The sequence below is a fragment of the Myotis daubentonii genome, chromosome 5 (genome assembly GCF_963259705.1).
Source record: "Myotis daubentonii chromosome 5, mMyoDau2.1, whole genome shotgun sequence".
In the NCBI taxonomy this organism is placed as follows: Eukaryota; Metazoa; Chordata; class Mammalia; order Chiroptera; family Vespertilionidae; genus Myotis; species Myotis daubentonii.
The window spans coordinates 37,213,030-37,264,110 of record NC_081844.1 but is presented as its reverse complement, the minus strand read 5'-3'; the positions used below and the strand labels follow the sequence as shown (position 1 = coordinate 37,264,110).

At 48.4% G+C, this 51,081-nt stretch overlaps 1 protein-coding gene across 1 annotated transcript; it reads right to left on the bottom strand.

The window, feature by feature from the left end:
* Positions 1 to 3,638: 3,638 nt before the first annotated feature.
* Positions 3,639 to 26,893, bottom strand: C5H8orf74 (chromosome 5 C8orf74 homolog). The gene is made up of 4 exons (XM_059695277.1): positions 26,846 to 26,893; positions 25,194 to 25,386; positions 6,838 to 7,241; positions 3,639 to 3,887 (listed from the first exon to the last, which is right to left on the bottom strand). The coding sequence occupies exons 1-4, from the start codon at positions 26,891 to 26,893 to the stop codon at positions 3,639 to 3,641; spliced, it is 894 nt and encodes a 297-aa protein (XP_059551260.1).
* Positions 26,894 to 51,081: the final 24,188 nt, after the last annotated feature.

The following is a 51,081-nucleotide window of genomic DNA, read 5'->3' as shown; positions in this document are numbered from 1 at the left end:
CTGAATCAATCACCATGGCTTGGTGATGGTGGTAGGTGGGGTGAGGATAGAGTGTTTTGATTGGTCTAGCTTGGTTCATGTGCCCATGCCTGCCTGGTCCAATCACTGTGGCCGAGGACAATGGAGTACTATGATTGGTCTACTTGGAGAATGTGCTCATCCTTTGGCCAGGGAGGGAGGCAGGTAGCTGGGAGCCCCTATCAGAACCAGCTGATTGTGTCAGGGAGTAGAAAACAGTTCTTCAAAGGAGGAGCTGTTGATCTGGGAAGTCAAAATTAAATACCCACTGAGGTATAGGGCTCCTCTGTAAGCCTGCTGGTGCCATATCTCTGTTGTTAGCCCTGTACCTGAGTTCTGTGAGGAGAGCCAGGGACTGGTACCCTGCTCCACTCTGAGTACCCTGGCCAAAACAATGGGAACTTGAGTTCTTGCCCATCATTGAGAATTCCAGTGTCTGATAGATAAAACAGGTCTTCCTTTTAAAGCAAAGAACGCAGGATGAGTGCCATTAAAAATGGTTCTCCTTTTTACTCTATCCACACAACCACTCTTGGCTGAACAGGTGGCCTTTGGCAATGCTCTCGAGTCTAGTGCCCAGCACGGTGTGCCTCTGAGCAGACACAATAGAGGTGCAGTGGCTCCTGGCTCGCAAGGAGTTGCAGGCTAGCAGGCAAGGCAGCTGGCAAACGAGTGCTCAGGAGCTGCTGGGGGAGGGGAGAGAGTGAGGAGGCAGGGGCTACAGATGCCTAGTCTGGTGAGAGGAAGGCCCCTGTTATTGCCAGGCTACCAGCCCATGAAAAGCAGTAAAATGTGGAAGTGGAGTATGTGCTCTGTCCAAACCTTCTGGTGTTATTTAAGCCCTGCCCATCAGTTTTCTCATCTATAAAATGGGAATGATAATAATAGGATCTACTTCATGGGACTGTCACAGAAATAAAAATATGTTAGTAGATATCAAGTGTTTAGAAGAGTGCCTGGCACACGCTATGTGTTTAACTCATATAGCTGTCACATGTGTTACATCAACTATTTACATGTTTATTCATTTACTCTCCCCCCACTAGATTATGAGCAGGGACTTTTTTACTCTTTGGTGTAGTACTCTCAGGGTCCAGAATAGTCGCTAGCACACAGTAGGCACTTACTAAGTATTTGTGTATTGCATACTGACAGCTAATATTACATTTGACCTGAATTATTTTAATAGCTTCCTTCCTGGTTTCCTTTCTTCCAGCCTATATATCCCTCCAGTCACTTTGCTCCCTGTCTAAAGCCTTATAATGGCTCCCTTTTCCAGAAGTGAAGAATCCACACTCCCTGGCCCAGGTCTTTGTAATTGGCTCCACCCTGTGTAGACAGTTTTGACACCTGCTCTTGCTCCAATCCCTGCAGCCACCTGCCATAGCCTGCTTCCTACCCTGGCTCCAGATTTCTCTTCTCCCACTAGGACCAATGTTTTTTTGATTTTAGAAAGAGAGGAAGGGACCAAAATAGAGAGATAGAAACATCAATGAAAAAGAAACATCGATTGGCTGCCTCCTGCACTGAGGGTCACACCTGCAACCTGGGCATGTGCCCTGACAGGTTTGAACCGTGACCTCTTGGTTCCTGGGTCCACACTCAATCACTGAGCCACACCAGCCAGGCCCTAAGTATTTTTCAATATCCATTTCACCCCTTCATTTGAGAATCTCTCCTGTCTTTTCCATATCTTTATATACTCAGCCTATTCCAGTGTCTATCACTTACTAAGAGCCTGTTGAATAGCCTCAGTAGTAAAGTTTCTGTCATCCCGTAGTTACTTGAGTTGTATACCTTCCCATGGCCTTTGTATCACACATTTTAATCAGGGAGTATCTTTTTAAATTGCTTATTTGTGTCCATGTTGGAATGTGAACTCCTCAGAGAACGAGGTCTTATTTATCTTGTTTATTTCTGAGCCCCTAGTGCCTAAAAGTGTCTGGTACAAATCACTGTAAGTAGTATTTGTGAGATGAATGAAAGCACAGAGATGAAAAATTTAAGGAAAACCTGGAACCTCCTTCTTCTGTCCAAAGAAGTACTGGGAAGCTTATAAAATGTCTCAGGTATAAATTATCCTCACTATGGCATCAAGGTAAGATGGAGAGCGAGAGCCTAGGGTAGTGTTCCCGGCAAGGCCCTTTCCAGGCCAGAGTTCCTGTCTCCTGGAATTTTCTCAGAGGGCCCCAGGGCTGGTGACCTGCCCTCCAGGGGCTCCCTCTTTCTACTGAAGTTCAGCCTGGCCTCCCAAAGCAGGCTGGCTTTGCCTGGAAACAGAGACCCAGGCACATCTTCGGTGGCAAGACCTAGAAAGCAGCTGTGGTCATGGAGAGACAGACGTGAAAATGACAGGGAGATCTGCACTGTGGCCCGTCCCATTGTGAGCAAGGAGCATGGGGTGGACGGCAGAGATGACAGCAGGTCACTGGCCTGGGAAGAGTCAGTGAAAGGTAACGTCCTTTCTGCCATGATCTCTGGGGCCCATTCACCTGTCATTATATGTCTGCAATAGCCAACAGCTACAGGATTTGTGTGACTGTTTACATGTGGCACAATGTTGCAGGGGAAAGAGCACATGAATGAGTCTGGAAGCCTGAGTTCTAATCCTGGTTGTTTCATTGCCTCGCTGAGTGACTTTGAGTAAATACTCCACTCCTTGAACCTTGAACCTCCTTGACAAATGGAAATAGCAAACCTTGCTTCATCTATCTTCTAAGGAAGATGGACATTCGACACCAGCCAGGAACTCTCTCACTTGATAGAAGAGAAAGCTGGGGCCCTGAGACAGAAAGGACACTGGCAAGGTCACACAGCAGACCAGCAGCAGAGCTGGGCTTGAAACCTGATCTCTGATCTCTAAGACAGAGCTTGCTCCCCTGACTCAGTCTAAACAGAGTGGATTCTCTCAGAAGGAAGAGTTCTCTGGAGGCACCAGGCTCCTCCAGCAGGGAGACCAGCACATGTAGAGCAGGCTGCACGTAGGGTGGTCTACTCTGTGTACCTGTCTCAGAAAGGCCACAGAATCCTAGGACCTGTTCTCCCCATGTGAGCAACAGAACCAGTGTGTCCCCTAGAAGTCCTTCTTGGTGTCTGGTGTCACCCCTACTCTTACCTGCTTCAACCCACTGGTGGTGGTTCTGTCTTCAGTGTCTAGACCAGGGCTGGGCAAACTTTTTGACTCGAGGGCCACAATGGGTTCTTAAACTGGACCGGAGGGCCAGAATAAAAGCATGGATGAAGTGTTTGTGTGAACTAATATAAATTCAAAGTAAACATCATTACATAAAAGGGTACGGTCTTTTTTTTTTTTAGTTTTATTCCTTTCAAATGGGCCTGATCCGGCCCGCGGGCCGTAGTTTGCCCACGGCTGGTCTAGACTCAGGCTTAGTAAGGAGGGGATGTTTGCTTGCCCACTAGGCACAAAGCTCTGTGCTTGGCAGAGAACAGCCTTCTTATTTGGGTTAGATTTTCAGGTGGTAGAAGATGGTTTCCAGAAAGAAGATAGAGATAAGATGATGGGTGTTGTTACATTTCTTTTAATCACTAGAAATCACTGACCTATTGGGTGCTGAGCATAATACCTAATACTTCCATAATCGTCAATGATTGTTCCACAATCAGTCTTTAGATGCCGTCTTGCCTTTTGCTTTCTTTGCTTTGCGTGCTTTGTTGATCTTAAGAGATTCATCTTGGCCTAGCTGGCCACTGATGGAGAGTGGGAAAGGGATAGGAGCATTGAGATTTAAAGTCTTCTTCTGAAGTTTCAGGTCCAAAATATCAAAAGTTGTCTGTATCTCATACTGAAGCAGCTCTTTCAGGCAATTGATCTGGATGTGAATGGCCTCGTTGATGATATTTTCTAACTCCTGGAAGAAACAGAACATGGCTGGTGAACAGGCCTCAGGGGAAGGCCTCTGTAGGTAAGGTTCCTCAACAGAATCCAATTCTCTCCTCTTACTGAGTGCTAGCACCTTCCATTTCCCTCCACCCTTCACCCTACTCTGCCCTGGGAGGCCAACTTGTGAGGGCAGCATCAACCGGCTACCTTAGCTTTAGGCTTCTGGTGGAGTTCCTCCAATGGGAGGTTCTGGCAGGAGATCTGAGTGTGGGAGAATGAGGTCTCTCACCTTCCTCCCAACCAGCTCAGGGTTGGCCATAGCTATGATCCTCTACCTCCAGCTAGACCTCCAGCAATTGCTCCTTTTCTTCTCCATTCTGGCCTATTGTGGTGATCACCCTATCTGAGTGTGTCATTTATTACTAACATTGTTCTGGAACCACAGGCTAGTGCCATATCCCCTGCTTTCTGGTCAACACAAGCTCCATTTGGATATCATTCCCCTTCCTTTTTCTCCTGCCCTCATCTCATTCCCACATATCAAAGTTTTAGTAGCTTCTTTGGAGAGGATGGGAAATTTCTTAGAGAGTGGAGAAGTCCCCCAACCAGCCACCCACCATCTGCCACCTTCAACAAGAGACCTTCTCTGTCATCTAAATCAGGATTACAACATCATGAAATGCTGGAGACATGAACTATGTAACTATTTTTTCCAGTTCCCTGCTCAAGCAGCCAAATAGCAGTTCATGCCTGCACTGGGGGTGTTGGGGACATACTTGGAGTATCCAGTTGCCTAGCAAACATTTCTTTGCAATCTCATATTTTAGCTCAAAATCTCATGGAAAATCTTACATTTGCCCCAGAATATTTCCTTGATTGTCTATAATAATAAAAGTATAATATGTTGATTAGACCAGAGAGCCAAATGACCTTCTGGATGTCATTCCGGACATCCTTCTGGATGAAGCCATGGCGGTGGGGGCCAAGGCAAAGGCAGTTAGGGGTGATCAGGCAGGCAGGCGAGTGGTTAGGGATGATTAGGCAGGCAGGCAGAGGCAGGTAGGGGTGATCAGGCAGGCAGGTGAGTGGTTAGGGGTGATCAGGCAGGCAGGCAGAATGGTTAGGGGTGATGAGGCAGGCAGATGAGTGGTTAGGAGCCAGCAGTTCCAGATTGCAAGAGGGATGTCCGACTGCCAATTTAGGCCTGATCCCATAGGGATCCCGGCCGTTGGACATAGCCTGAGGGGTCCTGGATTGCGAGAAGGTGCAGGCTGGACTGAGGGACCTCCCCCATGCACAAATTTTGTGCACCAGACCTCTAGTTTTTATATAAAAATAATGTTCTTCCCCTAAATCCTTAGGAAAGATTGTGCTCTAAGAAGATGCACCATGTTTATTCTATGGTGTTGAGTGTCCCCAGCTCAGGCACACCACTAGGGGCACACTGCAAAGGGGACCCTAGCCACAATCCACCTGGCAGAGACCAGCAGCAAAGTGATTGAGACCCACAGGGAAGCTGGGAGGAGCAGGGAGAAACAGCTGTGTGTGTGTGTGTGTGTGTGTGTGTGTGTTGGGGGAGGGGAGTGGTGTGGGTAGGAGTTGGACAGGAGGTATCCCCTTCTACCCATGTCTTTGCCCACATATTCTAGAGCAAGATTCCTGGAAGGGCATGGAGACAAGCTCCCACTTGGGTTCTGTTGGTCCCCTTGGATGGCTTAATGCACTAAGATTATGTAACAGCCTGACGAGCTATTTACCTGGGAGACTTAACTTTAGAAGAGTATCATTCCTTCTGTTGTGTTTATTGTTCTTTAGAGATTTTTTCAATGCTTTATTGGAATACTTTCCAGGGCCATTTACTCTTTGCCTGACAATTCAGAAATCCCTCCCTCCCCTTCATTTTTGTTAATCCTCTCCCATGGATATTTTTCCATTGATTTTTAGAGGTAGAGGAGGATGGAGGAGAGAGAGAGAGAGAGAGAGAGAGAGAGAGAGAGAGAGAGAGAGAGAGAGAGAGAGAGAAACATTGATATGAAAAAGGCAATCAGATCGGTTGCTTCCGATACATACCTGACCTACCCCCCCACCGAACCTGCAACCCAGGTACATGCCCTGACCAGGAATCAAACCTGTGATCCTTTAGTATGTGGACTGATGCTCTACCACTGAGCTACACTGGCCAAGGCAGAAACTAAAGACCCTGTGACTTCAATGCCACATCTGGTTATTACTCCTCATACATGTGTACATGTACATACATATGCACATGTCACATGCCTGTGTGTTCAAAGATGATTCAACAGTGATGATATCAGTGCCTATGTATAGCTAAAAAGTGAGTTTAGACTCTGCCAGGCCCTCAAGAAGTTGACTGCCCTGAGGCCAACCTAGTCACCATTTATTAAAGAGCTGGTCACTGGAGACTCTGGCTCCTGGAGGGCAGTCCAGTTTCTTAGATCCACACCCCCCACTTCTTTACCCAACTCATTGCATCACCCACTCTGAGCTGTGTAACCCATGGGCCTTCCTTTGTCCTCTCCACCCAGGCCTCGTGGCATGCAGACAAAGGGCCCTGAGAGAATCTGTGGTGGTTCAGAGCTTGGGAGTCTTTCTGGGTAGAATCTGTCACTGATTCCTGATGCAGTGGAAAGAACTTGGACTTTGGAGTCGCCAGGCCTCAGTCTAAATCTAAATTCCACCACATGCTAGCTTGGTGACCTTGAGCAAGTTGATGAACTTCTCGGAGCCTCAGTTGGCTCATCACTAAAATGGGAACATGAATTGTACCTTATAGGCATGTTTCACGAAACGTGCATGCAAAGCATGTGGCAGGTGGTCAGTGACTTGCTGTCCCTTTCTGCCCCCTCCCATGTGTGCAGACAATCGAAGTCTTGTTGGTGCCTGGATGTTCTCTTGGTAGGAATGAATGTTTGCTCATGGCAGGTGAGCAGCATCCCTCCTTGCAGGCACAGCCTTACCTCTCTCTCCAGAACCTGTTTCTGCTGCACAGTCATCTCCGAGAACTTCTTCTGCAGCATGTGCTCCTGCTCCAGGTGCAGCGCCTCCTTCAGGAGCAGCACGTTGGTGCGCTTCTGCACCTCCGCCATAGTGAGCTCAGCCAACTTCAGCTCAAGCTCCCACAGGCCCCTGTCCTTGCCCTCAGCCAGTGGGAGGGGCTGGGGCGGCACACACACCTCCACGTGGTTGACGGTCAGGTTGACTTCTTGGTCCTGGCCCAGGACATATTGGTAGAGTCTGTAGTGGCGGATGAAGGTGTTGTAGAAGTAGTCGCAGAGGGCCAGCAGGTGGGTGGTGTTGAACTGCCCCTGGTAATCTCCAAGCTTATTCCTCAGGATGGTAATGGCCTCGGTGATGGAGCAGCCTATGGGCAGAGGGTATGGGCATGGAGTGAAGCAGGGGACGGTTGCATTGATGGCTTGACCAACATAGGCTCCGAACCCAGGCACTCTGACCCCAGAGCCCATGGGGTCAGAGCCTGCCAGCTATTTTATATTACTATTTATTAGCTTTCAGAAACTACCGGATGTACTACATTTCCCTTCTTACCTTGGATTCTTGGAAGCTCAAAGCCAGTTTTATGTAATAACATTTATCACATTGTTTTCTTATGTGATTATCCTTCTCCTTTGCTATATTTTTACTTTTAATTCAAAGCCTTCCTTCAGCTGTGCCTTATACTGTTCCCACTTCAAACCCTTTGGGATGGAGATGAGGGTGTAAAAAAGGGAGTCTGATAAGAGAGGAGTGTGAGATGATTGGAGAGATAGATGTTATATTAGAGATTTGTGTCACAGAGTTATTAGGCAAATACTGTTTGTACCATGGAAACGTCAGCTCTGTGGGTGGAGCCATTGGCATCCTTCACAATGTGAAAGTCCAAGTCCTAAGGGGGTTCATCCATCTCTTCCTTTTGACTTGGTTGCCCCCCACCTCCTCCTGGCACACCGGCCTCAGCCTAGGGTGCCCTGCCCTGTGCAGGACTCACTCCTCAGGAGTGCCAGTTTCCCACAGAGGCCTCCTGAACCACCCCACCCCACACTCCCTAGAAACTAGTTCTTTTGCCATATCAAGCAAAAGTTAGAAGTTAAGTTTAGTGAAAAGAATGTTTAAGAAATCAACTTCATCTGGAGGTGGAAGAGGGAATAGGGAGACTAAATGGTGATTAGAAAAAAAAATAAAATAAAGAAAAAATAAAAAAAGAAATTAACTTTATCAATTGTTTTGCTAGAAAAGTGACAGTTTCAACTGATATAAGGTTTGTTGCATTGCTGTTATTATTATGTATTTATGTAAATTGCTCCTTTGCATATTTAACTTGACAATTACAATTTAGGTAAATAAATTACATTAAAAGTTACTCAGAAAGTATAGTTACAATATAGTTAGGTTAGATGTTGATAGCTTTTCATTTTTAATTTAACTTAGTCATCCTTAAATTTTATTTAGTCATCCTTAGCCCTGAATTGAATACAAAGAGTAAGCTTTCTTTGTGATTAAAGCAGATGCTGTACACATCCAGTGTGTAATCAGATGTATAGACTATGGCATTACAACTTGATGGGGGTGGGCAATTAGAAAAAAATGTCTGAAAGATCCCCTCAGTATGACCCAGCAATCTCATGTCTGAGTTCGTATCCAAAGGTCATTCTAGTAGGCTCTTGAAAGGATATCTGCATTCCCATGTTCACTGCAGCATTAGTCCCACTCACTAAGGTATGGGAACAACCTAATTGAATGTCGACGGGTGAACGGGTTTTAAAGACTATGTGATACACACACACACACACACACACACAGACACAATGAAATGTTATTCAGCCATAAAAAAGAAGGAAATCCTGTCATTTGCAAAAACATGGATGGACCTGGAAGACATTATGCTAATTGAAATAAGACACAGAAAGACAAATAACTGTTTGACTCACTTAGATGTGGAAACTCAGAAAATGGAAATCATATCAGCAGAGAGTAGAATGCTGGTTGCCAAGGGCTGGGGGTGGGAGAAATGGAGAGATGTTTGTTTGTCAGGGAGGCCAAGTTCCAGTTACGCAGGATGAGTAAGTCCTGGAGATCAGCTGTGTAGCGTAGTGCCTATAGCTAGCAATGCTGTTCTGAGTGCTTGAAGTTTGCTGAGAGTATACTTTAAATCAGGGGTCCTCAAACTACGGCCCGCGGGCCACATGCAAATACAAATATTGTATTTGTTCCCGTTTTGTTTTTTTACTTCAAAATAAGATATGTGCAGTGTGCATAGGAATTTGTTCATAATTTTTTTTTAAACTATAGTCCGGCCCTCCAACGGTCTGAGGGACAGTGAACTGGCCCCCTGTTTAAAAAGTTTGAGGACCCCTGCCTTAAATGTTCTCACAACCAATGAAAGTGGTAACTATGTGAGGTAGTGGATATGTTAATTAGCCTGAGGGTGGTTATCATTTCATAGTGTATATCAAATGTCACCTTGTACACCTTACATATTTGTGAATTACTGACAACTGGTAATTATCCTATCTAATAAAAGCATAGTATGCTAATTAGACTGGACATCCTTTTGAACATCCTTCCGGAGGACCTTCTGGATGAAGTTGGGGCTGTGAGGGCCGAGGCAGAGGCCACTGGGGGTGAGGGCCAAGCCCCTTGCACGAATTTCGTGCATAGGGCCTCTAGTTTGTTCATAATATGTCAACAAAGCTGGTGGAAAACCACACACAAAAATATTTTTTAAAAATTGCTCTTGAGGAAAACAACAGTAACAGGTTAAGCTGCTGCCTTGGCCTGCGTGTCAGTGTGAGGTGCACTCTCTCCCATCTTCTCATTTGTTGTCACAGCATCTCATTGTGCTTCAGAGATGAAGCCTCAATGACAGCCATCTCTGCATTCTTTGGCCTCGTTCTGGGAAATAAGCCAGCCAGGTTGCTGATCCCGGGGACCTCTTCATCCCTGAACCTTTGTCTCAGGTTGGTGGTGGGGAGGGGCCCAGGGCCAGCAGGAGCCCTATGTTCCAGAATCAGCTGGAGTTTTCTAAAAACACAGAGCACCCCCCCCCCCCCCAGCACACACACACACACGCACGCAAGCACGCATGCACACATGCACAAAACACATATACATCATCACAAAAATGCTGATTCCAAGCTGGGGACTAGCTTGGGAATTGCCTCCTAACTTTGATCAATGACCCAGATTGAGCTAAAGAACTCAGACATTGGCACACAAGGACCATTGAGTCATCAAATGACCAACTGCAGGAGGATGGTGCCAAAGGTCCCAAAGGCCCTATTCTGACAAGTGACCTTGCACGTGGCGTCTGCCCTCAGGACCCTGGTCCCCTCACTAGTGGTATGGCTGCTGGGTCCCTTTCTGCACACATGGGAGCTTCATGCTGCTCAGATATGGTGGGCATTTTGTTCTATTCCTCTTTTACTTTGGGAGAGAGGTGGTTAGAAGGGACAATATGGAGTCTCTTATTCTTATGGTGCTCATATACATTATACAATTACAGAACAAGCGCTGAGGGCTCCTCTAAAGGCAACATGCAAGTCAGTGCCCAGGGCAAAACCCGGCACCCACTCAAGTGCAGAGAGGAGGAAGGGGAAGCACAATAAGACCAGGCGGGGGAGGCGCTCTGACCCCGGATGCTGGGGGCTGGTGCCACGGAAGGTTTCCTGCAGAGAGGACGTTGGAGCCCAGAAACAGGATGAGTTTGGCAGAGATGGCATTCCTAGTGGAGGGACAGACGGGAAAAAGGCTAGAGGCACGCGGAGTACTGTGTGGCTGTGTGCATGTGTCCCCATGGCTCAGGGCTCCTGGGAGGCAATGCTGGAGCCCGGGCATCGGGGCTGGGGGACAGGAGACTTGAGGTCTTCAGTTTGCAAAAGGCAAGCGTGTGTGAGGCACAGGGAAGAGCTACACTTCACCCCAAAGCCCGAGTTCATGGAACCCGAGGATATCCAAGGGTGGGCTTCAGGACCCGTGGGACCCCCAGGAATCGCACTGTCCAGGATTTTGCATGCGCATATGTTTCTGGGGAGAGTGTGCATAGAGCAGTGGTTCTCAACCTTGACTGCACATGAGAATCACCTGGGAATCTTTTTTAAATCCTGATTTCTGGGCCTCATCCTCCGGAAATTCTGTTTCTTTGTTACTCATGTTGTGGCCCCACCCCATAACAAAGAAACAGAATTTCCAGAGGATGAGGCCCAGAAATCAGGATTTTAAAAAGATTCCCAGGTGAGCCGAAACACGTTTGGCTCAGTGGATAGAGCGTCGGCCTGCGGACTGAAAGGTCCCAGGTTCGATTCCGGTCAAGGGCATGTACCTGGGTTGCGGGCACATCCCCAGTAGGAGATGTGCAGGAGGCAGCTGATGGATGTTTCTCTCTCATTGATGTTTCTTACTATCTCTCTCCCTTCCTCTCTGTAAAAAATCAATAAAATATATTTAAAAAAAAAAAAAGATTTCCAGGTGATTCTAATGTGCAGCCAAGGTTGAGAACCACTGGCATAGAGAGAATCATCAAACTAAGAACCACAGAAAAGTTATGAACCGTAGCTGAGAGCTGCAGAGCCACTCAGAGGTGTTAAGATGAGACGTGAGAGGTCAGACGGGTATTTCCGAGAGATGGTGATGGCACCTGGAGGCCAACAGGGAAGACCAGTGAAGGCATCCCAGAGAGTGGGGGCAGGGTGAGGTCACCCGTTTCTGATCATCAAAGCTGGAGTCCAGGCCAGCGTGGAAATGACTGTATCGATTTTGTCAGGTGAATCATCACACCTCTGGGCTCCGTGGAGGTTGAACTGCTGGAAGGAGTCCTACTCCTCCCCCAGCTCAGCCGGTAGCTCATGGGGCTGGGTCACCGGCACCCCCTACCCCCATGACTGCCTCGCCATCAAAGCCAGCCCCTAGCATTCTCTATTTGGCCAGCAGCCACGCACTTGGCTCAGGTTTGGTCCAAGGTCTCCAGGCCCAGCAGTGCTGAGCGCTCTCAGTGTGTGCCTGAGCTCCCAGCTGCCCGGCATCCTGGAGGAGGCCCCACACTGGGCGTGAGCTGTGGCCTCAGCCTGGAGGTCATGAAACACAAGTGGGGACCTTGTCCTGGGTCAACAGGGAAGGAGCCCTTGGACATAATTCTAACACTCAGCCCCAAGACACTCGGGCAGGCCCGGTTTTCAGCAAAGCTCATCCCCAGCTGGCCCATGAGGCACACTTTCCTGGCCCCCAGACCACTCTCCACTTGCCACAGGCTGAGAAGTCTTGATGACTCAGAGGATTAAGTCTCCGGAGAAGCCTCTGGCTGCCAGGTAGACAGATCTGTACCTGCAAGTGGTTCTTCAATAACAGGGAGTGGCCTTCATTTGCATTGGCTGCTGGGAACTTCCTGAAGATGGTCCCCAAGCCCCTGGAGGCCAGCACCTGCTCGGGGACAAGGGCAATGAGCAGGGAAGAGCGGGGGTGGGTGACAACCCCAGACACTCCAAAATCGGGGCAAAAAGGCACTGGGCATGGACCAGGCACCCTGGGCACCCTCCCACTGCCCCTCACATTCGGGTCTGGGGCTGGGAGACGAACAGGGGCTGCTCCTTCTGGGTGGGCGTGAGTGGGAGGATCCAGGTGCCACGGGTGCCCCCTGACAAACCAGTTTGGTGCCCCTGCCTTGGCTCCCAGGGGAGGAACCAAGTCAGGTCACAGCCTGGCTGGCTTACCTTTCTGAATACCTGAGCGCCTACCAGGCTGACCTTAGATGGTGGGAAGCAGACCAGAGCACAGGGCCCACCCCGCCATCCCCTCCTGTGGCCTGAATGCTGCCCCTCGCCCATTTTTTTTCTGCTCTTGGCAAAGCCCTGACAAACTCATTCACCCCAAGGTGCCAATGACAGTGACAGCTCAGAGGACAGGTGTGCTTTTGAAGTAGCAGATGACTCTCCTGAAGGGAGTGCTCTCTGTGTCCCTCAGGCCCTGGGTCACCACAAGCCCCACCCCTCCCGGCTCTGTGAGACAGGTGTAGGCATCATCCTGAGTTTATCTAAGAAAGAAACCGAGGCTCAAAAAAGTGAGGGAATTTGCAAATGGCAAGTGGCAGAGCGAAAATTCAAACCAGGGCCTGACCCAGGGACGCCCCTTGCAGCCATCTAGCTCCTGGTGGCTCTGTGCTCTCTTTCCAGACTCTTGGAGGTAGATACTAGAATATGTTGGATCAAGAGAAATTAAACAGAGCCCATAATATGCTAATAGGCTCAGCAAAATCTGTTCATAGGCCAGAAAAGTTTGAACATATGCCTGTTTCTCAAATTTATTTTGCGTTGAATAGTCTCTTGGGACCAAGGAACATATTTTGGCAACTATTGAGCTAGTTAGTCCTTTCATCCTACAGATGGGAAACTGAGGCCCAGGGAGAGGCGGGGCCTTCCCTAAGGCTCATTGTGACAAAATCAGGACCTGAGCTCCAGCCCAGGCGTTGGTGGTCTAGGGCCTGTCACCACTCGCACTGTGGGGAAGGGACTGGTTTTGATTTTCATCTCTGCCCACTGGCCCTGAGGCTTCTTGGTCGGTCAGAAATGTCTCTGAAGGGTGGGTGGGGGCGCTGCCTGCCTAGGGGAGGAATGAGCTGGGTGAGGAGACATGCATTTGGTTCTGCTCTGGGAAGTTTGCTCTGTGGCTGCCCTCCTAACCTCTGGCCTGGACCCAGGCAGGAGGAGCCTGGGGTGAGAGCTCGAGCACCCTCCACGTCCTGCAGCTCCTGCCTATCCCAAGGTGTCTGGGCTGCTGGCCTCCCCTCCTTCCATTGCAGAGCAAGCAGTTCCTTGCGGAACACCCCTTTCCAGGTGTGCCCATGGTGCAGCTGCCTGGTGAGCTGCAGGGAGAGGACAGTGGGTGTCTGGTTTGGTCTGACGTCCATCTGCACTGCCTGAGATTGGCCATGGGAGGAGCAAACTGGCTGGATAAACAAACCTTCCCTGCTGTCCTGTGATCACGGGACCAAGGATCCCATAGCACTTCATCTTGCCAGCCACATGTTCTGTTCTCAGCCACTGTCCAAGGTCATGTGGACACTGTCCAAGGTCATGTGAGCCTGGGGCAGCCCCTGGATTGGAGTTGACATTGATGCTGGGGGTCATTCTCAGAGCTTGTGTGGGGTGCTGGGTTAGAGTCCAGACTGGGAATGCAGACCGATATGGGCCCACATGTTGCTTCTTGATCACTTGCACAGGTTATTTGCTTCTGTGGGCATTAGTGTTCTCATCTGTGAAACGGAGGTGATAACAATGCACACCTCATAGCATCAGAGGAGGGCGTGTGTGTACAGAGCTTCCCACCATGCCTGGGACACAGTAAGCCATCAGTTAGTACTGGGGTCGTCATTTTCAATATTGTGAAGAGGCTACTAGCATTTCAACTCCCCAGGGCTGTGAATTGTTCGGGAATCCACCGATTCTTCCTGGTCAGAGAGCTCAGCGCACTGCTGAGCGAGTCCTTACTCTTCCCCATCCTCTGGCCCAGGGCTCTGGACGCTGGCTGGAGAATGGCTGGGGGAGTGGAGCAGGATTAAACTGATGGGCGGGGGGTGTGGGGGAGAGGGGTCACAGGGCAGAATAGGAGCTATTAGGCAGAAGGCTCAGAGAGACAGATTTCAGTTCAGCGGCAGGAAGAACTTTCTAGAAAACAAGAGTGTTGTCCATGGAGTGACTCTTACTTTGAGCAATGAGGAGGCATTTAGCTAGAGAGAGGATTCAGTGGTGGTGAGGTGTGGATCAGGTGACCTCCTGGGTCCCTTTTGACTCTGAGCAGTTATGGTGACTTCCAAGAATCTGACAGTTCCTCAAAGCCACATGGGGGGCATGTGGGCCTCCTGGCAAAGCTCTGCAGCTGTCTCAAGCTTGGCAAGGGGAGCCTGATGGTAAGTCTTCATCACCATCCTTGTTGTTAGCATTCCTGAGATGAAAACGACCAAGCCATCCCATCGTGCCAGGGACAGGGCACATCATAGCTGTACCTCATCCCCTTTGATGTTGGGACCTCCAGGAACCAGCATGTCCAACTGACCGCAGGAGGACATGGGAAGGTAGAGGTAGGGAAAGGTGTCACTCCAAAGGGCTGGAAGTCTGGTCTCAAGGGCACTGGTACCATCTGCCCACACACGGGTGGCACCTCCAGGCTGGAACACATTAGCCAAACGGCACAGTTCACCTTCTCACCTTGGCCTGCACACTGGAGCCACCTGCTGGGGGTCAGGATCTCAGGCCCATGTTGCGAGCAACCCCAGGTGACCCAGTTAGGAACCCAGCCCCCAGGTGTTCTCCCTGGTCCCAGCAGGTTCTCAGCTCTTCCTGCTCCCCGGCGGCCTCACGCCCCTCACTGCAGGGTGCTCTCCTGGGCTACATGCTTCTCAGGCCTTCACGTGCCCAGTGTACAGATCCTTCTGGTGAAGATGAAGGTCATGGGTGGGACTCGTGCTTTGCCACCAGGCAGTCCTGGGTTCAAATCCCAACCTCGCTTATTGGAAGTGCAACCTGAAGGAGGTTACTTAAAGTCTCTGAGCCTTTAAAGCAGCGGTTCTCAACCTGTGGGTCGCGACCCCTTTGAGGGTCGAATGACCCTTTCACAGGGATCGCCTAAGACCATCGGAAAACACATATTGAATATATAATTACATACTGTTTTTGTGATTAATCACTATGCTTTAATTAGGTTCAATTTGTAACAATGAAAATACATCCTGCATATCAGATATTTACATTACGATTCATAACAGTAGCAACATTACAGTTATGAAGTAGCAACGAAAATAATTTTATGGTTGGGGGTCACCACAACATGAGGAACTGTATTAAAGGGTTGAGACATTAGGAAGGTTGAGAACCACTCCTTCAGATAAAGTTCCTTTATCTTTAAAATAATGTGTATGTTATTCACAGTGGCCAAGACATAGAAACAATGAAAGTGTCCTGTGATAGAGGATTGGATAAAGAAGAAGTGGTCCATATACACAATGGAGCACTACTCAGCCATAAGAAAGGATGAAATAGCGCCATTTTGCAACACATGGATGGACTTTGAGAACATTATGCTAAGTGAAATAAGTCAGACAGAAAAAGCTAAGAACCATATGATTTCACTTGTATGTGGGATGTAAAACGGAAACTTACGAACACAAACAGCAGAGTGGTGGTTGCCAGAGGGAAGAGGTTGGGAGGGAGAAGGTGGACACATGGTGCAATACACAGATCTTGTAACAAGGAAACCCACACATGAAACCTATATGTTCATGTTGACCAATGTCACCCCAATCAACTTAATAAAATTTAAAAAATGCTTACGATTCAAGTTCGAAGTAAGGATTACTGATGATGCTATGTGTGCAAATGCCAGGCTCTACAGTGCCCCCTTCTGCAGGATGCACAGCTGCCTGGGAAGGTTCAGGAAGGTTTCTATGGCACAGTCTTGATTTCTGGCCTACTAACTGGTTCAGTCTGCCCTGGTAAGCTGTGATCTCACTCAGTGCTATGGGCTGGCTTATGGTGTCCCCTCCTCCATTCATATGTTGAAGTCCTAACCCCCAGGACCCTCAGAATGTGACTATACTAGAGATAAGGTCTTTAAAGAGGTTTGAATTAAGGTTAAATGAGGTCATGCGGGTGGGCCCTAATCTGATCCGACTGGTGTGCTTATAAGAAGAGAAGATTAGGACACAGGCACACACAGAAGGAAGACCATGTGAAGTACAGAGTGTGAGGATGGCTGTCTAAAAACCAAGGAGGGAGGCCTCAAGAGAAACCAACCCTGCTGACACCTTGATCTTGGACATCCAGTCTTCAGAACTATGAGACAACACATTGTGGTATTTGTTACTAGGGGCATGGTGCACGAAATTCGTGCACTGGGTGTGTGTGTGTGTGTGGGGGGGGAGTGTCCCTCAGCCCAGCCTGCCCCCTCTCACATACTGGGAGCCCTCAGGCGTTGACCCCCATCACCCTCCAATCGCAGGATCGGCCCCTTGCCTAGGCCTGACACCTCTGGCTGAGGCGTCCGGCTCGGGCAGCGGGGACCCGCAGCTGCAGCGGCCCCGCGATCGTGGGCTTCGCTTTAGGCCCAGGCAAGGGACCCCTAGCTCCTGGGACTGCCAGCTTCGACCGTGCCCAGCTCCCATCGCTGGCTCCACCCCTACTTCCTGCTATCACTGGCCAGGGCGGAAAAGGCACCTGATTCTCCGATCATGGCTGGGGGGCAGGGCAAAGGCTGCCCCAGGCCCGCCTTTGCCCTGCCTCCCAGCTCTTAGCTCCCCCCTGGGTTTCTGATCACTGTCAGTGGCAGGGGGCTTCTTCCTGCTTTCCCTTTCACCTCCCTGCATTGTGCCTACATATGCAAATTAACCGCCATCTTGTTGGCAGTTAACTGCCAATCTTAGTTGGCAGTTAATTTGCATATAGCCCTGATTAGCCAATGAAAAGGGTAGCTCGTACGCCAATTACCATTTTTCTCTTTTATTAGTGTTGATGGCAGCCTGAGCAGGCTAAAATGCTCAGGGAGGTATCTCTGAAGTGATAGTTGCCCATTTGCCCCAATAAATGCTCTCCCAAATTATCAATCAATGGCCTCTGTGGAAGATTCCTCTAACCATCAACAAAGAACTTGCCTCCAAAGGCCCCTCCATCCAGGTTTAGTGTGAGGGGCATTGGGTTCATGCTGGGAAGGTGCTGCTGTCCTCTGTTCAGCCTGGTCCTGAGTCACTGGAGGCTCCTCGACGTGGGCTGGGCATTTGGGGGTTGGCAGATAGACCCTGGGCATGGCCGTGAGTATGCCGGGTGGGGCCGGGGGTGGGGTTAGGGAGTAATCCCCTCCTTCCAGCCCCCAGCAGTGGGGGGTGGGCGGGGTGTCTGCCTTCCACCCTATGGCTGCCTGGATGACATTTCCTGGAGAATCAGGAGTGGCTGTGAGTGGGACTGCAGATACCAGTGCTGTGACACGCTTCACTCAGCACTCGCCTCGCCACCTTGTATGTCCACTGATGGGTCATCAAGCCCACTTCCTGTCAACCCCGGGAGAGCAGGAAAGGGGTGTTTCCTAACCCAGACGTCTAGGAGCATCAGAGAGAGGCCAGTGCTCACTAGACGCAGAGGATGACAAGAGGCAAAAGCTACAAAGTGGCTGAAGAGATGGCTGGTAGATGAGTAGTGGTTGGGGGTCCGGGTAAGTGTTTGCACCGGCCTGCACACCTCCAGCCCTGAACTCCCTGCTGCGTGACGGTTGGGGCGGGGGAGGCTGTTTCTCCTCTTACCGTTCTGGCTGCAATGTGCCAGTCACAGGCAGGAAGTACACCCTAATCCTCTGCAGCTCCCCCAGGTGGAGGAGTGACTTCAGAGTCGACCTACGCCCCAACATCTCTCTCTGTTCCTGGTCTTGGCAGGGTATGCAACACATCTGCCCTTTTCCTGAGATTTCCTTCCACCAGAACGGAGCTGGCAGCCTCTGTCCCTCTGTGCTGTGCCTGGTGACTTCATGATGGGAACTACCCAGGGCTTCCGGAGGCTGGCAGGGGAGGTGTGAGGGAAGGACTCATTCTTCTGGCCTGGGGTTGAGACCAGAATGTCCTGGTGAGCCATTTGCCAGGACATGGCATCAGCTTACACTTTTGAATAAAGGGCCACCCTTTCCCTCCTGATCCCAATGCTCGATTGGGCGGGGAGATAAGCTGAGCTGTGGGCTGTCCTGGCAGAGCTCTGATTCATTGTTGTGCAAACATGACTCTCCTTAAATGCTGTCTGCCAACTTCGTTATCTAGTATGCAAGCAGAGCTCAGCCATCCTTATCCCCAGATTAAACACACACACACACACACACACACACACACACACACACCTGGAGAAGCTACCTTCCAAGAGGAGTGACGGACCAGTGTGGACTTTAGCTGAAACAGAAGCTTGAATGTGAGTCGGTTGTCTGTAACCTGCACCCCATGACCTAGGGAAGACGTAGCTAGATATGCAGATGGGACGTGTGCCCAGGAGGAGGGCAGGGCTGGATGTGAGATGGGAGGGACCTGACCTGCTATCTTCACCAGCCCTATCCGCCACTTAACAAGAACAGTGAGCAGATGCCTTGGGCAGGAATGCCTCCTTACATGTGTGCCCGAGGATGGGTCCCATGAGTGTTTGGAGGGTGTCTGGACCACCATTCAGTCTGGTCTGCAGGGTGGGGAGAAGACAAGAAATGGCACAGACAGCAAGCCCCTGAGGGGCAGCATGCTGTAACTTCCAGTCCTGGACCACTGGCATCTGCTATTCATCCTGCCTTGCCTCCATGCATGGTGGACACATGGGAGCTGACATTAGCTGAGCACTTACTATGTGCCTGTCACTCGGCAATAAATACATTTTGCATGCCGTCTCATTTGATCTTGCGAACTGTCCTAAGAGATGGAGTTATTACAGCCTTCATTTTAGAGAAGAGGAAATGAAGGCTCAGGGCGGGAATGTTTGCAAGATTACACAGAAGTAAGTGTGGAGGTGGGATCTGAACTCAGATCTTCTGACTGTAGAGCTTGGTGGACTCCACTGTGCTGTTTCTATCATCATCTGCACACACAACCCTCAACGAAGTAATCCTGGGACGAGCCAAGCAACCTAACTTCCTCTCTGCATGCAGAACATATCTTCTCCATGGGCATCAAGACTTCGTTCATTCATTCATTTCTCCATGCAACACCTACTGTGTGCCACATGCATTATTTAACACTGGGGGGATGGTTAGAGGGGACAAAAATAAAGAAGGTATCGATGCCCTCTCCAGGGATTCAAGCCTCCCAGAGAAGGGCAACAAGAAAGGGGGCAATGGTGGGGATTGGGGGGAAGGGGCTCTATGGAAATGATACAATATTAAGATGATAAAAGGCACAGGGGATCTCTAGTCCAAACGTGAACACCTGATGGTCACGCTATGTAAGGCTGATTAAATATTTCCAGGGCCTGCACTCTGCTTCTAGAGGACACACTTGGAGCATTTGACTAAAAGGTGTAAAAGGAAGACCCAGCTAGATATGTGAAGGACTTCCTAACAACAAAAGCAGTGTACACAGGAACACATTGCCTCAGAAGGAGGGAGCTCCCAGCTCGGATGGTTCCCACAGAGGCTGGAAGAACCTTGTTGGCTGCGTGGGCTCCCTGCAGAGAGGGAGTTAAGTTTTCTGATCACCAAATCTTCCAACTCCAAGGTGTTAGAAGCCTACGAGACACAGATAGGCTGTGCTGGCAAGGTACGTGATACCAGAAACGCCGACAGCTCCAGTGCGATCTAATCTCCTCAGTTTGAAGCTGTGTTTGCATCATCACCGGCTGTTTTGGAAGGGTTCGGCCTGTGGAAGGCTCTGATGGAAACTTGAAAGAGCCCGCGCTCCCACCTGCTCGGGGCTGACATTTTTCTTCTCGCTAGTCAGTGTTTGTTCTGGCCGTGAGCCACCGCAGAGCTCAACCGACGGAGGTGAACTCTGGTACCCATGCGCTGCTGTGAGCAGCCGGGAGTGGGGCCCAGAGGGATGCCAGGAAGGCTCCGGGGTGCGGGGGCTGCGGGTGGCAGGGGTGGGATGGAATTTCCCAAGAGCTCTGAAACCAGTCTGTGTGTAATGCTGTGTCTTGCTCAAGTCTTCAGACTGGGACCACTGGGTGGGAGCAGAGAAGTGGATGGGCACCTGGCAGCTCCAGAAATAAAAGGTGGATCCAAGTGCCCAGAAGATGTGTGATGGGAACACTGAATGGCTTGAAGCAGAGGATGATGGGATTTTATTTGTATCTGAAAAGAAATCACTGTATTGTTTGGTGAGTGGGTGCAGAAGTACAAAATTTTCAAGAGACGGAGCTGGGTTAGAAAGGGTGGTGGACGGGGAGGTGGTGAAACTGAGATTAGGGAAGGACACAGGTGCTGATAGGACTGGTGGACAAGCTCTAGGTGCATCAGGTACAGTAAGTGTTCCTTGAACACAAGTACTGCAATACCTCCACAGTCAACCTGATAACGGAGATGGTCCGTAAGTGAGCAACATAGGGGACAGTATACAGCATGGAGACACTGGACAAAGGGATTATTCATGTCTGAAGAGGGACAGAGGGAATGCCATGAGATTTCATCACATTACTCAGAATGGTGCACAATTTAAAACAAGAATTGTTTATTTCTGGAACTTTCCATTTAATATTTTCAAACTGCAGTTGAATGCAGGTAACTGAATCCATAGAAAGTGCAACTGTGGACAAGGAGGGGGACTACCTTATACAAAGAACTCTTAAAATTCAACAACAAAGAAACAACCTGCCTCAAACTGATTGTCAAACTGCAGCAGGAAGGCCAGGGAGGGTTGGGGGGCAGGAGGGAGGGGGGTAAGAGATCAACCGAAGGACTTGTATGCATGCATATAAGCATAACCAATGGACATAAGACACGGGGGGGGGGGAGGGGAGGCATGGGGATTGTCAAGGGCGGGGGGGGGGGGGAAAGGACACATATGTAATACCCTTTGTAATACTTTAAGCAATAAAAAAAAGAAAAGAAAAAAAGAAATGAAGAAACAACCCGATTGGAAAATGGGCAAAGATCTTAACAGACCCTTCACTAAAGAAGATATACAGATGGCAAATCAGCATATAAAAAGATGCTTCACGTCATATGTCACCAGGGAAATGCAAATTAAAACAATGGGATACCACTCTGCACCTATTAGAATGACCCAAATCCAGAACACTGACATCAAGTGCTGGCGAGGATGGGGAGCCACAGGAAGTCTTGCTCATTGCTGGTGGGAATGCAGCCCCTTTGGAAGGTGAGTTCTTACAAAACTAAACATACTCTTACCATATGACCCAGCAATAACACTCCTTTTGTCCCAAGGAGCTGAAAACTTATGTCCCCACGAAAACTTGCACACAGATATTTATTGGAGTATTATTCAAAATTGCCCAAACTTGGAAGCCACCAAGATGTCATTTATAAGTGAACAGAGAAACAAACTGTGGTTCCTCCAAAAAATAGAATATTATTCATCTCTAAAAAGAAATGAACTATCAAGCCATGAGAAGACATGAAGAACACTGATATGTATATTATCAAGTGAAGAAAACTAAAATGAAAAGGCTACCCCCTATTGTGTGATACCAACTATATGACATCCTAAAATGGGCAAAAATAATAGTATGGAGACAATAACAAGATTTGTAGTTGCCAGGAGTTGGTTAACCCAGAGGGATGGGCGATGCGAACACTGATGAATAGGGGAAGCACAGAGGATATTTAGGCTAGTGAAACTAGTTTGGGTAAATGTCATTATACATTTGTCAAAACCCATAGAACGTACACCACCAACGGTGAACCCTAATGTAAACTATGGACTTTGGGCAATTATTCTGCATCAATGTAGGTTCATCGATTGTGAAAAATGCACCACTTTTGAGGGGGATGTTGACAACGGGGAGGCTGTGTGTGGCAAGGTTTCTGTGGGAAGTCGTTGTACCTTCTGCTCTATTTTGCTGTGAACCTAAAACTTCTCTAAAAAAATTAAGTATATTTAAAAAAATAGTACCGCCTGAAGCCATATAACTTATAGAGGAAAAGCTCCTTGACATTGGTCTTGACAGTGATTTTTTGGGTGTGACACTAACGCACAAGCAATAAAACAACAAATCAACAAATGGGACTTCATCAAACTAAAAGCTCCTACACAGCAAAGGAAACATTAACAAAATGAAAAAACCTACAGAATGGAAAAAAAATTTGCAAACCACCTATCTGATAAGGGGTTAATACCCAAAAATAGATAAGAAACTAATACAATCCATTAACAAAAACTCAAATAATCCAATTTAAAAATGGGCAAAATACCTGAATCGACATTGCCCCAAAGAAGATATCCAAATGGCCAACAGGTACATGAAAAGATGCCCAACACCACTAATCGTCAGGGAAATGAAAATCAAAACCACAATGAGATATCATCTCACACCTGTTAGAAAGTCTGTCATCAAAAAGCCTAGAGATAACAAGTACTAGAGAAAGGGGACCCATGTGAAGAAAAGGGAACCTTGTGTACTGTTGGTGGGAATGTGAATTGGTTCAGCCACTATAGGAAACAGAAGCTCCTCAAGAAATTAGAACCAAACTACCATATGATCCAGAAATCTTACTAGGGGGTATATGTCTGAAGGAAGTGAAATTACTGATTTAAAGAGATATCTGCACCCCCATTTTCATTGCATCATTATTCATAAGTGCCAAGACATGGAAACCACCCATGTGTCCATCAATAAATGAATGGGGAAAAAATAAATAAATGGAAATGTGATTACACACACACACACACACACACACACACACTGAGGAATATTATTCATCCATAAAAAAGAAGGAAATCCTACCATTTGTGACAACATGATGAACCTTGAGGGCATAATGCTAAGTGAAATAAGATGGACAAAGAAAGGCAAACACTGTATAATTTCACTTACATGTGGAATATAAAAAACTGAACTCATGGAAACAGAAAACAGATTGGTGGTTGCCAGAGGTGGCAGAGGGGGTCGGGGAAAATGGGTATAGCTGGTCAAAAGGCATAAACTTCTAGTTATAAGATAAGTAACTTCTGGGGATGTAACATACAGCTTGGTGACTATAGTTAACAATACTGTATTGTATATTTGAAAGTTTGCTAAGATAGTAGACCTTAAAAATTCCCACTATTAAGAAAAAAATTATAACTATGTATTTTGCAATATATATATAATCATTATTTTATACAACTTAAACTAATACAATGTTAATATGTCAATTGTATTGCAATAAAACTGGAAAAAAAAGTGCAAAGAAAATTTTCCCAAATTGGCCCATATAATGCTCCATCATTCCAGAGTCTGTTCATGTACATTTCCTAACATGAGGACATTCATAACCATCAGAATCCCATCACCCTTGACATACCACTACCATCTAATCCCCAGACCTCACTTAAGTGTCTCCAGTTGTCCCAATAACATCCTTTATAGCAAAAGGACCCAAACTGGGGCCACATGTCACATTTAGTGGCCACGTCTCCTCAGTGTCTTTAAGTGCGAACACTTTCCATCTTTCCTTGGTTCTCAGGACCTTAATGTTTTTGAAACTTACAGGAGAGGGACTCTGCTTAATGCCCCTAACTTGGTGTTTTCTCATGATTAGACCAGGTTCTGAGTCTTTGCTAGACCCAGCACAGAAGGATGCTGGGCTCCTCTGCATCCAATTAAGGGGCACAGATTCTCAGTGTGTCCTCTTACTGATGACACCCATTTGGATCATTTGATTAAGGAGGTGTCTGCCAGGCTCCCCCCCTTGTCAGAGTGTTCCCTTCCCGTTGGGATCAGTAAAGATGTTGTGGGGAGGGTCTTAGAAAATATGAAAGCCTCCCATTTCTTGTTAAGCATTCCCCACTGGTTTTAGCCTCTGTTCATGATTCTTGGCTGAGTATGACTATGATGGTGACCATAGAAGGGGCTGCTCCATAAATTTGTTTAATGAATGAATCTGCATCTCACAGCCCCAAAGGTCTACAGATGTGACCACATTCCGTTGTGCCAAGAACTCACACACACAGAGAGAGGCTCATACGCTTCTCATGAAGCTCAACACAGGACAGGGGTTCCCTCTGTCATCCATCTATAGATGCTCCATCTATAATCTCACCTGCCCGCTACTCCCTCACCCTGCCAGCAAACTCTTACCTGTATAAGATTCCCTCAAGACACTCAGCAGAGCAAGCCTGATCCTGGGAACAATGAGCCATCTTTTAAGAGTGCAATGGGAAGTCGATGAAGGATTTTAAGCAGAGGAGTGACACATTTGATTGATGTTAAGCAAAAACAAAACTAAACCAAAATTCTGAATTACAATCCTTCCTCTCTTTTCCCTAAAACAAAATTTGACTTCCCTCTGGGCCAACCCTAGCCACCCCAGAGGTATTGGTATGATGATGAAATTCATGCTAAAGTGCCAATGTCTGACTGGGAAGCAAACAGCCTGGCTGCTGTGTGGACAGCTAGGAGTGGTGCAAGGTTTTCAGCCAGGGGGACTAGTGAAGTCTCAGTGAGAACATTCTGTTTTCTTTGCTTTCAAGAAGTCTGGACAGGGACTCCGCTGATGTGCATGTGGGAAGCGTAAATGCTGGGGCGGGGGGCGGGGGGTGCGGTGAGGTGGAGGGAAGAAAGGGGCTCTAGCTCTTTAGAGAGCTCCTGGGGCGGTGGACTGCAGGAGGTTCTGTGTGTCCCCCCTCCTCCTGCAAGCCTCTCAGACTCCTGCCCTGGAGGCACCATACCTTTGGTTTCCTTGAGCAGCTCATCGGTGAACTTGACCACCTCGACCACCTCCACCCACGGGAAGCCTTTGCCCACGGCAAAGATGATGCTCTCGTAGAGGGTATCCAGCAGGATGCTTCTGCGGGAGTCTCTCACTTCGTCAAACTTTTCCCAGTTCAGCAGTCTCCGGAGGTGCTCCCGACCTTCTGGTTTCTGAGAGGCATGACATCAGGGGTGGAGGGTGACACTGGGGAATCAGGATCACTGGGCAAAACACTCCTAGGGTCCCCACATGGCTCCCTACTGTCCTGAAGAGTGACCAAAGAATGTGTGTCTGCCTGGTCAGAATGATGCCTTCGCTTCTGGACAGCACCCTCCCCCCTCCTTTCTGGGGATGCGCTCTTCTTTCTAGCGCTGCGCATGCCTCTGAGCATTCTCATGCTAGCCTGGCAGATCTGAGTCTGTAAACCTCCAGCAGACTCCATGTCCTGAATCACAGTCCTTCCTTCCTCGTCCCTGAAACAAAATATGACTTCTCTCTGAGCCTACTTTCCACTAGCTGCCCCAGAGGTAAATTCATACTAAAGTGTCAATGACTGAGAAGAGGCTTGGCAAGGCAAGAAGGAATGTGTCTTGCTTGGTGAAAATTCAGGCACTCTGGCAGGCCAGTGGGGTAAAGCTTGATCAGGGTACCTTTTTCCCCAATCTATAGGGGAGGTCCCATTTTACTTGAGCATTTGTCTGGCCCTTCCAGAAAGGCTCTTACAGATCACCAACAGATGGAGAAGAAACAAGTGCCTTGAAGGGAAGGGGTAAGAAGAGGCGTGGCATGGAGTGGAGACCCATGAACCTCGGAGCGTTGCTCCCCTGGCATGGGAGAAGGCTCTGGCTGGGGGGACTGTCGGTGGAGGGGGCAGGATTGATGGCTGAGTTGGTGCCAGAGAGAGGCCCAGGGCCCTGTCCTCAGCCCCCAGGGCTTCCTGCCCCCACCACCACTCTGATCTGACCCAGGCAGCCTCACAGATGCCCAGGCTGGTGTCTGATGGGACAGCTCATTGACACACTTGGCTGGGACTCAGTGCCTGCACCCCTCTGTGGACAGCCCTGCTCTGGAAGGAGCTTGCTGATGGGTCCAGGCCCTATGGCTAGGATCCTCATCACTCCTTGTCACCAAATTAGTTCTGAGAAACCAAAGAAACTGACCTTTCCCTGCCTTAAAGAAACAGACCCCCCCCCCCACACACACACACAGATACACCATACACTCCTTACACACTTTGGCATACAATCCCAGAGGACTCCCAGGGCCCCGAGGCTCCTCAGGGAGAGGTGGCACCCCCTGTGATAGCCCTCAGGGCCTCCTGGCCCTCCTGGGGCGAAGGCAGCCCCAGAGCCCACATACCCACCCGTCCCTCCCTCCAGCAGGCTCTGGACATCAGGGGCTGTCCCTTTAGGCTCTGAAGACAGCCCCCAGCTCCAAGGGCTGGGGAACCTTTGGCCGGGCATTCTAGAGTGGACACACCCATTGGGGGCCTCAGAGGTGGTGTCGGGAAAGGGGTGGTGTCCAAGTTGTCCATCTGAGGAGGCACCGTGAGGGGCCACTTCTCGCACGCACCTCACTGCTAGACCAGTCTGAGCAAACTTCCTTTTAAAAGGCACGTTTTCTCTTCACCTGAAATTGGAAGACATTTTTCACTCCCTGGGCTGTTAAGAATGCCATTGCCCCTGCATCCAGTTGCTAGTGGACCCACCAGGACTGACTCAGTTCCCAGAACCTGGGGGTGAGGGCAGGGCTTTGTGAGGTCATGGAGACTGGCTTTCAGGTGGCTTTTTTTCAGGCTCCTTTCCTCCTGGCCCCTCATCTCCAGCTGGGCTCTGGGTCTCTCCCTGGCACCTGTTTGGGGACCCTGATCTCTTCCCCACTTTCAACATCTCCCTCATAGCCCATTTGCCTTCTGAAGGTGAGCCTTCTCAGGTTTCCCTGCAAACACCCCTCACCCCCATCCAACATATTCCCCACCCAAGCCCCATCCTCTTCTTCCTCCGGCAGTCAAGGCCTTGTCTCCATGCAAAGGTGCCCTGCATTTGTTCTCTTCACTAGGATATGGCTTCCTCCTCACTTCTGGTCACTGCCGGTGACTCTGTTTCCAGCACCCTGACTTCGCTTTGGGGTTCAGGGAGGAGCTCGGCAGGGCTGTCTCCATGTGCAGTGCCCGAGGATCCACATGCTGAGATTCTCAGGGCTCCAATATCTCACTCCTGGCTGGTTTTGTCCTCTGTCCTGGAAGCCCTGGGGTCCACTGGTCACCTGAGGGGCAAGTCCTGCTCTCCCCTGCCTCCCCAACTATAAACCCCAGCTCAGTGCGCAGGAGCCACAGTGAGGAAAGACGGGGGCATTGGCTGGGTTTGGTGGCTGAGACGTCTGGTCCTGGGGCTGCCCCCACTGGTACCTGGCCAGGTCTCCTCGGCTCTTTGGGTTTGAGACTGGCCAGGGGTTTCTGCCCAGGAATGAGAGCAACCAGGCTCTAGCTCTTGCCCCAGTAGGGGGAGGAGTAAGAGCGCCTAAGTTTTCAGCATCTGCCACCTCAACTACTCAGAGCCATCATCCCCGTGGGCCACATGACTCCATCAAGTCTTGTTCCACGGCCCACCTTCCTTACCCTCATGGTCATACTACTACAGGCCCTCAGCGCTCCTCCCACAAGAGGAGAGATTTGGTTAGGATCACATTGTCCCATCCCGGCAGATGATCAGAAACATGGGGATGGGGAGGGGGTGTCCCTTCCTGCTTTGAGGCTGCCGGGCTCCTCATGCAAACTTACCCATTCGTCAGCAACTTTCACACTCTTGTTTATCCATGAAGGGGCTGAACATACGAAGTGCACCCCTGAGCAACATGTAGTTGCTATGTCGCGGGTCCCTTTCTGTCCTTGTCATCCTTGGTGGCTGCCTCTGTTGAACACATGTTTACTTCTTGGCTTCTAATAAGCTGTTCTGTCCTGGATGATCGCCTGTCTCTCCACCCATTCTTTCCCTGCCTTCTGTGAAGGCTTCCCTTCCTCTGCTCATCCCCTACATGTTGGAGCACTCCAGGGTCTGTCTGCATGCCCTCTTTTCTTTCTAGAGCACATATTCCTTTTTGAAAAGAAAAAAATATTTTTATTGATTTTTCTTTTAGAACAAGAGGATGGGAAAGGGAGAGAGAGAAACATTGATCGGCTGCCCCCTAATAGGGATTGAGCCTGCAACCTGGGCACATGCCCTGACCAGGAATAGAACCAGCAACCTTTTGGTGCATGGGATGACACTCAACCTCTGAGCAACACTGGCCAGGGCCACATATTCAAATTTTGAAAATTCTAATACAGCTAGAACAGAACCTGAGATCTATGCTCAATACGTTTCCAAGTGCAGAGTACAGTGCTGTTAATGATAGTCACCCTGTTGTACACCGATCTCTAGAACTATCCATCTTGCCTAATTGAAGCTTTATGCCTCTTGATGAGCAACTCTCCATCCTGCTCTCTCCCCAGACTCTGGAAATCACCATTCTACTGCCTGCCTCTGTGAGTTTGACTAATTTAGATGCCTCATGGGAGTGGAATCATGCAGTGTTTGTCCTCTGTGACTGGCTGATTTTTTTCTATTGGGCTAAAATACACATAAGATTGACTTTTTAAATGAGTTCAGTCAGTAGCGCTATTCATGTTGTTGGGCAGCCATCCCCACCATGCATCTCCATCGCTTCCCCAACCCCCCAGCTGAAACTGTCCTCATTAAACCTGCCCGTTCTCCCCTTCCCCCAGCTCCTTTCCACCACCGTTTACTTCCTGTCTCTATGAATGTGAGTACTCTGGGTATCAGTGATAGTGGAATTATACAGTGTTTGCCCTTTTGTGACTGGCTTCTTTTCTGGATGGGAGTGTTTGTGACAGTTCTTGTCCTTTGCTGCCATTGTATATGGGGCACACTGGGGCAGATTCTTTGATTTTTAGAGCTTTGGGCCACGAGGGACCACATCTTAGACATGATAGAGAGAAAAGCATCACCCAGAGTCCTTTGTGTCCCTTAGTGGGAATGCGAATATGAAAGCAAAGGAGTGTACTTATGGATGATGGGTAGTTCAAGAGGGTGGATCCTGGCAGATACTGCTTTTGGTCTGTTCCATATTTATTCTCCCCTAGTCTTACCATAGAACCCCAGTTTTCCCAAGGGCAGCAATGTGCACAGCCAAAAAACATGTCCTTGCCTCCCTTGCAGATAGTAGTGGTCATGTGACATAGCTCCTGGATAAGTTTTCCAGCCTTTGGAAAGTCCATTTGAACTTTATCTCTTTTTTCTGATTGGGAATGCAGAGGTGATTGCCGGAGTACCAGCAGTCATATTGCAAACATGAGAATGAGAATCCTATCCAGGTCCCTGAGGACAGCCAAGGTCTGCTGCACCAGCCACTGGCTATTGACCTCTGCACCTTTCATGATATGAAAGAAAACACACACACACACACACACACACGGACACACATCTTGTTAAGACACTGTTATTTGGGTTTAGAATTACATGTAGCTACCTACACTCAATCTCTCAGTGCTAGAGACACTAAGTTCTAAGACTCAAGTTGGGTCAAATCAGGTCATGAGATGGACCAGGCAATGAGGGGTTCTTGTTCACAGAAGTAAAGCGATTTGCCAGAATCAGGAAGTGGGGGCGTTTAGGTTGCAGGATATGTCCCCTGGTCACCAATGTGAGCTGCACGTCCGACTTCCTGTCAGGACCCTGAGAAAGAGACAGTCTGTCATCTTGGGAGACTGTTTTGGGCTGGAGGAGGATGGGAATTCTCATTAACATGAAAGGAGCCCATCAAGGACAAACCATCATGATGAGCCAAGATTCTACCCCATTGTGGACACTTCTCAGAAGATAAATTTAGCCTTCGTGACGTGCAGCCTGTTAGACAGGTAGGAACCCTTCATTTTCCTGGGAAGGACCCCTGGAGGTGGGGTGGGGGAGACAGTGGAGAAAGGTCATTTTTAGGGCACAGTAAATCTCCGCATGTTATTCATTCATTCACTCATAAAAATGTTTATTGCGCATTGAAGAGTCGCCATTCTATTAAAAGCATGAGCTACAGAGACGCCTGTAAAGTCTTCTATGACGTGGCCCTGACTTCCCCTTCCCCTGTTTCCCAGCACTGTCCTCCTGTCCTCACGCCTCCTCTGCTTTATCTGCTGGACGTTCTAGGCCTTGGGGGCACCTCCTTCTTGGGATCTTTGTATCTTTCATTGCCTCTGTCTTGAAGATTCTTCTCCCAGGTCCCTGCTCAGCGAACTCACTTCACTCAGGCCTTGCCATCCTCAGAGACGATCCCTGTCCCCATCACACCTTTACAGTGGCAGCCCCTTCCTCTCTCCAGCCCCTCATTCTGCTTTCTTTTCCTTAACAACATTACCACCCTCCACATGTTTATTACTATATGTTTGCTGTCCCTCACGGGAATGGAGTGTCCATGAGGGCGGGGTATTGGCTTTGCTCACTGAGGGGACACCGTGCCTAGAAGACTGTGTGGTGGGAAGCAGATGCTCCACGTGTATTTACTGAACACGGGCCTTGCCCCCAACATGTGCCCACTCCAGGAAGGAGTAGACTGTGTCACAGATGTGCTGTCTAATGTAGTAACAGTGCATGGTGGGAAAGGGGGGGCATGGAAGAGAGAGGGGCACCCAGTCCAGACGGGGATGGCTTCCTGGAGAAACTGACACAGCCCTTGTGCCTGGGGATAATAAGGTATTGTCTGGGGGAGAAAGAAGTGGAGGACCTTGGGGGTAGGAGAGATGAGGGACCTGCCATTGCAGGATGGGGGCAAACACTGTGGAGGAGGCTGGGGTCTGAGGGGAGGCCACCGTGGGAAGTCCTCAGCGGTGGGGAAGGGAGAGGATCAAAGGCTTTGACCTGCAAGGTTGTGTCAGAGTCACTTTAAACTGTCCTTCCTCACCTCCAAAGTCACAGTTGTCTATTCTACACATGGGTCTGATTGGGGAAAAATCAAGATCAATGTAGGGCAGAAAGGTAGCAATTCACAAATCACTCTGTGAAGGATTGGGAATGTGGAAGTAATAAATGAGACTTGGGGGCAAAGGGAGAAAAGTTCTAGTCCCCCAAATTCCTTCAGAGATAAGGGATAGGTGCTGAGTTTTCCACCCAGGTGGGTGGGGTTGGAGTCTGTTTAACTGCTTCTCCAGGAGAGAGAGGGACCCCAGTCTGATTTCAATAGCAAGGCAAGGATAATGTCCTCACTGAGAGCAAGGGGTGGGGATGGGGTGCAGGCCAGGGGGTGAGCAGAGGTTCGGAAGAGCAGCTGTAGAGATGATGAGCAGGCTGGGGATAGATGCAAAGAGAGCCCTGGATCCCCCAAGCCCCAGCTGTGGGAAAGCTTAATTCAATCAAAGCCTTCACCACACTGAGCAAAGGACTCAGTCAAGGTCTGCAGTTTCCCTGAGGGCCTCTCTCGAGAGGAGGGTATGGCAGGGAGGCCAGAGGGGCGGGGACCTGAGGCTGGCAAGGAGGGAGCTGGGAGCCGCGAGGTGAAAGGAGAGACTAGAGAATCTGCACATCAGCGCGTTAGAGCACGTTTTGTTTCTTTGGCATCTCCAGTGCTTAGAACAGTATTAGACATATAACAAGAAATGGAGTAATATTTGTTAAATTAATGAGAGAAACAAGTTCCCGGGATGATTATAATTTTGCTGCCGATGGCCCTATTGGTTCCCAGTTTGCAACGGGTCAGACACTTCCACACTGAGTCGAGGTCCACGAAGTCCTGTCATATTCGCTATTCTGTTATAATCCAAGAGCTAAGGAAGGTGCAGGAGAGTGTTGGGAGTAGGGTGGAGGAGATACAAAAGTTGAAAGGACCACATTCCAACTGTGTGATGTCATTTGTGCTATGAGCTGAGTGGTGTTCCCCACAGAGCCCTGTGTTGAAGCCCTCATCCCAGTACCTCACAATGTGACAGCATTTGGAGATGGAGCCTTTAAATGAGGTCAAATGGTGGGACCTAAACCAATCTCACATGTGTCCTTATAAGAAAAGATTAGGACACAGACCCTGGCAGAGGGAAGACCATGTGAGGACATGGGGAGAAGATGGTCATCTTCAAGCCAAGGAGAGAGGCCTCAGAAGAAACCAGTCCTGCTGACACCTTGGGCTTGGACTTCCAGCTTCCAGAACTGTGAGAAAATACACGTCTGTTGCTTAAACTGCGAAGTCTGTGGCACTTTGCTATGGCAGCCTGAGCAGACTCAGACAATGTGGACACCAGGCCTTTGTGGGTGGGATGGGGGAGATATGCACAATTACAAGAAGGTTCCTTCCTTCCAAAGAAAGGCGGAGGATGCTGTGACTTGTAGGGCAGGGAAGTGCTTCTCAAACAGTCTTTGGGGAAGAAATGGTTTGTTTGTTTTTTAAATTTCCAACCTGCAGGTCAGTACGTAAAAGAACACAATAAAATGGGTTACTAGAAAACATATTATCCCTGTGCCGCCGGCTGACCGGCGCTGGTGCTTCTTGGCCATGAGGTGGGTGATGACTGAGAGCGGGAGAAGCAGCAGCAGATGCTGGTGCCTAGAGGCTGTCACATGAGCTGTGGGAGGCTTCTCAGAGCCAGAGCCCTGTGGTCATGAGGAAGCAGGACAAGCACCCAGGGGCTGAGGCCCATGGGCCCTGGGGTTAGGGGAGGGCAGAGGCTCCAAGAAACAGGGAGCCACTGCTCCATGGAAAACACCTGTGGGTTAAGGGTGTCGCTCATTTTTAAGGGCAGGCAGGCCTCACAGGAAGGATGGAGCCGGATGTTTATTGCTTGTTAGTCTTCTCCTTGTGGCTAGAATGCACTCTCGCTCCCCCACTTCCTGGCAAAGAGGCAACACATCAACTTGCATTTCCCCCAAGAAACTCAGGGCCCATCCAGCCTCTCTTCCCTCTGCTTGGGGTGAACCTTCAGGGGATTTGAATGGAAGCAGTTTTAGTATCAGATAATTCTCACCCTGAACTGGGCAGTATGTGATGTGATGCAGTATTGCCATTCATTAAAACTGACTGGAGCCCTAACTGGTTTGGTTCAATGGATAGAGCATCGGCCCTCAAACTGAAGGGTCCCAAGTTCGATTCTGGCCAAGGGCACATGCCTGGGTTGTGAGCTTGATCCCCAGTAGGGGGTGTGCAGGAGGCAGCCGATCAATGATTCTCTCTCATCATTGGTGTTTCTATCTCTCTCTCCCTCTCCCTTCCTCTCTAAAATCAATAAAATATATTTAAAAACAAAACAAAACAAAACAACAACAAAAACACTGACTGGAGGTAAAAAGAAAGAAAGAAAGAAGGAAGGAAGGAAGGAAGGAAGGAAGGAAAGAAAGAAAGAAAGAAAGAAAGAAAGAAAGAAAGAAAGAAAGAAAGAAAGAAAGAAAGAAAGAAAGAAAGAAAAAACATATTAGATATACAAAACACAGGTCAACCATTTCACACTTGGGTATTACCGCAAGGTCAAATCATTATAAAAGTTTCTAAATGCTTACTCTCAGTATCTGGCCATATCATTTTGTGCTGGTAACAAGCGGTTTATGACTCACTTCTGGCTGCATGCTCTAGTAGCACCGGTCTAAAGCAATTCCTCTCATTCCAAAGTCTGCCTGTAGAGGTCAGACACATGGCTAACTGCCCAACCAGGAGCTTCTAAAGGGCCCTGCCAGCCACCCCTCCTGCGATGGGGCCCTGAAGAAGTGGCCAGGGTGTGGCCTGGCCACCTGGGGCTCAGAAGCCCTTCTCTGTAGTAAGGAGATGGAAAGTGGGCATCCTTCCTCCCAGGAGAAGTGAGGGATGAAGAGGCAGAGGGAAGAGGGGGATCCAGATGATCAGAAGAAGAAACTCCTCGTCCGTCCAACCACAGCAGCCACCTTAGACCTGAGGCCAGATCTCCTGTGGGTTTCCCATCGAAGCCACCTACCTTGCCAGGACTGCAGACTGTAGCTTGCAAAGAGGCAACACATAGTAGATGAGGAAGGTGATCACAGAGATCACCCTAAAGCAATTTCTCTCCAGGAGATTTTCTATTCCTCTGCAAGCAGGAATAGTTTGAACCCAGTGGGCAAAGAGCCCAGCTCCTATTGTCCTGATCAGCAGTCTGTTGAGACAGTGACTTGGGGAAATTGATGACAGTTCAGAGTAGCTACAGTGAGGACTGGGCCTGATCGGGGCCTGGTGGAAGCACTGGAGAGTCGCACTGGAGGCTCAGTTAATGTTGAGACCATGAATTTGAAGGAACTTCAATCCACAGGAAAGAGTGAATTCCTCCAGGTGCTTCCAACCCCTGAAGGTGGAAAAGAGGAAGGAGGTGGCTGGATGGATCAACAAGAGAGTGGCCGAAGCCATGTTCCAAGGGCACTAGGTTGGGGGCAGGGCAATCTTGAGTCAGAAAAGGGGCAAAGGGTAAAAACAGATGAAGAAGAGCAGAAGAGAAGCCAGAGATATAAGGCTGTGGCCTGCACCCTAACCAGTTTGTCTCAGTGGATAGAGCATCAGTCCGAGGACTGAAGGGTCCTGGGTTCGATTCTGGTCAAGGGCACATACCTTGGTTGCAGTCTCAATCCAATCAATGTGTCTATCTCACATTGATATTTCTCGCTCTATGCCTCTCCCTCTCCCTTCCTCTCTCTCTAAAAATCAATGGAAAAATATCCTTGGGTGAGGATCAATAACAACAACAAAGAAAGAAAGAAAGAAAGAAAGGAAGAAAGAAAGAAAGAAAGAAAGAAAGAAAGGAAGGAAGGAAGGAAGGAAGGAAGGAAGGAAGGAAGGAAGGAAGGAAGGAAGGAAGGAAGAAAGAAAGAAAGAAAGAAAGAAAGAAAGAAAGAAAGAAAGAAAGAAAGAAAGAAAGAAAGAAAAAGAAAAAAAGAAGGAAGGCTGTGCCCTGGGCCTGATCTCATAGAGTGGAGGTTCCTAGAGCCAATCATGTTTGGGCAACAAGGCCTGGGGAATGAACAGGGGAGTGAGTTGGGGAGGAGGGTGACAAAAGGTCTTAAGTCAAGGGAATCTGAGACCAGGTTGTGGTCTGGGTGCCACACATAGTTGATGTTAGCTTCTCTCATATTCCTTTGCGTCTTTAATAGTGACTAAGGAGGAACTGGAATATAGTAGGTATATAAAAACATTGAGTTGTGACTCTCTTATTGGTTGATACAAAGGCCTCTGTGGGTCAGGTGCAAAAGCTCTAGTTACCCTCTAGTAATTTAAGTAGGTTTTCTGGAGGACGAAGTCTACTTGACCACACAACTCATTCAATCATAGACATTTACACATAGTCCTTTTCAGGACTAGGGTAGTCCCAGGTCCTGATTGCCCAGGACAGTCTCAGTTTACGCCTATTGTCCTGAAGTAATTGGTAGTGTCCTGTTTCACTTCCTAAAGTATCTTGGTTTGGCTGATGAAATAAATGGTCTCTCCACTTAGAGGTCACTGGGTTCACTCATTCCATTTCACAAATGTGGGCATCAAACAGATTTATTTTCCCTTTACTTGCAATGGTTTCCATGTTGAACACCCCGAAAATGAAAAAGCAAGTGAAAGACATGAGTGTCCTTACGTGCTTATTCATAGGTTCAGATGAAGTGGCATTTATTAAATACCAGTGAACGCTGTACCCTTTGCAGGTACACATAATGGGAACCAGCACATACCGTCTGAAATTTCTTTGTGTTGCCCATATTCTGCACTTAGCATGAATAATCTGGATTTCAGCCATGACTATTGTGTTTGACAATGTTTGTTCTAACTTATTAAAATTACTTGGGCAAGCCCAGTGTGATGGTTAATCTTATGTGTCACTTTGGGCTAACGATGCCTAGATAGCTGGTGAAACATTATTTCTGAGTGTGACTGTAAAGATTTTTCTGAAAGAGACGAGCATTCAAATTGGTAGACTGAGGGGCACTCTTCCTCCCACGAGCACACCCTCACCTTTCCCTTTTCTTCTCCCACAGGCATGCATCTCCTAAACTCTAAGGGACCCCATGAGACTTGTAACCAGGGGAGCAATGGGCAGCAGCAGCTTGTCCCGGGCTAACCCCCTGAACCTGCCTCCAAGGCCCCCTTTTCTCTGACTCTCTAGTGAGCTAACAGGACCCCCACCTAGATTCACTTCTTTGCCATATGTTTCTAGAGAGGCAAAACAGCCCCATCTAGGCTCTCTCCTAGCCGAGCCACTTCCTTATTTTACTGTCCCCAGCTTTTGACTCTTAGCAGTGGATCACTCAGCTTGTACTTCGATGAAGAATGCAGCTAGCTGCGAGATTTAATGTGCATTGCGGGACACATTGATCATCAGCACTTTGAGCACACTTGCAGCCCTGTCTGAGGGTCGCTAAAAATATATATATTTTTTGATTGACAGGCTGAGTAAAGCAGATCTCTCTCACCAATATGGGTGGGGATCATCCAATCTGTTGAGGGCTCCCGTAGAACAAAAAGGCAGAGGAAAGGTGAATTTGCTCTCTCTGAGCTGAGACCTTCACCTTCTCCTGCCCTTGGTTCTTGGGCTTTTGGACCCAGACCATAACTTACATCATCAGCCTCTCCGATTCTCAGGACTTGGGGCTGGGACTTGAACTACACCCTGGCTTCTCGTGGGCCTCCTCCTGCGGACGGCAGAGCATGGGACTTCTCAGGCTCCGTACTCAGCAAGAACCAATCCCTCATAATAAACCTCTCTCTCTATACCTGTATATATCCTATTGGTTCTGTTTCTCTGGAGAACCCTGACTACCACAGCCAGTTTTCACACGCAGAGTGAGTGCCGCACTATAGCCCGTATCCATGCACATCTGATCGTTTGGACTGAATGGCTGTGACTGGCAGCCAGCTGTAAGCCTTGAGTGATTTTGTTGGCAGAATGGATCAGTCATATTGATGTGGAACGTACATTGGCTCAGTTTTTACCTCTTGATGACAATGCAGTCTCAGTCCCGATTGTGTCCACAGGTGGCTCTTTAACCTAATTAATTCCCAGGGAGGAAACCACTGGCTTCAGTTCACATAGTTCATCCCCGCCCCCAGGCAACCCTGCACATAAACAAGGATATTCTAAGAAGGAATCGTTTTCTGCCCTCAGCGAGAGTGGGCTCGATCATCCTGGGCTTCAATGATTAATTTAGTCTAAGATCAGGAAGGAGGGTCCTGGGAGGAGGAACTGGCTATTTGGCATTGGTGGAGAAAACAGCTGATGGACGGGTTTCCTGGTCAGCTGGTTTTCTCAGGCCTCCATGTACCTAATTCCTGTCTCATGGGACGCTATTGTGTTTTTTTTTTCTGCTTTATTTGGGGAGGTGGCAACCAGCGAGCCACCTTTTTCCCTCTGTCCCTAACGCAAGACTCAAGTTCCTGGGGGACACGCCCTGTGGAACGGCACCCCCGCGGGCACAGACTCCCTGTGGTGCACCCAGGTGACAGGAATGGGGTGGGCGCTCCCAGGGCTGGGAGGCTCCCTGCATACCCATGGGACTGTTTAACAGTCTTGAAGGAAAGAGAGTACCCTTCGGCAGAGGACCAGGAACAATCTGTGAAACTCACTAGGCTAATTATTCTCTCTGCAGATGGTGTCCCCCACTAATCCTCTTTGGGTTTGTAGTAATCCAGCCCTGTTCTGAGAGCACTGCGGCATGGCTGGCCTCAGTGCAAATGGGCTGTCTGCCGGGGCCGAGGAGGCAGGGCAGGTTGGGGTTCTGGGCTCTTGAGCCGAGGAGAGTGGCCGTGAGGACTGTCCGGAGGAGAACCACCAGCTGCCATTCCCGGAGGTCGAACCAGCTGTGGGGAGAGAGGCGACATTCAGAGTGGCCTGACTTTCCCCTGGGGCTCAGGGAGCTCAGGGAGCCGAGCATGTCCTTGTTCTCCCCGGAGGATGGTGAGTTGGGGTCTTGTGGGTCGCCCAGCTGGGGCAGAGTGTCTTGGCGCTGGGAAGTCACCACAAATGGGGAGGCATTTCAGGCTGAGACTCTGGGAGGGACGTCTGAGCAGGATGCTTGTGGTGATGCAAGATTGGGGCTCTTCCCTCAGCCTGCCGGGCTATTTGGTGTTGTCATGTTTCAACACGGCACGACTGAGATTCAGGCTCCTGCTCGTTGGTTTATGGGATGTTAATAGTATAGTCTGTCTGGTTCTCTCACCTGGATGTGGGGGGTGAACAGTGCAGTCACTGGAGCCAGAGAGGGAGGAGTCCCTCCCAAAGACCCTTCTCCAGTTGTTGGTGTGGTGGGGGTGGGGATGGGGGGGGACTCAATTCCTGCAGGGTGAGACCAGCTGTGTGAGAGGTTTTGAGGGAACACATTTGCTTCTGAGGGGATCAAGACTTCAAGAGAAAGCTATGAAGGGCCAAGGAGAATATAGAGCTTGGAATGGGGCTTGGGGGTCCCTAGGAATGACCTCACTGAAGGTGGCCATCGCTAGGCCCATCTCTCCAAAAGAAGAAAGTGAGGCACCCAGAGATGAAATTATGGATGGTCCACAAAGTCAAACTCGGGGCTGCCTCAGACCTCTTTCTTCCTTGATGCTCTTTTTATGGTCATTCCTGAGCAAGGCAAGCGCCATCCTCCTGTTCAGGGTTGACTGGCCAAGAGGCCTAGGACTGGGGGTAAGTGACTTGCAGAAGGCACACAGCCAGTGAGGGCAGGCCCTCGGCCAAGTCAAGTGTGATTGACACACACTGTCCCCATGCCTCACAAGGTTCTGTACCTTCCGTAGCCCACTGCTGACTCCCCTCACACCGAAGGCTCCCTCCACAGAACAGGAAATTCACCAAAGATGAAGAAGGGAGCAAAAGCCACTGCCTCCCAAAGGTGTAAGTTGGAGGTGGCTCTGGGAGGGCCTTTGGTCCCCTCCCACAGCCCAGAGTGCACCTCAGATAGGGAGAATATCCCCTGCTTAGGGCAACCTCCAGAGAAGTATAACCCATATCCTTCTCTATTTACCCTCTTAGATATATAGACACCATCCAGAAATCCTCTTATCAACTGTGGTGACCTCAGACTGACCTGCTCTTCTAGTCTAACCATGGTGAGAGAGAAGAGCAGGTTGCCATTTTCAGCAGCTTAGTGCTTAAATGTATGTGTGTGTGTGTGTGTGTGTGTGCATACCTGCAGGTGCGTGTAGGTGTGTGGGTGCTTGTGTGTGTGTGTGTGTTTATGCACATGCTGGCTGGGGAGACCTGGTGCTGTAGAGAGACCACTGGACCAGCCGTCACAAAGCAGAGCCCTGATCGGTTCTGCTCTGGGCCTTGGTCTCCCGGGTCAGATGCAAGCAGGTTGGCCTAAACAAGCCATAGCTTCTTTCCAGCGCCATAGTCTATGCAACTTTCTCTGCTCCAAGTTAAATAACCCCAGTCCCTAGAACCTTCCCCTGTAAAGCAAATTTTCCAATCCTTTGATCACCTTGGTTATTTTCCTCTGAACTCCCTCCAAGATGCCTATGTCATTGGGTAAGTATGTCGCATAAATTAGCCAGTAAATCAATCTGTCAACAATCTCTCTTGAGCAACCACCCTGTGGCTTGCAGAAGGTGCTGGGCTGATATGGTCCAACCCCACAGGAACAAAAAGAGTTTTCACTCTGGCTCAGACCAAGGGTTCATTTGTCCAGCAGTGGCCTGAGGCACTGGGGTCATCCTGGGAGAACATGGTTCCTTTTAATGCCATCATCCCCCCAAAATCAGGGCCTTTCCCCAACACCAGTGTCTAAATTGTCTTAAGTAAACATCTTCAGGTCTCTGCTATGTTCACAGCCCTATGCTAGGCTCCACAAGGGTTAAAAAAATGAGTTCTATGCAGACCCTGGCCCTCAGGAGGAGAGGCAGGGACATGAGGTGGAAAGTGGAGGTACAGAAGCAAAGAGGATCCTAAGTGGGGAACTAGCCAACCTCAAGGCTGCAGAGGGCCTTTGGTGTTAGATGTGGGTTGCTTTGAAAGGTTTTCTCCCAGATGCAACATGATCAATAATAAAGTGAAGTAGCCAAAAGAATTCAAAATTTGGAGAAAACTATTTCTTTATTTGAATAGTGGTTTCACCACTCATTATTTAGGCTTTCTGAGCCCCAGGTTCTTTAAAGACAACGTGGTAGGATTACACCCTTACCGGGAAGAATTGCTCGAGCTTTGATGACGTCATATTTGTAAATATCTGGTGCATAGTAGGTGATCCATATGTATAATCTCTCTTCTCAAAAAAATCATAATCAGTTTCAGAAGAGTCTTCAGCTCTTCTGGAATGGATATGTGGTGTTGGACACCCACTAGTTGGGTGTTTGACTATGTGTTGTATACAACAATATATATTGTCTCTGCTTATTGATCCCAACATAATTTTTCTCAAGGTTGAAGGACAATCTTTTACTTAGTATAGCATATGCTTCACCATTTTACAGTCTTAGATCAACAGCTATGATCTTGTCTCTTGGCTTTTATCTTTATGGTTGGGGAGGCACAGCCCATATTCTTTTTTTTTTTTTTTTTTTTTTTTTTTTAGTTTAGCCTCCGATTTCTGTATTAGAGAGAGCACTTGGCCCTTGATGAACACCTCTGGCTAACCTGGCAGGGTAAGTTGGACAAATCACTGAGGAGCAACCTTGGTGCAAAGCAATCACTTCTCAAACATGTGTGTGGGTCAGAATCGTCTAGAAGCCTCAGTGAAGCCCCAGAGTTTCTGATTCAGTGCGTCTGGGTGGAGCCTGATAATTTGCATTTCTAAGAAGCTCCCAGGGATGCTGAGGCTGTGGGTCCAGGGCCTCTGCCCTGAGAACTGCTGGTGTAGGAAGAGCAGCCCTGGAGCTTGGCCACGTGAATGGACCCATCTGAGCCTGCTTCTTCGTTTATAAACTTCTACCTTACAGGTCAGTTACAGGTGATAGTTAAACAAGTTATGATGTGGAAAGCACTATATACTATAAAACACAGTATGCCTATTAATCGCTTAATATTCTCCATCAATTTTAACTTGCCTATAAATGGGGATAATGATAGTAATTTTTATAAAGATTAAATGAGATGATCTATGTAAAAGCAATTTGTGAAATATAAAGAACTATAGATTCTTGTTCTTATAACTTCCCTAAGCCTCAATTTCCTCATCCACACTATGGCAGGATGGCCAGTGGGTTCATCTTGGGTGCCAGTCTTAGTCATGTGGCAGGTCATGATTGCAAATGCGAATGCAAGTTAGTATTCAACACACTGCTGATGCTGCCCTGAGTCCTGTTGGCCCCTTGGGTCAAAGCTGCCTGTTGGGCCACTGTTTTCTTCGGTTGCTTTTGGCTGCAAGTAACAGAATTCCCAGCTAAAAGTCGCTTTAAGATATGGGGTTTGTTGTCTGGTCTAACAAATGTAGGGGAAGGGTGGTTTCAGGGTTGTTTAACTCAATGGCTTGACCAGGTTAAGACTCTGGAATTCTCTTAGGCCTCTACTCATGGCCACAAGGTGTCTGCAGCAGTGCCAAACGTCCCATCCACACTCAACAACAATCAAAAGCAGGAAGAGATAAATCCCTAACTTGTATTCCTTTTAAAGGATACACATTCTTCCTTAGAAGCCACATATTGGCCAGTGTTGTATCACATGCCCTATGACAAGGGAGATGGAATTACATGACTTGATTAGATGAGTCAATATGCAGCCTCTATGGCCTCTATGGGAAGAGGCCCAAGAAACACATGGTTACCCCAATCATGCCTTTGCCAGCAAGTGAGAAAGTGGTGTGGGAATGGCCAGGGAGGAGACCAACAGTGTCTGCTGCACTCCAGTGTCTCTTTCCAGTTGGAAGCATACCCTTCAGGGCTTTCCTAACACATCTACTAACAACATGGTGAGATCTTCCTGTAACTGGGAGCATAGCTAGCAGGGGCCCCCGGCAGAATGTTAAAAGGCTGTTTAAGTTGGTATTTGTGAACTTTTGCAAGAGAAACTGAGCTCTCTAGGACAATCCAGCTCCCTGTCCTGGCGAGGCGGGGTCTAAAAGGTCAGGGGAGACCACAGCCTGGTGGACTCAGAGGCCATAGGGTTTTTCCCAGGCAAAGTGCCTGACCCTGAGGATTCACAAGTCAACACCACAGCGTTACTCTGGTGTGTGGTGTATCCTCCTGAGTCTAGCATAAGGCCAGTGCCTCAGGTGCCTGACAAATACCTACGTTTTTCTTAAGAAGGAAGCTGTAACTGCCATTATTGAAGTGGTTTGGTCAGCAAGTGTGGATGGGGAGAGTGAAGAAAAAGGAGGAGGCTTTTATAGTGGAATAGGTTTGGGGGCATTCTAAGAAAGTCAAGTCTGTGGGTTGTTCCAAACTCATTCTTCTTTCTCTGTAGGAGCTTTGCCCTTAGAGTGGCAGATCCAAGGGTTTTCTAAGGGAAGGGAAGACCCCACCAGGTGTTTTTTTATTCTAAGGTCTGGTCTCAGGGATGGCCACCAGCTCTGAAAGGAAGCAGAGCCGGGAGGAGAGGGAACGTTCACAGCCCCTCATGCTGCAAGTGGATGTCCTTGGCCCTGAAGACCCCTCCTCACTCCTGTTAAGTGTTGTGGGAAAGCTGTGAGGTTGATACCCTTGCAGGTGTCTCTAGGGGAGGTACCTGTGGAATTGAGGAGGGATAAACACAGAAAGTGGAAGATTGTGACCAATCCCCTGTGTGTGTGTCCATGCTCAGTAAAAGTGATTTCCCTACACGAGTTCCCCATTGAGTCTCTTATCCAGTAGAAGAGTCAGAGAACAGCAAGGCCAAAGGGACCTTTCTGCTCTTCTGGTTTGAAGCTCTTGTTTTATTGGCAAAGACATGGAGGCCACTTGGAAACAAAGAACCCAGGGCTTTGGACGTCATTGGATGCCATTCCTTGTGATGCTCATTTTAAAAGCTTGGAAATATGGATCAGATCCATGTAGGAGGAAGATGCTGTAACTACAGGATTTCAGAGCTGAGGTTCTCAAAACTATTTCTGTGTCAAACTTGCCCAGGGCACATAAGAAGCACAGCACCTCTAGGGGAGGGGCCTGGGGACCTACACTGAAAAACAACAGGAGCCATAAAGTTAGCCACTATTAAAAGAACATGGGTGAGTGAAAATGTGGAGAAATTGGAACCCTTGTGTACTGTTGGTGGAAATGCAAAATGGTACAGCCACTATGGAAAAAAGTATGGAAATTCCTCAAAAATTAAACATAGGATCTGGCAACTTCACCTCTTGGTATTGTACACAACAGAAATTGAAAGCAGGATCTCAAACAGACATTTGAACCCATATTCATAGCAGCCTTATTCCCAATAGCCAAAGGTGGAAGCAACTCAAGTGTCTATTGATGGGTGGATTGATGAACAAAATGTGATATATAGCCCCACCCGTGTGGCACAGTGGTTGAACATTGACCTATGAACCAGGAGGTCGAGGTTCAATTCCTGGTCAGGGCACATGCCTGGATTGTGGGCTTGATCCCCAGTGGGGAGAATGGGGGAATCAGGCTGGCAGGGAAAGTGACCCCCTAAACAATGTTGCTGTTCTGAGATCCTCATCACCGCAGCCTCTCAGCAATATTCCTGGCTCTGACAACGCAATGCTGTCTGCATGGCACCTTCTGCTTTTCCTCATACAGTTTGGTCCTCACCTGTCTCCCAGACCAGACTCTAGGCTCTGAGCTGCAGGGGTGGTTCTATCATGTTCTCAGGAATGAAGATGGGGCAGGGCAGCCACAGGGGTTTGAAGGAATCAGGCTCCCAGAGCAAGACAAAGGGCAAGCAGGTTGGGAGGAGAAAGTCAATGTCAAATGTGTCCTCCGCCTGACCGGGCTGTGACAGAGGGACTGCCCTCCCTTGCCCGATGGGAAGTGACCCTTGCCTTGGGGTATGTCTCCAAGGATCACCACAGCCCATCATTTACAGGTGTCTCATTTCACGGTTGGAAGCATGGAGGCCCAGGAAGTGGGAGCCGAAGGCTCAGGGTCACACGACGTCCCTTCCCGGAGGCCTTCCTTTTTGGCAGGATGTGCCCATCCGGGATGAGCTAGCCGTGATTCTCCAACCTGGCCAGGTGTCAGGATCACCTGGAGCCATGACTCCTCCCCATTCCCCACCCGCAGAGGTTTGGATTCAGTCCTACAGTGAGTGTTTGGAAGATCTGGGACTTCAACCAAAATCTCATGGTTTGCATATGTTTGTGTTGAAGACTGATGTTTGGGAACCACTTATTTGGAGGAGATCTTTACAGAAACGAATGAAAGATTTCTTAGTATTTATTTATGTATTTATTTTCTCGTCCCCACAAGAACCTGAAGCATTATGAAAATCCAAGAGAGCACTGTATGGGCTCACTCAATGTTATGCCAAACAACATTAAAATAAATGATCATTAGTACAAAAATCACTCAAACTGGTTGTTAGTGTTATATAAACCAGATAATTGGCTGAGTTCTTTATCTTTAGTGCAATACCAGCAGAGTGCCAAGCCAGTGAGGCCCTCTGAGCGGGGCTCTGGGTGGGTCCTACTAGGTAGCCGGGTTTCAGAATTGCTGTGACAGCGTCAACAGAGCTCCCCTCAGTCACCTTCTTGGCATCCTTAGGGCAAGCCGGTGGAATAGGCAGGGATTTTGTTTTTTATTTTATTGATGAAAAACAGTGAAAAGGCAAAGGCCCAGAGAGGTGAACACACCAGCCAAAAGCTAGGGAAGGAAGGGCTGCTTCTGTGTCTCTGTTCAAGATGCTGTAGCCTGCCCTTGACCCAGGACACTCTCGGTCATCACGGAGCTGCATATAGTTGAGAGAGGGCTGAACCAGGCCGCAGGGTCTCTATGCACCTTCAAAGGGCAGGGGTGCGGCAGGGGTGCAGCAGGGGTAGGAGGCAGTGATGCAGGTGGCCCCACTCTGGGAGCTGCAATTTGGAAGTCACTGGCTTCCTACAGACACACAGACCTTCAAGGCGGGCAGGCTCTTTAGGGGCCACCATGTCTGACTTCTTCAGTTTTTTGGAGAAGAAATCAGAGTCCAGAGAAGTCCCTGAGTCTTCACTGCCCCCATGAGGCTGCATCCGGTCACCTGGCCCCAGTCCCAAGCACTCCCTGCGATGCCAGTTGCCTGGCCCTTGAATGGAGCCCGGGACCTCCTGGAGAAGAGGGTCAGGGAGCTACAAGCTTTCCCAGAGGCAGAACTGAGCTGGCTGCTCTCAGGACACGCACGGCCTCCTCACATCCCAAACCTGGCAGCACACCTCCTTGCTGACGGATGCTGGAAGGCTCTGCTGCCCTCCCTCACCACCACCCATTCCCTTTCTGCCCACCCCTGGCCATGTGTGCCAGGATGACACAGACTGCACCCAGTTTTATTGCTCTGGTCTTGTCAATCAGCTCCTTGTAACACTCCAGTTGCTTCCATTCTCTGAATTGCAGGGATCTATCCGCATGTTTCTGGAACTGGATGCTTTGCCACACACCACCACCTGCCCAGGTGAGAGGTAGCTGGCAAGCCCCCAGGGGAGGAAGCCGTGTTTTTCCAGCTCCCACATTAGGTTGTTGGCAGAACCGGGATCTCCTCTTTCCTGGTCCTGGGACCGGCTTTCCTCTCCCAGGCAGGAAACACCACATTCCAGCTCTTCCCAGACTCTTTGTCATCTGGAAAAAAGAGACAGATGGGAAGACACTGTTGATGTTTTTCTAGGACATTCGTATACATGCTCTCTCCTCCTTTCTGAGAAGCTAAGAATGTGTCTCTCATCACGGATCCCCAGGTCTTGCAGCGGCCTCCCAGCGGATTGGTCATCCTCTGGAAGAAGTCAGATGGGGAGCCATCAGAAAGGAAAGATCGAACATGAGCACCTGCTGTGTGCCAGGTGTTCTCAAACACATGCTCTCGTGTAAAACTTGGGGTCATTTTAATTTTCTTTTTCAGATGAGCAAACGGAGCCTTGGGAGCCTGGTTAATTCCCAAATTATGTAACTAGTAAGTGGGGAGAACACCCAAAATTTGACCTCACCTGGGCAGCTCCCAGCTTCATTGTGTCTTGATGAAAGCTCTGCTTTAAAAAAAAGAAAAAAGAAAGGAGGAAAAAAGAAAAAGAACCTCCCTGACTTTCCTCTTTAAAACTATTTTTTTTTTTTAGAAATTGGTAAGTTTTGCTAGAGCATAAGTCCTCTGGCTTATGCTGCCTAACAGCACTCTGCTTGCTTTTTAGCTTTCACTTCAGCTAGCTGGCTCAGGAGGCCCCGGTGCAGACAATTCCGACTGACCCAAATGTGCCTGCGCTGCCTGGCGGTACTTCTCAGTCTGCGGGCAGAATAAACACCATACCGTTCTGACATTAAAAAAAAATATTGATTGATTGATTGATTTTAGAGAGAAATAAGGAGCGGGAGGGGGGGGCGGAGGGGGGGGGAACTTCTATTCTTTGTTCTATCCACCCATGCATTCATTCTGAGGTAATTTTTGTATAAGATTGTATAAGTTGAGGTAGAGGTTAAATTTTTTTTTTTTGACTATGGCTCTCTGATTGTTCCAGAACCATTTGTTGAGAAAGCCACCCTTTCTCATTTTGCATCTTTGTCAAAAATCAGTTGAACATATTTCTGTGGGTCTATTTTTAGGTTTTCTATTCTGTTTCACTCATCTATGTATCTATGCCTGCGACAATAACTTTTGGGGCTTTTAAAAGAAAATTATTTTTACCACTTAAAGTAATATTACATTATAAAATATTAAATATACACCCAAAAGGTTTTTTAAATTATCTCATAGGTGCCATCATCTAAAAACAGAATTATAATATTTTGGAGTGTTTTTTCCATGCATGTTTTTAAAAATATATATTTTATTGATTTTTTTACAGAGAGGAGGGGAGAGGGATAGAGAGTTAGAAACATCGATGAGAGAGAAACATCGATCAGCTGCCTCTTGCACACCCCCTACTAGGGATGTGCCCGCAACCAAGGTACATGCCCTTGACCGGAATTAAACCTGGGACCCTTCAGTCCACAGGCCGACGCTCTATCCACTGAGCCAAACCAGTTAGGGCCATGCATATTTTTAAAAAATGTGTATTTTTATTTTGTTGTTCTCATGTTTATAATATGTATTAGTGTGGATAGGCTAGGTAATGCTGCAGAGACAAACCTCAGTGGCTTAACCCAACAGAAAACTATTTCTCAATTACACAGGATCATTGTCAATCCATTTATCTCTCTGGGGCTATTGTCCTATACATGGTGACCCGGGGACCCAAACTGCTTTAATTGGCTCTGCTGTCCCAACTCGAGGTCTCCACATTCACTGCCTCAGCATAGTAATGGCATGTGTCATGTCTGTTCACATTTCATTGGCAAAAGCTGGCCACCAGGGCGCCCTGACTGCAGGGGACAGGAAGTGTGCTCATACACTAGGAAGGAGGAATCTAACACAGGATTTGGCGAGCCAGGGCATTGCATTGGCTGCATATTGAATGAAAACGGTTGTATGTTATTTTATAGGTTAACGTTATAACAATCTCTTTCCTACTTACAAATTCTTCAAAACATGTTTAGAATGATTTACGGCCCAGAAAAAAAATATCTTGGTATTTGATGAAATGCATCCTTTGTTACCTGGGAAGTTGACTTATGTAAATGGCTCATTCTCCAACTATCTGAGCTATATGAGGCCTCACTGTCAGAATAGTATCATTGCTAAGACAGAAACGACAGAGGTAAGCATTTGTATTGTGCATCTTTCCTTCTTGGGCCAGTCTAAGGCTCCTGTCAACCCCACTCTAAAATCTTCCAGTTTTCATCCCTATGACCGGTGTCATTTCATGGTAGCTTTATTTATTTGTTTGTTTTAAATAAAAACAAGTAAAGTAAAACCAGAAGACAAGTAAACAAAACACCCAGACCATTTAGCACCCTGTAATAAATACATCCCATGCAACATTCTGCCAACACCGTGTCCGAAAAGGAAGAAAATGTCACAGGGCCTTTGCTCATGCTGTTCCTTCTACTTGAAATGCTTTTCGTACTGTCTTCACCAAGTTAAATGCCATGCGTCCTTTGGATTTGTTGAATGGGGATACCTTGACACACTGGTACTCTGAGTATAGTTGATGCAAGCCTTCCTTGGGGTCATGAAACAGAAATGTCCATGATAAGATGCTCAAATAGCAGGGCTTATTAAACAAATTGAAAATATCGGTGGGAAGCAAAGGGAAAGAGGTGTGACAGGTCAACACAACTGTATTACCTGAATCTTAGGTTATACAATGTCCATTCTCTCTCTCTCTCTCTCTCTCTCTCTCTCTCTCTCTCTCTCTCTCCCCTTCCCCTCCCTCCCTCCCTCCTCCTTGTATTACCTTTCCTGCTGATGATGGGGTTGCAAAGACCAGAGCTGAGGATGAGCAAATATAACACTCAGCAGACACAATGTGTGCTTTCTCCGTGAGCACAGGTGAGAACAGCTGGCCCCAGCTGCCCAGTGGTAGCTCCTCCCATTAATCCGTCGAGCAGCTGATGGATTTATCTGTGTCCTTCTATCTGGTGAGACCTCTTATTTGTTCTCAAATCTGGTCCCAATAATGCCAACCCTCAAACAATCTGAGTAGGAATTTTAATCTAATTTTGTAAGAAAAAAAATTCAAAGGAATGGATTATTGCAATTCTTTCTTTAACGTTTTTTTCCTGTTTGATTCACTCAAATTTCTGTTTAAGTCTCCAGCATCCATGGAGAGTTCCTTCCTACTTCATCCTGCCCAAGTGCCTGTGGATAAATGGAAGTGTGTTTGCATGTGTGTTTAATTTGCATAGGCAAGGTTAGCCCATACTTTTGTGTTCACATATTAAACACACATTAAGACATACCTGAAACTGACAAAATATTACAAAGCAGGTGTTTGCCAATTGTTTTTTCCTGTCGCGGATTTAGGACATGTTCCCTAGGTCTGGGTCTGTACCTCTTAAGCTGCTCTGGCCTCTCAGGCCATCAGCTCCAGGAATGGGTGCCATTGCCACTCTGCGGAGGGCACCCGGCCTGGGGCTGCAGACAGGAGGGTGGGGCCATCCCAAGAACGACTTCCTTATCAGGAGGATACAGTCTTGGAAATCCCCCCACCCCCGGAGCTTGTGTTTCCTTTTGGATCTCTGAGCATCTTTTGATCTTGAAACTAATCCATTTTTCCTCTCTCTCTTCCTATTTCCCCCTCTCTTTCCCCTCCTGTCTCAACCAATTTAGGGAAATAAGAGCCTATGTGGGAGATAAGTTCCCACAAGTTCCAGCCACATTAACTCTTTCTTGCAGGAAATCTCAGCAGAGAAGTAATTAACCAGAGCATCTAGACAGAGGTGGGCAAACTTTTTGACTCGAGGGCCACAATGGGTTCTTAAACTGGACCGGAGGGCCGGAACAAAAGCATGGATGGAGTGTTTGTGTGAACTAATATAAATTCAAAGTAAACATCATTACATAAAAGGGTACGGTCTTTTTTTTTTTTTTTTTTTTTTTAGTTTTATTCATTTCAAGCGGGCCGTAGTTTGCCCACGGCTCTAGCATATATCAAGTAGGTTGCTCAATGACAGAGGACGTTCTTTTGACTCTACTTTTTATTGGTATGTTTATTCCTCTATTTATTGCCAAAAACACCTAGAAGAGTCTTCTGGTCCTCACATAACATCTCACACTGTAAATGCTCATTAAATTTATCATCTAACTGCCTTGATGATGAATTGTATTAGATAAACAGTGTTTTAGATAAATAGCTCGACTCGGGGGCCAGAGGACCTGTCACTCGGCAGGCTTTGTGACAAGCTGGAGGGCTGGGGAACATGAAGCTGATGCCCCTGAGTGTGCAAGTCTTGAGTTTGGGTCTAGAAACCTGACCCAGAAGGTTCTACTCTGTGGGCCCTGAGCAGGCCTTTCTCCTCTCAGGCCTCATGATCTGGTGCACTAAAATGCTCGACCTGTCTGTCTCCTTTACAAGGTTGCTGTGGGATCAGCTGAGAGTGGGTGCAAAGAGCTTCCCCAAACAGGGCCTTTGTCATGGCCTCAGGTCCTGCGGCTGGGCCGGCTTGGGAGCTGTCTCAGGCTGACAGGCTGACCTTTGCCCTGTTCGCTCTTGCTCTTCTGGGCACCTGGCAGCTTCCCGAGGGGCATCTGTGCCCAGACAGCCTCAGTGACCGCGAGGTTGGGTTGGTTCCGACAGGCTATGGCATCAGGCCGTGTTCTGAATTACCTAATCCCAGCTAAGAGCATTTCTGATTGCTTGACCGCTGACCTCCCGCAGCTGGATTATCAGATGTGGCTTTGGGGAATAGGCTTGTTTATAATGCCAGAGACAAAGGGAGGAAACGCAGAGCAGTTAAAACAACAGTCCTTCCTGTTGCCCCAGCGCCTTTCATCCAAGGAGGTCATTATGAAGCAGGCTCCAGGGGCTGGCGGGTCCTGAGATGCCTCAAGGGGGAAGGGGAAGGGGAAGAGGAAGGCACTGAGGGCAGGAAGGTGCAGGTACACCACCACAACACTGCAGGGCAGGTGGCGATGTCTCTCTGCAGGAGTGGTGACTGGGCTTAGACAGAGACATTCATGAGTTCAGTTCATTTAAGCTCCGAAAGAGTAGCACTGGGGCTTTGAGGGGGACTGGCTTGAATTCTCTTTGCCTCATAGGCAAAGCAAGCGTTAACCCATCCCACATTCCCCCAGTACCTCTCTCCAATGCCTAGACATGAAGGTCCCTGGAGTCTTCGTTACCGACTCAGAAAGGGTGAACATTGGAAGGACCCATAAGCATCACTGAGTTAAATAACTCATTTTACAGATGAGGAAATTGAGGCCCAGAGAGGTAAAGCAACTCATCCACACTCACAGCACTCCACACCTCACCTGGCAGAAGGCAGGTCATCCACAG

Bases quoted from the DNA above. Each gene is read 5' to 3' on its own strand.
- C5H8orf74 (XM_059695277.1), bottom strand. From the start codon at position 26,893: ATGGCATTCTTAACAGCCCAGGGAGTGAAAAATGTCTTCCAATTTCAG. The intron at 7,242-25,193 runs GTATGGTGCCTC...CTCTGCCCATAG, and splicing joins GCTGCTCAAGGAAACCAAAG to GCTGCTCCATCACCGAGGCC. The intron at 3,888-6,837 runs GTAAGGCTGTGC...TGTTTCTTCCAG, and splicing joins AACAGGTTCTGGAGAGAGAG to GAGTTAGAAAATATCATCAA.